The sequence below is a fragment of the Rhipicephalus microplus genome, chromosome 9 (assembly GCF_043290135.1).
Source record: "Rhipicephalus microplus isolate Deutch F79 chromosome 9, USDA_Rmic, whole genome shotgun sequence".
Classification (NCBI taxonomy): domain Eukaryota; kingdom Metazoa; phylum Arthropoda; class Arachnida; order Ixodida; family Ixodidae; genus Rhipicephalus; species Rhipicephalus microplus.
The window spans coordinates 88,513,426-88,585,514 of NC_134708.1; the positions used below are offsets into that span (position 1 = coordinate 88,513,426).

The 72,089-nt window shown below is 44.3% G+C and overlaps 2 protein-coding genes across 3 annotated transcripts; both read left to right on the forward strand.

The window, feature by feature from the left end:
• The first annotated feature begins 23,821 nt into the window (after positions 1 to 23,821).
• Positions 23,822 to 42,486, forward strand: LOC142771988 (uncharacterized). Its single transcript, XM_075874042.1, has 5 exons — positions 23,822 to 24,006; positions 30,906 to 31,041; positions 35,481 to 35,623; positions 36,600 to 36,702; positions 42,101 to 42,486. Exons 1-5 carry the CDS (start codon positions 23,937 to 23,939, stop codon positions 42,315 to 42,317), a joined length of 669 nt encoding a protein of 222 aa, XP_075730157.1. The 5' UTR covers positions 23,822 to 23,936; the 3' UTR covers positions 42,318 to 42,486.
• A 10,094-nt stretch (positions 42,487 to 52,580) lies between these two features.
• LOC142761666 (uncharacterized) lies at positions 52,581 to 66,593 on the forward strand. 2 transcript variants are annotated; one of them, XM_075874044.1, is made up of 5 exons: positions 52,581 to 52,852; positions 54,654 to 54,789; positions 61,987 to 62,036; positions 63,462 to 63,570; positions 64,675 to 66,593. In XM_075874044.1, the coding sequence occupies exons 1-5, from the start codon at positions 52,783 to 52,785 to the stop codon at positions 64,889 to 64,891; spliced, it is 582 nt and encodes a 193-aa protein (XP_075730159.1). In that variant the 5' UTR covers positions 52,581 to 52,782; the 3' UTR covers positions 64,892 to 66,593. The 2 variants fall into 2 exon arrangements, with proteins under 2 accessions (XP_075730159.1, XP_075730158.1); XM_075874043.1 differs by having other exon boundaries at positions 52,590 to 52,852; positions 61,987 to 62,132.
• Positions 66,594 to 72,089: the final 5,496 nt, after the last annotated feature.

Sequence of the window (72,089 nt, forward strand, 5' to 3'; positions counted from 1 at the left end):
GCGTTTTCCGCGGGGTTTGCAGAATATGGTCTTTCCATTTCTAATTCAGCATGGTCAGTTAAGTGTGCACCATCGAAGAAACATGCTTCTGGGTCTCTTTCTGTGTGCCATAGCTAAAAAGGGCTCTACATGCGCAAATAGTCGGAGTGCCAGGCGCCAGAAAGATGTTTTTTTTTGCGGCGTATTAACTTGGCCTAACCACACAGGCTCAATTTTTCTTCTGTCTGTGAACACCTTAAGGGTCGTTACAAAAATTTAAGAGTTTTGAGAAGCGAAAAGAAATGAATGCACTGGGCACTCAAGATCTCATTTACCAAGATTTCCAGTACAACGCGTGGCATAAAGAGGTGATAGGCGAAACTGAACATGGCTTGACCTTCATCTCATGGGTGTGCGCGCCAACATGGTGAAGGTGATAGAATGGTCCTGCATATGTCAAAGTAGTACGTGACACTGCGGGAACTGTTTGAGACAACGTGTGTAATTGGTACTAACGGTTGGCTAAATAGAAGCATGAAAGTTGACAAAAATGTTAGAACACACAGGCGAAATCTATTCGCCTTATTTATTTAATTTCATATCGAGAGAGATGCGAGACTAAGGTGCCTCCATTTTGTTTGCGTTGGTGTTCTCGCAGATGGCGCATTGTGTCGGGGCCAGAATTCACAACGCTGGGCGTGGTTTTGGTGTATCATCCCTAACAGAAGTTGCAGCGGTGTGACGCTGTGTATAGGGGTAAGGATACGTTAGCCAAGCCAGCCTCTCTAAACGTGCGCGCAGATAGGAATCCATCCCACAAAAACTCGCAGTATAATACAAAAGAACATTGAGACGGCAGAACACCGCTTGCACGCACGGGCTGATATGGGTATCTCATGCGAGTGTAGTTTACGCGCGCATGACGTGCTCATGCACGTCGTGTGATGCTCCAGCCCCGAGTGGATTTGATACGAATAGCGGGGAAGGAATCGGACCTACGAAGTCTACTTAGAGTTAGTGGAGAAGGTTTCAAGCTCACCTCCTGGGATTATGCTTTCGCAGCTTCTAATGATCAAATTAAAATTTCTAGTGATACAAACATTTTCATTGGGCAGGCAACATTTTCCACTGCCTAAATAAATATTTTCAGGTGACCCAGCTAAGCACCACATGTAAATGACGAACATAACACAAAAACTACATAGATATTCCTTTTTTTATCTGCACTTTACTTCCTTACTTCCCCTGATGACTCTCCACAGTTTCGCATTCATTCTTCATGTTCCTGCCCCTGCACAGAGGCACCTCCTGCTCCCTACGCATCTTAGCGAACACTGGAAAGAGGCTGAGCAGACGACGCGACATGGATGGTATACATGTGTAGAGGCTAATCTACCTTCCTCTTGGCTAAAATTCCTTCTGGGTTTTACAGTTCTAAACGTAACTCGTGAAATAAAGAGTAGTTTGCACCTCACAGTGTCCCGAAATCTATATTTTGCCGGGTAACATGAATAACGGGCTCCAGTGGTACTTGAAAGCAAAATTTCAGGTTAAATAGCGCTTATATCGGCATCGATTTTGAAAACAGACATTCACAGGAACCTATAGGAATTGAGGCTACAACGTCCGAAATAGGCATATATAGGCACTCTAAAAGCACTATAAAAGCTCTCCTTGCCCTCTAATTTGTGCTCATGTGTCAAAATGACACGATAGGAGCACAAGAAAGGAAACAGGCATTTGCATATAATCCAGCTATAGTCATAACACTGTATATCCTTAATCAAGCATAAGACGCACGGTCTGCCTGCTCCAAAGCTTGCTACAAAAAGATTTGTCTAGCACTCTTTCGGCTCAACTACTATTTCATCTGGTTAGCCTGTGAAACAAATCCGTTGTAATAGAGGGCAGTCCCCATACTCTAAATACATACTATTGCTATTTGCAAATGGCCATTTGCTGATGCGCCATTCAATGCTGTGCCTGACTCGTGCCTTCCTTTCTACATTTTACGCCACACCGTTTCTTATAGGTTAGTGTGCTTGGAATAAGCGTACCTGTTTAGTGTAGAACGCCTGTCCGTTCACAGTATTGCGGCCTGGCTGCCCGCATTTTCAAGGCATTCTACGAAACACGAGAAGCAACAAAAAAGACGCCTACATATACCCACACGACGAGCTGGAGTAAATGCGTCGCAGAGAGGTCAGGGTATCGGTTGAATGTTGCGTAATTGAGTGTGGTTTAGAAAATGCTTAATTGTCATTTTGCCTTCATTATTCCTATTTATTGAATGAAGGAGAAGCGTTGTCCTCAACGAGTGATGGGACGCTGTTGTTGGGTTGTACCACACTGCTGCTTGAAGGTACTGCTGCTTCCATCGCATCTACTCGAGTAAAAAAAAGCGTCAAGTCAAACAAAAGCCATGTAAAGACGCCTTTGACTGATTTCGAAACGCGCGATCTGGTGCCTACGTATACCGGTTAGCTGGTGAACGGCTGTGCAGCGTGAGCAGTCAGTTTTTTACTAGCAGACGCTGCCTGAAACGGCCTTCAAGTTAATGTTCTCTCAATGACGTTTCGTTTGATATTCATGAAAGCGCGTTAGAGAGTGCTTGCATGACTGTTAGTCGTGATGACGTCACGTAAGTCACTAGTGATCAAGTTGGTTGGCCGAGTCATAAGTATAACATTATTGCTCTCTCACAGACGTTTCGTTCGATATGCATGAAGACAGGTTAGGACAGCGCGTGCGTGTGTGATAGACGTGATGACGTCACATGAGTCACTAGTTTTCACGTTTCTAGGCCTAGTGAGAGCATTCATGTTATTAATCTCTCAAAGACGTTTCGTTTGATATACATGAAGGCAGGTTACAGAGAGCTTGCCTGGGTCCCAGGCGTGATGGCGTCACGCGGGTCACTAGTGATCACGTCACTAGGCCAAGTGACAGCGTTCGAGTTATTGCACTCTCAAAGACGTTTCGTTTGATATTCATGAAGACAGTTAGGACACCGCTTGCGTGTGTGATAGGCATAATGACGTCACTTGAGTCACTAGTGATGACGTCACTAGGCCAAGTGACAGCGTTCGAGTTCTTACACTCTCACAGACGTTTCGTTTGATATTTATGAAGACAGGTTAGGACACTGCGTGCGTGTGTGATAGGCATGATGACCTCACTTGAGTCACTAGTGATGATGTCACCAGGCCTAGTGACAGCGTTCAAGTTATTACTCTCTCAAAGACGTTTCGTTTGATATGCATGACGGCACATTAAAGAGTGCTTGCATGATTTTTAGGTGAAATGACGCCACGCCAGTCACTAGTGATGACGTCACTGGGCCTAGTGACAGCGTTCAAGTTATTACCCTCTCAAAGACGTTTTGTTTGACATGCACGAAGGCACATTAAGAGTGTTGCGTGAGTCTTAGGTGAAATGACGTCACGCTAGTCACTAGTGATGACGTCACTGGACCTTGTGACAACGTTCAAGTTATTACCCTCTCAAAGACGTTTCCTTTGATATGCATGAAGACAAGTTAGGACACCACGTGCGTGTGTGATAGGCGTGACTACGTCACTTGTCAGTAGTGATGATGTCACTAGGCCTAGTGACAGCGTTGAAGTTATTACTCTCTCAAAGACATTTCGTTTGATATGCATGAAGGCACATTAGAGAGTGCTTGCGTGAGTCTTAGGGGAGATGACGTCACGCCAGTCACTAGTGATGACGTCACTGGGCCTAGTGACAGCGTTCAAGTTATTACTCTCTCAAAGACGTTTCGTTTGATACATATGAACTCAGGTTAGACACTGCGTGCGTGGGTGTCAGACGCGATGACGTCACACGAGTCACTAGTGATCACGTCACTAGGCCGATTGACAGCGTTCAATTTATTAGCCTCTCGAAGACGTTTCGTTTGGTATACATGAGGGCAGGTTAGACATTGCACGCGTGGCCGATAGGCGTGATGACATCACCTAAATCACAAGTGATCAAGTCAGTTGGCCGAAACATAGGTACCACGTTATTGCTCTCTCAAAGACGTTTCTTTTGGCATGCACGTCAGCAGGCGAGTAAATTACGTGCGCGGGTGATATTTGTGGTGACGTCCCCTGAGTCACTGGTGATCCGGTGGCTTGGCCGAGTTTTAGGCATCAAGCTCCTCCCCTTTCAAAGACGTTTCATTTGATATGCATGACGGAAGGGTAAGACAGTGCGTGCGTGGGTGATATGCGTGAGGTCGTCACCTAAGTCACTCGTGATGAGATCATTGGCCTGGTTAATAAGTTTCAAGTTATTACTGTGTGGGCGGCGTGTCCTTTGATATGCATGTCGAAGGTGTGAATGGTGCTTACGCGGGTGATAGGCGTGGTAAAGTCGCGCAAGTCACATTGTGTCACTAGTGACTCATTCATGGTTTTTCCCTGTTAAATTCACTCCAAAGCTATTCACTCCAGGCATTCCCTAAAATTCTGGGTCGTTTTGAAGTCACAATGTTATCAGGATTAAATTCGCTGGTGTCCGGATTAATCAGCTGGCGGTTGGATTAATTTCAGTGGCACTTGGATTAAAATGAATGTCACCTGAATTAATTTGAGTGGCGGCTGGATTAAATTGACTGGCGTCTAGATTAATTTGGCTGGCGCTTGGATTAAATTGAGCAGGAAAACCTGTAGTTTTGCGATATGTCATGTGAACGAAACCTTCACAACAGCAGCGAGACCATGACATGTAGAATCATAACATTCATGACATACATATCAGGATTTTTGTGTTATGACTAGTCACTATGCTTGTAATACAGTCGTGGTGTACCATACCAACTTTTTTTACATCTCATTATCGAAACCGTCAGGAAACAAATAGTGGCAGGCGGCTAGATAGACAAATGGATAGACAGATACGAACAAAGTCGCCGAAGTTTGAAGAAATGCGTCGCATTGAAAAGTCTGTTTTGGAGCAGATTCCAAGATGAAGGAACTGCATTCTCGAACAGGTTTGGGTCTGAGAAAATTGAGTTTATTGCCACTTTGAGCGAAACACGTCAAACATTTTCCAATGTGATATTCACACTGTGACTTTTAGAGTGTTCAGCTCTACGTTGGGCAATGTAAAAACGAACATTGAAACTTGCGCTTGCCGAAAAAGAATGCAGCTCAGCGTTAAGAGTTTGGTGTATTGGGTAGGAAACACTGCGCATTACAAAGCAATGATAAATTACATTTTTTTCTTCAGTAGTTTTACTTAAGGCAGACTGTTGTCTTCGGAAATACACCCGGTTGTGCTGCATGTGTGACCCTTTGGTTTGGATGCAGTATAGTATCTTTATTGGGTACACTAAATGAACACTATACTTATGTTACCATGTGCTACCAAAACATAATCAAAATACAGATGACCAAAAGAAGACGATAACAACTCAGGCCCTTCCATTGTTAAAGATGTGAGGATATAGGTTGGCTGATTTAAGCCTTCTGCAATAATATGACAAAGTTACTTCTCACACTTTTTCAGTGATATGACCGGGCCACTTGATTTTCTAAAGTGTAGATGTGCTGCAGTGGACCACCTAAATATCCAGGCGTGATGAAATAGTAAAACTATGGGTCATGATAGGGGTGCAATATAATTCAAGGACAATATTTGGCCAAGTTTTTACTCCCAGAAGTCACCAGAAAGATTGAAAGTCAGAATATTTTATAGTTCTGAAATCGAGCTACTTAGCGTCGACAAAAGCCTAACTGCAACGAAAAAAATGTTATACTGCTACAAACAAATTGATACTATTTTAAATGATATTTATCAGAAAAACTCAGCAGTTGCCACGCTTTTCTTGGTAAATTTTACCAAAACGAAACAGTAACAACAAATACTTGCCTTGAGAGCAGCTAGAAGATTATGCGAATAATTTTCAGTCGTACGCAAAAAAAAAAAGGAATAAAAGAACAGGCGCTCTGCTGTTTTTCGTGGTCTCTGGCGCTGCCGTGTGGATGAATGGATGATTTTATCCGGCTGTGCTATTCAAATCGGGTGGTCTGGTGCCCTTAGTCTTTACGTATTTTTCGTGCTCCTTTAGATACTTAGCCCCGTTCTTTATCCATACGCCCAGGTGTTTGTATTTATCCACTATTTTTAGCGCGACTTGCTGTATCTTAAACTCACTGCCTTTGTTATCTTTAAAAATCATGATAGCCGATTTTCACTGCTTAACTTTAAATTTCACCTATCTCCCTCATTACAACAGATGTCTATCAATCCCTGCAGATCTTCCTTGTTGTCGGCTAATATTATTATATCATCTGCATACATCAATGCTGGTAATGGCTGTTCAATGTGTTTTCCTTGCTTGGCAAAAGAAAGGCTGAATCTGAGTCGACTCCCCTATAATTTGGCTTCTAGTCCCTGGAGATACAACATAAATAACAAAAGTGACAAGAGACATCCCTGTCGAATGCCGCGTTGTATCTCTATGGGTTCAGATACCTGTTCTTCCCATTTGATAACTACCTTGTTACTTACATAGATATCCTTCTGAAGATTAGTTGTTCCATCTTCCACCTCTGGTGTGGGCAGTATTCCCCACAAGCCTTCTTGAATCACACTATCGTAAGCTCCCTTGATATCTAGAAACGCCAGCCACCGGGGCCAGTGTTCTTTTTCCGCTTCAAAATGCACTGCATCATTGAAAACAGATTGTCCTCCAAACTCCTTTGTTTGCGGAACCCATTTAGTAGTTCTCCCAGCAACCTCTCGTTCTCCACCCATGTCTGTAGTCTTTCTTTACTATCTGCATCACCAGCCTGTAAACTACTGATGTCACTGATATTGGATGGTAGTTGTTTATATCGGCTTTCTCCCCATTTCATTTATAGATCTTGCTCATCCTGCTTAGTTTCCACCCAAGCTTAGCTTCAACATTCATTATTGCTTTATTCGGAATCTACAGTGAGTGCGCCCTCTGGCGGTTGCCGGGTGCGCGAGGCTATGTACGTTGGTTTCGCTGGGGTGCGCGGCGATCAGGATTGCCGGAGAAGTACGCCGCGTGCTCGTCATCTCTTAGTTCAAAATGTACCCAATTGAAGGTGTCACAGAACGAGCGCTAAAAAGAGAGCGCGCCGCCAAATCCTTGCGACAACGGGCGGTAGAAACGCCGCGAGGTAAAAAGAAAAAAAAAAAGAAAGCAAACATCCAAGGCTCCCGGGCGCGCGCTCTCCCCGCAGAAGCACGGCTTCGCAGACGAACCTCCTCACCCCACAGCGGCGGCCGGGCAAGCGCTAGAAATTTCCAGAACGAAGGAGGCGTGGCTACGCCGAGCTGAGTCACCCGACGCGGAGGACTGACAAACCGTCTCGCCTCTCTCCAGCCTTCGCCGCGTATCGCGCCGACGAAATGACCAGAAATTTCTGGAAGGTGGCGCGGAAGGTATTTAATCGAGCGGCCGAGACGACAGAATAGGAGGTGACGGAAGTTAACGCCAGAGCGCGTAGGAATTCCGCCGTGGAGTCGGCGAAGGTTCTGCTCGTAGTGACAGAACAGGAGGAGACGGAAGTGAGCGCCAGAGTGCGTAGAGAGTCCGCCGTGTAGTCGGCGAAGTTTTGGTCCGTAGGGACGGCTCGAGCTACAGGCAAGAGCGTGAGTTTACCGCTATCGAGCGAAGACGCGGGCAACAGCTGCGTGTGTGAAGCCGACGGATTTCCGGCGAAGAAGTTGAAGTTTGAAGAGTGGCCAATTGAAGACGGGAGGTTTCCTGGAAGAGAAACTTCAGGGCTGCGGAACGACAACAACGCTGGACTTTGAGTGAGTGATTCTCGGAAGAGTATCATTCAGACTTTTGTTCCAAGGACTTTGGACTGAATAGGTTTTCTATCTCTTTAGTCCTTAAGTGTCTTGGTTGTTCAATGCATGTGACTGCATTGTAGTGCGTATTGTTGTCTGTGTCCGTTGTTTCAAGTGTGGTTGATTGTACTGTGTAGTACATTGTCTGTTTGATGACGTATTGTATGTAACTATTGTGGAGTGTGCATACGTGTGTATTGTTTTTGATCTGCCGTTAATGAGAATATAATTTTGTTTGTTTATCAACTCTCGGCTCTGTCTTGCTCTTTGGGCCACAGCCGGCGTCCGCTGGCGCACCAATAAGGACCACTTCTAAATTGTCCACGCTTTCGTGGTGCGGTTCGGGGGGCCGATACTTCGGCTCTTGGAATTAGCCCGGCGATCGCCTCCCTAATTAACGGGACAGGTGTGACAGAAGGTCACCAAGAAAAAAATCAAAAGACAGAAACTGCGGGTACCACCTATAAGCAAACACTTTGCCACTGTGGCACCACAAGACGGGTCGTAACAAAGATTTAAAAGCTGCCAGGCAGGCAGATAATGCACTGCACAGTCGCAACAAAAGCCAGAAGAGCGGCGTTACTAACGCAGTTTAAATCACTCTTTGCGTAAGTGATACAAGTACACTTGTAGAATAACAACTATGCCAAAAATCCTGCATAATTTTTGTGTGTAAGCGCACTTGCTGGGTTACCACTATGCCATATATCACCCTAATATTTGCAAACTATAGGTATGCATTCGATCTGCTATTGTTCAGCATTGCTCCGAGAGTCATGGTGCCCTTGGAAAGAATTTTGTGTGATTTTTTGATGCAGTGGCTTACGGCGATCAAGAGTTATGCCTGAGTTGGTGCATTTGACGACCTTCGATGATTACAGAATTCGCATTGTTGGATGCATGGTTGTTCCTTGACTGTTCTAAAACACTTTTTTACTCGTAATAACGAAATTCATTCCTTGACATTAAGCCTACCAATGACCAGTTTGCCAAGGGCTTTCAAGCAGCGGCATTTTTAGTGGTGGAACAATAAACTACCCTGCCGGGGATCTAGAGTACCATTGTATCCGTGGTGTTTTTTATTTTTTTTAGGAGCTCGCTCGGCAAGCTTTTTATGGTCACTCTCTGTTCGGTGGGGGTGAAGTCCAGCGCTTACTCCCGTGTTGCCAGTGTACACATCTCCCATTGGTGCTCAAGGCCTCATCTCCGGTAATTCTAACAATGCTCACTAGATGGCGTGGCAGCTCCAAGGGTGTTGTACGGCTTTTCGGGGGTCAGTCACCAGGTAATTATTAGTTTGTGCGTGTGTGCGTGATTGTTTGTTTTTTTGTTGTGTTTTCTTTTGCCACTCCAGTGGGGCAGGTGCACGTACATTGAACACGCAAAGTTTTTTGCAGTAATGTTTAGACTATCTCTTTTTCGTAGCGCAGGACTCGAGTTTTGTAATTATCGAGTGAGACAAGTCATAGGAACAATTAGTGTCAGAGAGACATGGTTAAAAAGACCGTAAAGTGTTCAGGATGCGGGGTGGGTTTGAAAGTGGACACAAGTGTAGAAGCGGATGGAGAAGATGCTGACACGAAGTGTAGGCAATGTGAGGTAGAGGAAAAAAATGGAGAAAATGATGGTTGCCCAGAGTGATCTGCTGATGAAAATCACCAAGCTGGAGACTGCGTTGGCAACAGAGCTAGAGAAAACGAGGGCAATGGGAGAAAGGCTGAAGTCTGCCGAGGAAGCACTAGCCAAGGTGAACAGAGGAGTGGCCTACAGAGAGAACAGTAGGGGACCGGCAACCAGAACGGTGGAGAAGAAAGAGCAAGCAAGTTTAAAAAAAAAAGGGTTCAGCTGGTTAAATTGCCGCAAGGCGCAGCTCCAGAGAAGAAGTGGTGGGGCTGGGAGGGGAAAAAGAAGCCAACGTCACGAGTGCAAGTAACTCCCCGGTGCAGAACACTCCAGCTGAAAACTCACAGCATGTGATAATTGCCGGGGACTTGAATTTAAATCCATGCACAGAAGCAATCAAAGAGAGGGTAAGAGGTGACAAGAGGGTTGCAGTAGGGGCGTTCCCAGGACGCAAGCTTGAAGCAGTCATGAAGACCAGGCAATGGTAGAGGACGCAAGTTTGAAGCAGTCAGGAAAACCATGCAATGGTAGAGTGTATATCAAAGGACATTCAGGAGTTAGGAAGAGAGTGCGAGATAATTATACTAGGAGATATCAATGGGCACATAGAAGATATAGATGGGTATACCGAACCGACAGGCAAAATGATCATGGATATGTGTGAAAGACATGATTTGATCATTTGCAACAGTACCGAGAAGTGTGAAGGGCAAATAACATGGAAGGTAGGAAGGCTGCAGTCGACGATAGATTACGCACTGATGTCACAAAGGATGTGATAAGCTCAGGGCAATGCACATAGATGAATGTGGCTCCAGAAGCCTGGCTAGTGATCACAAACGTATCAAGCTAAGTTTTGGAAGAGCAGTGAAAGTGGGAAGGAGAAAAGATGAGCAACTACAGGAAAATTTCTATTCAGAAAGGCAAATTGAAATAGCCACTAAACAAATTGAGAAAGTAATCACTGAGGATAATAAAACAGTGTGGACATACACGAATCTAGTTAGACTGTTTGAGCTAGAACTTGCTAAGGCACGTGACAAGTCACCTCCCAAAAGAAGACACAAACCCAAAAGTTGGTGGGATGAGGAAGTTAAGAGAGCAATAGCAAAACGTCAGGAAGCATCTAGAGAACACAGACATGCTAAGAAGCGGGGTGAACCGACAGATGATGTTGAAAGAAAATGACAAATCTTTCTAAGCTGTAGAAGGGATGCATTTCTTCTGATCAATGACAAGATATAAAAAAAGGGAGCTCAGTGACTGGCATAAGTACATAAAAAAGATAGAAAGGCAGCTGCGAAATTTTGGAACCATCTAAGCTCCCTAAGAAATGAAACGAGCCTAGAGCAGAGGTTTATAACTACAGCTCAAGGTGCTAGGCAAGAAGGGGACAAAGCTATTAAATATATAAGAACAAGGGTGACAGAAAAATTTCAACAAAGAAGAAGTGTTTTATGCACCACAATAGACAAGAATGAATCAAGTGGCGCAATGGCTCCATTTTCACAACGAGAGGGGGAAAGGGCTGAGAAGAGGGTTTCCGGTAGTACATCAACAGGCCCAGATCGCATTTCATTTATGCTGATAAACACATTAGGTCCGAAGTCTGAGAAGGCTTTGAGAGATGCAGTGGGCAAAATAATAATCGATGGTGAAGTCCCCGATGGATGAAAACTTAGCAGGATGAGCATTATCTATAAAGAAAAGGGGGCGAAGCTGACAGAAACAACTACCGTCCTATAACAGTGACATCAGTGGTCTACAGGCTGGCGATGCAGATTACAAAGAAAAGACTGCAGGCATGGATAGAGGATGAGGGGGTGCTGGGCGAACTGCAGAATGGGTTTCGGAAATACAGGAGGTTGGAAGACAATCTGTTCTCACTGACGCAGTGTATTGGAATAGCAGAAAAAGAACACAAGCCCCTGTAGCTAGCATTTTGGGATATCAAGGAAGCGTATGATAGCGTGCTTCAAGAGGAATTAGGGGGAATACTGGACACACTAGGCGTGGAAGATGGAGTCACTAATCTTTTCAAGGATATCTATAAAGGTAACAAGGTAGTTATAAAGTGGGAAAAACAGGTATCAAGGAAAAATCAGCAGTGATGATTTTTAGTGATAACGAAGGTAGTGAGCTTAGAATACAGGAGGTCACGCTAGAGATAACGGATAAATACAAATATCTGGGTGTATGGATAAGCAACGGGACCGAGTACCTAAGGGAACACGAAATATACGTGACGACTAAAGGTAACAGGAATGCAGCAGTCATGAAAAATAGGGCACTGTGGAATTACAATAGGTATGATGTTGTGAGAGGAATATGGAAAGGCGTCATAGTTCCTGGGCTGATGTTCGGCAATGGCATCTTGTGCATGAGATCAGAAGTTCAAGCAAGATTAGAAATTAAGCAACGTGGAATAGGTAGGCTTGCCTCGGAGCTCACGGGAATACACCAAATCAGGGAGTACAAGGTGATATGGGATGGACATCATTTGAGGGCAGGGAAGCTAGCAGCAAGATAAAATTTGAGAAGCGATTGAGAGAAATGAAGGAGGAGCGTTGGGCTAGGAAGGTTTTCAGCTACTTGTACATGAAGAATTTCGATAAAATATGGAGCAAGTGAACCAGGAAATTAACTGGTAAATACTTAGAAAACAGCAGGGGGCCAAACCAAAAAGATTTATCTGTTAAGAAGAAGGTGAAGGAAGCTGAGACCAAAATGTAGAGAATAGGCATGGTTAAGAAGTCCGCACTAGAGATATATCGAACTTTTAAGCAGGAAATTGCAAAGGGAAGGATCTATGATAATACTCGGGGTAATTCTCTACTGTTTGAGACCAGGACGGGAGTATCGCGAACCAAGACATATCGGGCCAAATTTGAAGGGGTAGACACGGTATGCAGTGCGTGTGGAGATGAAGCGGAAAGTGCCGAACACTTGTTGATGTTCTGTAAAGGGCTTCCCTATAGTTCAGGATGATGGCGCAGAGTTATAAAGTGTGAATACACTTTATAAGCGACCCCATACCATCCACTGCCGTCGGCGGCGTCCGCAGTCTTCTCTCTATCTTTAAAAGAAAGAGGACTTGGCGGGCCGCAGCGCGACGCTCTACCGAATAAGCCACGGACGCGACGCTGATATCGGTGTCAGTAACGCGCCTTATATCTTTAACACCGCTGCGCGCGTCCCCCTCCACCTTCGCTCGCTCCTCCGCTCTCCTCGCTCGCTGCAGCTGCGCGCGCACCCCTCTCTCTCGCGCGCCCGCCTTCTCTCTCAGTCTCCCGTCGAGAGCGGGTCGTGCGATGGATGTCCCGGAGGCAACGCTACCATCAACAACGAATGCAGTACAACCGAATGCCAGCACTGCACTCGTCGTTGGAGGTGACCACCCCGTGCATTCGCACTTAACCATGTTCACCCTCGTGGAAATGCTTGGGAGTTTTTTCAAAGCACTGGTGTTTAGGGACAGGAATGGCAATATAGACTTTAAGCGGGTAGAATTGACTAGAAGGAGGTTATCTGATTGGTGGCTAAAGTGAAGGCACGAGTAAAAATTAAACCCTTCACTGCAAAGTACGAATCCTCAACTTCACTATTTAAAGGAAAAAATGAATCTAGTTTTTTGCTCCCTAAATATTACGGCTTGGTGGCGCTAGCCACCGCCCGATCTAAAGGGTACAGGCATATCCATCCATCCATCCATCCATCCATCCATCCATCCATCCACCCACCCATCCATCCATCCATCCATCCATCCATCCATCCATCCATCCATCCATCCATCCATCCATCCATCCATCCATCCATCCATCCATCCATCCATCCATCCATCCATCCATCCATCCATGCTGTGAGCGACAGCTTGATCTAAAGGGCACAGCCGGATTCATTCATCCATGCTTCCATCCGCCCTTCCATGTTGGTTTTCTATGGCTCGCGCGCTCGCCTCCTCACGACTACGCCCGTTTCGTTCTCGTTGCTTCGTAGACCGGGCAGCACATGACAAGCTCCTAGAATTAGTGTTACGCACGGGTACCCATATCCTCCCAAACCCCTCACTCGCCTGCTCTCAACCCCGTTAAAAACGCCTGATAGACCCAACTGCCATTTCTGAGCGATAGGCATTTTTATTTGACTCAGGGCAGTGGTTAGTATAAAATGAAGAGGCACGTGGTTAACCGGCCGATCGACGGGGCCAACAGTGGGCAGTGCCGGCTGCGGAACGTGCCCAACAACGCTGCCTTCGACGGATACATCTTGCGCCTGCTTGTTAGTTAGCCTTCCAGCAGAGATAGTCTCGCTAAGAAACCCCGTGTACCTGCGAGCAAGTTCCTCTAGCATGATTCACTTTGTGGATACGGTGGTAATTTTTGTATTATTTCGCACGATAGTGGCTAAAGCCATGGGTTATGGCGGCCACTGCAACGGCAGCGGCGAACAACTACGGCACCAAAAGCGATCCTAGTGATCTCACAACGCATTTCACTGTAAAAGTGTCTTTATTTAGCAAATTTTTTTGTAGAGCTTCTAATTTTTGGGAAGTAATTTTTGGTATCCTTTTATAAATACTCCTATGGATACACTGTTTCAAACGCCATTTGGTTACGCGAGGGAAATCATGATACCTAATTTCTACATCGAGGATTGGCGTTGAAATGCATCATGATGGCAGCAGCTCTTGTCCATGCCCCTATATGACGACGTAACACGCCTAGTGCACGCCACATTTCTGATTTTTAGCGAGCTGTTCTTGGGACTCCCGTGCATCAATTTAGCTGCCTCACCATACGCTGCGAAAGATGTTGCAATTTACACCAGGTGCCAGTGTCATAAAAAACAAATGCAAGAAAATGATAGCGAGAAAAAGAAAGACATAGAAAATAGGAAGAAAGAGAGACAGTGAAAAAAGCAATAAAAGACAGAAGAGAAAAATAAGACGAAATAACGAAGTAGAGAAAGAAGGGGAAAAAAGTAGAGAGAAATGAGAGATATATGTTACATGCTACAACTATGGAAAGCCAGAACTTCAAACACAGCTGGCGTTGCCCTAACACTAATCTAGGCTTAGAATTCGCATTGCAAGTATAATAACCATCAGTCAAGTTTTTCCGGTTTCTTTTTAGGGATGAAGAGTTTTAACTACGGATTGTGCGTACTCGATGAATGTAGTTGTAAATAGCCACCTCTGGTTTAGTTTGCGGAATGTTCATTAAATGGCGGTACTTGCAAATGATTATAGGATGAACAGATGCGAGATGGCGGTACTTCGAGTGTTCATTAGATGGGTGGATGGACGGACGGACGGACGGACGGACGGACAGACAGACAGACAGACAGACAGACAGACAGACAGACAGACAGACAGACAGACAGACAGACAGACAGACAGACAGACAGACAGACAGACAGACAGACGAAAGCACCAACGCGGCCAGGGGACGGATGAGGCCCGACGATAGACGGTTTACCGATAAAACACTCCGACGCTTCACCCAACTACTCATCATTCTCTCTGTAGATGTGCTGTGCTTTTTTGTTTGAAATGCGCATAGCCGTGCGTCTCTGGCGCCAACGTGGACGGAACTGTTGGCACACAACATCCACTGGTGCCCATGTGCTGGTTCCACGGATGTCGCGCTATAGTCACATCACGTTCTTGAGGTTTCTGTGTGGTTAATGGATGTAGAAACGCACGGAAGTGATCACTTTCCGATTCTTGTAGAGCATAGACCTGTGTGCGGAGTACATGGACTCAAAGCTACCCAATGTATACTAACTGGCAGAATTTTCGTCATCGTATAACGGGTGAAAAAACAAACCTAGGAAATTTCACAACTACACTGGGCGAATAATATAACATTAGCACCAAGCAGCTCATAGTGAAAAATGAGAAAGCTGAAGCTGACGGGAATTAGGAATGCTTAGGAGCAATCAGAAGACGAGCAAAATGGGCTTCCCGTCGCAGCGGGAAACTCGAGGACTTCAAGATGGCATGCAAAACCCACGCAACATCACACCATCGCTTGTAGAATTTAGGTAGCATACGATGGCGACAATACAGTTCATCAATAAATCTGTTCGCTGCTGTTCCTAGAATATGGGCCATCGTACGATCCTTCAGCGGTCCTATTACCTAGAGCCACCCTTTCCGACCACTTGCCTTAGCCCTGAACGCTGCGCTAGCAGATGTTGCTGACGAATACTGTCGGCTAATAATCAGACCGGAAATCACAATTACATGTCCACAATTTGCAAGTTCCGAGCACTTCCCACTCAAAAGGAGCGAATGTCCGAACACCCTCCACGTGATTGCAAGTTGAGCTCGCAATCAGCTTGGACGAACGTAAGTACAAAAATAGCTGCGAGACCAGACGAAGTTACGTATATTTGACGCTGAAGAATCATGAACCAGCAGGTAGAATGACACTGCTAGATCTATTTAACGATATCTTGATAGAAGAGACTCTTCGTCATTTTTGGAAATTAGGTCGAGTAATTCCAGTCCTAAAACCATGAAAGACTCCTTTATGTCTCGAATCATTCCGCCCAGCGTGCCTCACAAGCTGTTTTTGTGCGTTGATGAAAAGAATGGTATGCAGTAAATTTCATTGATGGGGCGTACAAAGAAAAGTGTTGTCAGATTTAAGACAGGTTTTCTTCAAAGGCGTTGCCCATTGAATGGTACACTAGAAATTGCTACAAGTGTGGAGCACAAACTCATGTGTGGGAATATCACAATAGTGGTATTTCTCGACATTCAGAGAACATTCGACTCAGTCACATCAACGTGCTGGCGGAGATGTTAGAGCTTGGACTATGTGGTCGATCACTGCCATGTATTTCAAATTTTTTAAGTGACAGGAAAATATACATGAAAACAACCGAAGGACAATGTGATTATCATTCCGTCACAGAGGGCGTTTCAGAAGCGAGGTTTCTAAGCCCACTCCTCTTTAACTTGTTATGGTGGAGTTACCGAAAAAATTACGAACTGGATTGAGGTATTCGCTCTACACAAATGAAATCTGCATACGCGCCTCAGAACCAGAGATATGCGAAATTCAAGCAGTGCAGCAACGTGGTCTTGAGATTGTCAACAATTTTTTTGAAGGACAGAGGTATGAGTCTCTCGTATGCAAAAACAGCGGTATCACCTTTCACTAGACAACAGATGAACAAACTTGCACTGAATAAACAGATGTTGACGTTGGTGAAAGAATACAAACATCTTGGGGTTTTTCTTCATAGAGACCTGTCGTGGGCGTCATGGATTCATGCACTAGAAAAACAGATCAACATAATTTTAAACGTACTTCGTCGAACCGCTGGCACAACATGCGAATGAGAGAGTCAGTCTCTTCACAACTGGAGATGCATAACGCATTAATAAAGCAGAAGACAGCAAACTACAGAGGAGCGTTTTCAGTGGTTACTGGCAAGGGGGTGGAGGGTGTGCACGGGTGTTCCTCAGGGAAGATCGAGTTCTCTCGTAATCGTCCAAGTTCGTCATCTGCCATTCTTACTAATACCATGGTCCTCTAATACTTTTTCTGGTCATGAAACTTCCGCGTCACTCAATGGGAGAGCTTCCCATGTCGCCCTCCCTTATCACGCCGCGGCGCTGGAATAGATAGAGGAGCGAGGAAGCCGGCTCGGCCGGCTCCTTCACTGGTCGCCATTATCGGAGTTCTGGCGTGAAGTAGTGGTGGTGATATGGATCCCCCTGATGTTAACGCGATACCGTTAAAGAGCTCGTGTCGCAGAAAATCCGCCGCCGGCGTCGGCCCCATTGGTTGTGAGCGAAAAATAGTCTGTGCTTCTGTGACGAAAAAATAAAGTTACCGAGATAGCCGTAGGAGGCCGCTACCTGTCCACGCGTGCACGCACGATCACACTGAGAAAGCCGCGCATTCAAAAAATAAATGTGTTCAAGGTCACTAGGCGCGGTAGTTTCTGTGCCCTACCACCCATCCCTGCTTAGCTTCCAGCGCTTTCGTCGGGACGATAGAAGAAATATTGCAATCGCAGCATGCGAAAAAAAACCTTTGTAACTCCTCTCGCACTAAACGAATTCATTAAATTTTTTCGGCGTTGAATTCGTGAGGCAATAAGCTCTCCTAGAGAATTCATTTCTTCGTTACTTGAAGAAGTGTTTCAGGGCCCCTTTAACGCATTTTGTTTGACAGGTGTCAGAACGAAAACGAGCCCATTCGGCGATGATAGCGCACGCTTGTCCAATGTACTGTGTGCATGTTTTTGTGCGTGCGTTTGTATGTAACAAAACATATGAATAAGTATGCACTTAGCGGTTGAAGGATGCACTAGGGGCCGGATTTCGCTATCGCATTCAACTCTTAAAGGCGAAGCTGAAGGGTCCCCAATTTTTTTAGCTTTTTGGGGTCACATCGTGTTGAACGTGATGCCCGACACCTGCTGCGTGCCGGGCTGTTGCTGTGGGTACAAGTGCACCGTTGAAAAAGTTTCCCTGTTCAGCTACCACCCAATGCAGAACAGCGCGACAGACAAGAAAAATGATCGTGACGCCCACATCTAAAAAGGCGGACGTCGTAAATGTGGGAAAAAACCAGTGGCATAAATTTTGTCAGTGAGTTTTGTTGTGTTGTTCACTCCATCTTCCAACTTTCAAGCAGAGTTTATGAAATGCAGATTTGAATAATTTATGTGCCTCTGCTCAATTCAGTTTGGAATTCTCGACGAGTGCCAGTAATTTCAGCAAAAAATATGCCGACATGTTCGCTTACATTTGCTTGCAAGTCGTAGCGTAGTTTCCAAATTCAAAATGTTACCCACTGCTAGGTAAGTGGTGCACTGATTTGTTTCCGTTAGGCAGACATGTCTCGCACATAAAAACAGAAGTTTGATCGAAACAGATATTTAGGTGCATAAAGAAAATCTCTAGAAATTGGCTGCTTCGTGATGCCCGATAGAATAAAGAGACAATTATTATGAAAATGAACGTTACGTGTAGCCAGAACAAGGCTGCTCCGCAATCTCTAGCGCAAACTATGTTAACCAATCAGTCATCTAGAACCAGTCACAGTGCTCTGTTTAAGGTCGAAAGTGGCTATGCAGGAATTGAGAAATTTAGAAACGCTACGAATGCGCGTCACTTGACAGACGGGCTCAGTTAAAACATTGTCAGCAATGAAGGAGTTGGCCAATTTGACATCATCAAATTGGCGCATCATGGGCCACTTTGACAATACTAATAGCTGCTATGATTTGTTAGCGAGAGCAAGCAGAACAAAAATATCTGAAGAAGTGTATTTGGTGGTAAACACTTCCGTGAATGCGCTACAGACTTGCCAAGCGCGGCCGATCGGTGCCCTCCTGCTTACGGTGGCACCTCTGGTGTCCACTTTGGTCGCCATATGGAACTTTTGAGGGAGTTTCATGACCAGAAAAAAAAGTATCAAAGGACCATAATAATAGGAATAGTGGAACCTTGTCGCCATGTTTTTCGTATTTCAACTCAGCACAAGACGCATTCATTGAACCTCGTTCATACAGAAAGAAGGTTGTGTAAGCTACACAATATTCCTCAGTAACATAACGCATCATTACCGAGATATGAGATAAACAGAATAGATAATAATTGTCCTTTCTAGACGCTACAGAGACCGAAAATACAGTTGTCGGTCGAGAAATAGTATCTAAAAGGGACATGTTCGTCACAGTCGCGCTGCAGATGGTACTCTTTCATATTTATTCCCCATATTCGCTGTGTATTCACGTACGCACAGACGGTTTTTGTCATGCAAATTCCTCCTCTGCAGCTTCTGTCGTTATACAAATTATGTCAAGTGACGTCTTCTGCTGTTGCGGAACTGTCTGCAATGCTGTCTGCGCTAGGCTTTATAGAATCTGGAAAAGAGGCACGAAAATGAGTCAGATTTAGCGATTCGCAGGCCACTCTAACGTCCTGCAAAGATATAGAAAACTCTGTCTAAATGCTTCTCTGTTACATGAGACCTTAAAAGAACACACAAAAGGAAGAGAAATTAATCGTGAAATTGCATTTAAACTGATACCAGGCCACTCAGCATTTCAGACACACTGCAAGGTATGCCGTGGCATATAGAGCCCATAATGACAAAGGGAGATTTATTGTGCCAACTTCACGCACTTAAATCCGTCTACTCTTCAGAGAAATAACCTTTAGCGTCACCAACTACGAATGGTTCGATAAGCAGTATAAAAGTTCAGACTTTTATTTATTAGACCATTTCATGAAACTAAGCATCTCATGAGAGTTTAGTGAAAAGAGGAGGTTTGAAGCATTGGTTTCCCGCCTACGGTTTGGTACAGAATTTACGTGACACTTCCTACACAGGACAAAACTTGCATCTAATAAAGAGGCCACCATGGCGAAGATGTACATCACCTGCTTCTCGAGTCACCCAAATGTGACACAAGTTTGCAGCTCTTAGGAGGATTTTCGATTAGCGAAAATACTAGGTGCATGTCCGATAGCAATTTTTCAGAAAAGAGCTTTTGTCGCCTTCAAGAAGTATCTTGAAGAATCAAATATTTGCAGGAAATATTTACCTACAGTATGCGATTTTGCCTTCATGCTGAAGGAATTATGTAATATTGACATAGCGTGTTTCATATGTGTAATCATTTGTCTCAGTGTGAACTGACCTTACGTGTAGAACGTGTGTACTTAGGAAAATATGAGGCGTATCTGAACTGTCATGAGATGCAAACTGACCTTGTGTGTGGAACTTGTGCACATAAAAACCTATTAGGCGTATCATAACTGTCATGTGATGTGAACTGGCTTTGTGTGTACAATTTGTGCACATATAAACCTACTAGGCATATCTGAAGTACCATGTGATATGAACTGACTTTGTGTGTGGGACTTGTGCACGTATGAACTCATTAAGAAGGAAGGAAGGAAACAGGGGGAAATGAACGGCAGGGAGGTTAACCAGCCTATAGGCAGCCTGTTTGCTACCCTGCACATGGGAGGGAGATGGGGTAGATGAGATTTTGAGAAGAGAGGGAAGAGAAATAAACACAGCACATTCGGCAGCACGCGCGTGCACACTCATAGTTCAGTCTTGTCTTTCGTGGTGTGTGGCATTGCTGTGTCAAGTCCGTGTCGCGTAGGAATTTCAACTGAGCTTTTGTCGCCTTTTGTTGCAATGTCTCCTCTCGGGCACTTGAAACAATAGTGTCCACAGACAATCGGCGGCTGTCAATGCGCGCCAGAACAGACGCCAGTGACTGTCTCTGGATGTCATACAACACATAGTCGCAGAGGATGTGGTGTAGCGTCTCTTCGCAACGACAGGCATCGCAGAGAGCGTTGTCGGCCATTCATCTGATTAATAAATAAGACTTTGTAAATGCCCCTCCTAGCCATAAGCGATGAAGAAGAGGGGCTTCTCTTCGGTCGAGCCCAGTGGGCATGCGGAAAGCCATCGAAGAGGAGAGGTGGTGTTTACGATTTGTCTCGTTGTTTTTGGGGGGCACTATAGTGAAAACGTGATTTCGCGCGCAAGTCGTCGAAGATTACTGGCAGCATCGGTCCGCGAAAGTGATATGGCTTCTTTTCGTGTTCCTTCAAGAGCTGCCCGCGCGGTAGTTTCGGAATTTTCGTTCCCTATGACGCCGCACTGACTTAAAAGCCACTGAAACGTCACATGATGCCATTTCTCGTGTGGTGTGTAGAGAAGGCATCGAATTTCGAAAAGAAGCTCTTCGTATGGCCTGCGACAGAGTGCTGAGAGCACAGATTCTAGGGCAGCCCTTGAGTCACTGAAAATTGATCTTTGTTGCGGTGATTCCCGACTGACCGCACAACGTGCAGCGCGCGAAGCAGCTAGTTCCGCTGCTGTAGATGCCGTGGAGTGGTCAGTCCTAAAGCTCATGACAACACCTCTTGCTGGGACAACTACTGCACCTGACGAACACTGGCAGTTCGTATAGCAATCAGTATATATATGTACACGTATCTGAACTGCCAAGGGATGTGAACTGACGTTGTGTGCACAACTTGTGTACATATGAACCTATTAGACATGTCTGAAGTATCATGTGATATGAACTTACTTCGTGTGTGGAACTTGTGCACGTATTCACTTATTAGGCGTATCTGAACCGTCATGTGATGTTAACTGACCCTGTGTGTACAACTTGTGTACATATGAACCTACTAGGCTTGTCTGAAGTATCATGTGATACGAACTGACTTTGTGTGTGAAACTTGTGTCCTTATGAACCTACTAGGCGTATCTGAACTGCCAAGTAGTGTGAACTGAGCTTGTGTGTTGAACTTGTGTACATATTAACATATTAGCCATATGTGAACTGACCTGTGACGTTCTTCTATTGTGTACGTTCGGATCGTATGTGGTACTTGCTAGAATTTTGTGCCCTAATATTTTATCTTACGCAATATCTTCTCTACTAGAAGAAAATGAGTCGCCATTGCCACTCTAATGACACAAACCTCTCCTATTTTACAATAATAATAAACAAACGCCCTTACCGCCATAATAAAGAGGTATGCTGTTGAAAATGCTTGTTAGACAGTTTTGAAAAATTTCATCATAGCACCATTTAGGTATAAATGATTAGCAAACATGGAAATTATTTAGGATTGAAGCAAACATGTATGCAAATACATCGTGGTAGGCGCAACATAACAGATGGGAAGCTGGTATACACATGAACTCGAATAGTGCCCACATCATCATGCGCTGTTCCAAAAAGGAGTGGCCCGGAGAACGGGATACAATCTTTCACAGATGACTGCAGAACGATGACTCGACTTGGCTTCCATATCTCTGCTGAAAAAAAAAATGGGGGAAGCCTTAAGCTTCAGCTTTCAGTCAAATGCAATAGCGAAATCCTATTCCTAGTGCTTACTTCGAACACTTGAGTCTAAGTGCATAATATATTTCCAAACTTGCCATCCACCCACTACGTTAAGTTAGGGGAATAGGCGCAGTAACGTGTGTGCCTCTTGTAGTGTTGGACTGGATTCAAACCATGAAGTCACTATGATAACCGCGTGTTCTGACGGCTGATAGGAACGTATGCTTGTACAGCGGGTCATCATTGCAATCTTTTATGCTCGATTGCGAAGCATGTATGACATATGCATGTGTTTGTAAAAGATGACCGTTACTTTCACTTTATTTCTAACCAGAGGAAGTTTTCAATGAGTTCACAAGCAAACAATTGGCTGTGCGCTAGAACAACCTCTTGCCACGCAAACCACCCGGTTTTCATCTCTACTCAAACTCAGAATGTTTTACAGTTATTTTATTTGCATCTATATCGACTTTTCGCTCACAACCAATGACACCGACGCCGACGCGTGAACTCATGTGAAACGAGCTCTTTAACACCATCGAGGTAAAAAGTAGGAAGTACCTTCAATGAACTTTCTGTGCTTAAATTTTTGTTGAGGTCGTTTTAGAAGAGTTCCAGCAAAGGGAACACTAAAATTCTCATCTATATTTGTATTACTTAAGAAAACTTCTTTCACTATATTGAAATGATAAACTAAGACGGAGACCCAAACGCGTCATCGTACGCCATTTGAGACTATTTATGAACTTACCGGTAAAACGTCACGGTATTGAATCCTGGGCTCGAGGTTCAGTATTTTACGAAGGCAACATGAATGAAGCCACATGTGCTTATATTAGGTGAAATGTAAAGATTTGCCATTGGAACTCCTGCAAGCCAACTTTCCATTGCCATGATATTTTCTTTCTTGGTTTTAGTGTGCTGCATGTTTCTTACTGGCATGCCGCAGCCGGAAGGATATAAACTTCAAGCTCTCCGCAGAAAGCTCGTCAAAAAAAAAGAAGGTATCCAGGTGGTTGAAATTTCCGGAGGCCTCAACAGCGGTGTCTTTAGAAATTATAACGTGGAATTGGGACCAACAAACCACGACAGTTATAACAATGAGCTATCTGATTGGATAAATAAAGGTGGGTCTCGTCGAAAATGTACAGTTCCGCATTTCATTGGGCACTGTCATAAGGGGTGACGACAGCTGCGCTCCGGTGATGCACGGCATTGTAGGTTGCCCTATCAGGAATTGGGTGGCCTAGATAACGTGAAGAGGGGCTACAGAACGTGAGTAAAACGGTACGCTCGCGAAAAATCTTGTGTACGTAAGATTGTAGGACCGATAAGCAGGCGTTTCTACGCAGCGGTGACATGCGTTGGGATGGATGCTGTGCCCTATCTTTTTATTCGGTCACTAGGCCACATCCGCCGATAGGGCGAGGGTTCACCGGTGGCAAAGGGTGGTTTCTGGAAAGGTCATCGAATGAACGTGCTGATAACGGCAGGCGTGCACCGTGGAATATTTGCGCCGCCTACACAGAGTCGGCAGTTTTTGTCGGGCACTCGTTTCGGCCGCAGCATTTGCAATCGCACCGGGTGATCACACTTTTTGGCAGAAATCAGACGCTACAAGAGTGCTTCAAAAGATGACAACGCTACTTCTGACCAGGCTAGCGGGGGCCACTCTGTTTTTGGCAACGCTTGTTCTGGGACAAGGTAAGAGTGCCGGTTCAGTGAGTGTCAAAGCTGCAACAATGTTTTTTCTGAGCATACGTGCGTAGCGTCAAGTAGAAGCTATTTTAATGCGCAGTATGGCTATTCTCGATGCGGTACTTTCAAATTGAGGAAACCAAGGACACTTTCTATTCAAGGAACACACCGTTAAGGCAAAAAAAAGGTATTGAGAAATAATTCGTTCCATCAGCATGCGTTGACGAAACTATCTTTTATCTTTTCAAATTCTTTGGTTCAGTCGGCAAGCTCTTGGTAGCCTGCGCAGCTAATATACTGTAAACATGGGAGAAGGTTTCTTTGTCATTGTTGCTTAAATATTGCAATTTATTGAACATAATAATAAACATTTGGAGAGACCTACCATGACTTTGTAACGACACGAGGACGTTCTACTATACCTATTTTTAAATAAATCCTTATAAAATATTTATGTCATTTTTCAAAGTGTGGTATTTACCGGGAAACATTCGCACCACACAAGAGGCGTTGGGGCTGTTAACACACTAGTTGGATGAATAAGTAGTAGCAGTAGAAAACAACTTTATTAACAAGTAGTTAGCAGAGAACTTTTAATACCGGATGATTCGACTTGTTCACCGCACCTGTTCTAAGGCGTAACCAGCACCGCGTAGCACTAACAACAAGAACCATAAAAGAGCGGTACGGTAACATCTACGCGCCTTATTGTGGCAGAGGGCGTACGTAGTCATTTGACTTTCCATCCTGGCGGTCGCACGACTCTCAAAAGAAAGTGCAGTGAGGCCTTCAAAGAGAGTTACGTGCCTCTTTAGAAAGAGTTTTATATGAGGCAAGCCAAGAGTAAAGAAACTGCGGTGCTGCAGAACTTTCGTTGTTTCTCTTCGGATTTCTCTTTTACAGCGAAAGCTGTTATGGACCCCAATAAAAGGTTTGACCCCATAGTTAGTCGCCACAGCTGCTGGTGTCCATTACTACTTCCGCACGAAATAAGAAAAAAAAAACACTAAGGACACAATGGGAATAGAAACTGAGTCTCCTGCAAGTTGGCTCAGTATTCTACCACTGAGCGACACCAGTGCTTGAGACTCCTTTGCAAACAGGCCTTAGGCCACTTATATGTCGTGAAAGGAATTGTGTTACTATGAGTAATGAAGTGTTTTAAAACAGCAAAGAAACAACCAGGCGTCAGACAATGCGAATTGCGTAAGGCGTGGGCTCTTCAATGCTCCGACTCATTATGGCAGTCTGATCTTTTCGCCTAATAATTGTGGTGCACACCCACTGTGGGCGATTGTGCCCCAAATCACAAAATCTTCTAGTTTAATTCTGCGTCCTAGTCAGCTGCAGCATAAAAAATTATCGAAATTCCTTGCAAGTGTGCAGCAGGTACCACGCTTCTCCCAAAAATGATGAAGGATGTCATAGTGAATGCCCGCCGACTACACAATGATTGATAGCGTAGTGGGCACCCTGCAAATGTGCTTGCGCCAGGTACCTAACGAGTGTTAAGACTCTGAAAGGCCTCTCTTCCAGCTTTCGCTGTGACAGTGCTGAGCGTTTCGCGCAGGCCGGGCGGTAATAAATGCGAAGCATTTCTTAGCGAACTTCGTCGACTTTGAGCCTATCTATCTATCTATCTATCTATCTATCTATCTATCTATCTATCTATCTATCTATCTATCTATCTATCTATCTATCTATCTATCTATCTATCTATCTATCTATCTATCTATCTATCTATCTATCTATCTATCTATCTATCTATCTATCTATCTATCTATCTATCTATCTATCTATCTATCTATCTATCTATCTATCTATCTATCTATCTATCTATCTATCTATCTATCTATCTATCTATCTATCTATCTATCTATCTATCTATCTATCTATCTATCTATCTATCTATCTATCTATCTATCTATCTATCTATCTATCTATCTATCTATCTATCTATTTGCGTTTGGGTGCTCTCGTGGTAACCCCCTTAACTTGGCGTGAACAAAAATTAGCATGGCAGAGTAAGATGATTTGATGAATATGACGCGCTAGTCAAGACATGAATATTGTCACAATCCCGTCGCGTACGTCGTCAAACACTTCTCGCCAGACAGTAGACATAGCCATGAGTGGGCATGTGCCACTGGTGTGCGGATATGTGCCACAGGTGATTTACACTTAGTGAATGACGAGAACACAGATGGGCAATCTTAACTCGCGAGTGTTAAGAAATACCCGACATCGGTAGCGTCGACCCGACAAATGCAAAGAATAAATTGGAGGGTCCCAGATGAAATCGAACCCAAGTATTCTGCGTGGAAATGAAGTATTTTACCACGGAGCTTCGCCAGGCCTTCGAACTACATTTGAAATAGACGCTAATTTTCGCAAAACATCAATAGTGCTTGCAGTGCTGCCTACCCAATTTTATAAACACCACTATTTACTCCTTTAATACAGCCGTCTTGTTGGGGTAACGTGAATTTTGATTAGTTGCTACGCGCTGCAGTTTATTTATGTAGCAGAGTCCAGGGCGAACATCCTCCCGAGCATCAACTCTACATACCAGCATCTGATGTGGCTAATACGCATGTTCCAGTTGGCGTAGTTGCTCAGGTTCTGAGAAATGGTTATATAAACATCTGCAACTCTTCAACATATGTCTGTGTGTGCAGCATTTGTACATATATTTAGCGTCCATGACCTGTCGCTCATTAAAAAAATGGCAGCATATCCACGGAGTGAATGATGGATAGTGGGGCGAAGCATGCGTCCGCCCCTGCTTTCGTCCACGCATCCGCTCCTGCGTCCGTTCATGCGTCCATCTGTCCGTGCAGCCATTCGTGCGTCCGTCCATTCATCTGTCTGTGTGTCCGTTCGCCCACCTATTCAACACTCCAAGTACCACCATCTCGCATCTTTTCATCATATATTCCTCATATAGAAGCACCGCCATCCAGCGGGCATTCGAAGGAGTGAACGAGAAAAGGCACACGCACACTTACGGCTTGTGCTTTGTGTCTACTCCCCACCTTAACCTCCTCCAGTTCATAGTATATACTAGTTCACTGTATTGATGGCACGGCGGTCCAATGCTCGCTCAACCTTTATCAAACCTAGGAGGTTACGCCCAGCGAGTATAACGTAGCAACCCTTTCTCGTCTTCTGTGCGTTGTTGAACAATAAAAAATTCGCAGCGTGCGCGTTAACTAAAAGTCAAATTCACCTGCCTCTCATTCCCCCTCAGCAGCCATTGGCATGTACATTGAGCACTATCTTTTATTTTTCAACAACGCACAGAAGAAATCTCTCACCGGCACCACCTTGGTGGTCAAAATGTTATACTTGTTACACACTACTATAACGGCTACAAATGACGAACAAGTGCAGCTATAAGGAGCTTCGCCCCTAAAAACCTTCTCTTCGTATGCTTCGCATAACGTCGATTCCCTGGTATGTGGGATCTGCCAAATTTTTTCTTGCTTCCTCATTGTTTTTATACTCTCGCTTTTCAACTCTTTTCTGTATTTTGTCTCTATAGTTCCACTATGTTTTTCCATGTTTATTTTTATTTTTTCCCCTTTTTCTGTATTTCTAATTTTCACTTGCTTTCTCTTTAGATTTTTATATGGGATTCACGTTGTCGTGTCTCCCTAGCCTTAGTATAGTAATGTTTGAAATTAGTATATTCATCAAGAAGCCTAAAAGAACAGGAGGAGGTAGAGTTGTATTTGGTGCGTTCACAAGCTCATCATGCTACAGTTGTCTATGGTACACGTGGTTTTGTCTGCGTCAATATTGTCACCCGTGCATTAAACAAAGCTCTGAGAAAAGAAAACGTGGGCAAAGAAGTGAACGAGGACGTTCCTTATCCGTGTTTACTTCGCGCGGGACTTTGCTTATTTTTGTAAGACACATTGGCTCAACAACATGCAGCATCACTGCCCTTGAAATACAAGAGGAAAAAGACTTGCGTTAATATCGTCATCAAGGCGCCCGAAGAGTATTGTGAAGAATTCTTCTTTTTAGCATGAGTATCTACCCAATTTATGTAGCGCGAGGCGAAAAAACAAACACAGGAAAGAATAGACTGTGAGGACAGAGCGCTCAGTCTATTCTTTCCTGTGTTCGTTTTTTCGCCTCGCGCTACATAAATTTCTTTCAAATGTTTCATTGATTGACTTGTGGGGTTTAACGTCCCAAAACCACTGTATGATTATGAGAGACGCCGTAGTGGAGGGCTCCGGAAGTTTCGACCACCTGGGGTTCTTTAACGTGCACTCAAATCTGAGTACACGGGCCTACAACATTTCCGCCTCCATCGGAAATTCAGCCGCCGCCGCACTTTCAAATGTTTCACCAACAAGCCCACATCGCCACTCTTGTCGTCTACCTAATATGCTCGAGCTGGCTATACTATAGGTAGGCAGTTCCTGCTTTGCGCCAAGCGACTACGGCAACAAACGGTCACAGCATACGACAGCACATGGTAGCCCACACCTCTCAAGTTCTCCACATTCGAAAGAGTCAAGTGAATAGTTTTCCTTTTTTTTTAAGTGCATGAAAACTCTGAGCACAATATGCATGTTCTTTCCTTGGTCCCATATTGCTTTGGAGGCGCAAGCATTATTTGCTGAGCACATGAACAGCCACGTTTAAGGGAGTGGTATCCAACAGTTCTGCATTTCAAGCTGATTGGCGTGGCTACGCGTGAAATGAATCATTGGTAGAATATATGCTTTGAAGTTCTAGACTCACTGAAGGCGGACATTTCAGAAGTCTGGGGAAGATTAATACATAGTTAAGTGGAATCCTGCTGCATTTATGCAAAACAAGTCAAGCTTATGGCCCAAGGCGCCTTTCTGCTAACAGCGACGAATAAAGTTGTTTATTCAGTCATTCATTCAAGCCAATATTTGAGGACGGAGAGGGCCTTATTCTTCCGCCAAGTGGACTCGTAGTCACAAGAAGGCAGTACAGGCAACCTTTCTATTAGTGGGAATATTTTCAATATTCATTTATCAGCCTATCATGTTCTCAAACACATTGTCCATGCTCTGCCGGTTTGCACAGATGCATAGTATACACCTGATGTCAAGACAAATGCACACAGTGGCGGCTACTGTAGATTTGGATGCATTGCAAGCACTCGATTGAGTCTGTTACCAGCCGTGGTGATCTAATGGTCACAGTGCGTGACTGCCGACTCGAATGTCGTGGTGTCGAAACCCAGGCGTTGCGGCCGCCTTTGGACCCAGGCAAAGTGCTGCAAACCTGTGTGTTTTAATTAAGTTGCTTCTATATGGTCGAAATTTCCGAATCCCTCCCCCATGGTGTCTCTCATAGCCATATCGTAGTTTCGGGTCTTCAAGCCGCACATCGTAACATTTTTTTATGTATACTCGAACTAAATATAAGTCTTGGACTCGTAATTAATGCGTATTTTCGGCGGTGGTTCGCGGTGATGGACACAATGAGCTCGTGTCTCTTAGGGTTACGAGTCATAGGCCACCATGGAACTATGAAACGTTCGATGAGAAAAATTTTCATTAAAATATAATCGTCATTTCTTCGCTGATAACAAACAACCACTTCTTGGCACCAAAACTACTTGAAGGGTCCCTCTGAAAGTGTAGGTACCTCGTTGCAGTAAGCGGTGGCTGGCAATGGCTGTAACAGTAACCCTTGCGTATTTTAAATTAATTTAGAACCGACTTCAGCAAATGAGACCAAGGAAGTGAGGGTTCACAATAAAAACTAACGCGGAAATGCAGGTTAGCTAGGTGGTACTCGTAAATTCGAACACAGCTATATTCGAACAATTGTTGACGTATTTCAAATATTGGGCTTATATATGAACGCTCGAGGCTCACAGTGGAAACCAAATGTAGCCAGGCATTTCATAATGAATAATAATAATGATATGTTGGGTTTTAAGAACCAAAACCACAATATGATGGAAGGCTGTGGAAATGTTGACCATATGTTGTTCGTTACCGTTCACTAACATCGCACAGTACACGGGACTTAACCATTTCGCCTCTATAGGAATTCAACCACCAAGGTACCAGGGTCACCAAGCTATCTTTGGGTCCCCAGCCGAGTACCCTAGTCACTGTACCAGCGAGAGCAACCAATCCACAGCCAGAAAAAAATATGAAACTACACATGAAAAGACACACTCGGATGCATGCTGGAAAAAGACCGCACTGTTCAATATGTTTTTCATCGATAGGTGCAGAGCAGTGGAGTTTTATATAAAATTCATGTCTCATTCATATTGTTTTGTATTGCCACTTGCTTGGGCATTCCAGAAAAAAGTGAATTCAGGCTCGCTGGCACCTTTTTGCGATAACTGCTGCCGAAATTATGGCGATAGTGGCAAGTGGCCACTTTGTCAACTTTGCAATTTCTACAAGCTAAGGGTCATTTCCAGAATAGTTGAGAGTTGGGCATGTTGGTTCGCGATTCTAAGTGTTGATCCGCAGAAAGAAGGCAGGCACTAAGAGAAGAGGCAACGACAAATACAGCGCCAACTATCAACAAAAATCGTATGCTCGAGGAAATAAACTTTCGTTGGTAGTTCGTGCTCAGTGCGTCGTCTGTTCTTTAATCTCCATCTTGTTCGGGCAATTCAACACATAGGGACGTTTTCAATATCCCTCGTGAATGACTAGATAGATCACAATGTTAAATGTTATGTACTTATCTCTTACAGATTTGGTATACTTTGAATTTAGCTGTGCTGCAGGGGTGCCATATTGAGGAATGCAACGAATTTGTGGTAGTTTCGTTCAGGAAGAAAAATGTATCAAAACGACAATGTAAAACATGTGCTTTTTGCAGCTGAAAAACATTTACGGCTTCCTACATCTTACATATTTTACCTTCTGCATATCAAGGTGCAGGTGGCAAAGCTATCTGCGACAAGCAGGCTATCGCGGGGTGCTACTGGGGCCTCGCAGATCAGTATGGAAAGATGGCGCTCACTGACAGTGCTGAAAACAAAGACTCCTACATGGGCAGTTTGTGCCACAGGTAAGAAGTACGCAGTTTTTTTGCATTGTGCATTACGAAAGGAATGTTTTGGTATGGCTCAGACAATTTCGTTCATTCTTGGCGCACAGAATGCTAATGAAGCAACGTTGTTCACCCCCCTCCCCCCACAAAGCTTTCGTAATATTCACGAAGACTACATTTCGCTTTGCTAGAGAACATCTTTTCAAATAAATGTTCCAGCCCATAGTGTACTTTTTGTGACCTAGCTGCCAGATAGACTTGAAGCACCATGCACAGTAGCAGCAGGAATTTCCATTTGCAGCGGAGCTTGCGTTCTCCAAGCTTTCGCGGGCTGGTGTACATAGCAACATAGCTGAAATTATGCGTGAAATTATTACTTAGTGATTCAGCCACTTTCTTAGTTACGCAGACTGTAAAAGAGTATTGAATGTATGAGATAGCATGTAAAATACAAAATATGCAAAGGCATATTTTTGTAAGGTTTGTAACATTTCAGACCATGATGTGGGAGTACGAACAAAAGCTAGGATGAGACCACATCACCTATTTTGGCGCGGTAGTTGTCCAGCGCCTCTGAAGCTGGTGTCTGCAACCACAATAGCGTGAAAAAACAAAACAGAAGTTAGAACAGAAGTGGATTCGAACCCCGGCATCCTGTGTGGTAGCCTTCGTGGTGAATGCAGAGTTGATGGATTGCTTGATTGATTTGTGGGGTTTAACGCTCTAAAACCACCACAAGGTTATGAGAGAAGCCGTAGTGGAGGGTTCCGGCCATTTAGATCAGGTGGTGTTCTTTAACGTACACCCTAATCTGAACGTATACACTGGCCTACAGTATTTTCGCCTTCATGGAAAATGAAGCCACTGCAGCCTAGAATTCGGAGCTAAAGCCACGCGATCCCGGAAGGTGTCACAGAGCTATTTGGTATGAATTCATGCGATGAGCGACGACGACACTTGGGATGACGTCATCGCTTGGGGTGTGTTAGTCATGTGAAAATATCGCACTACTGCCCTGGAAACGCACCGAATGGGAGGGTCACTGAGAAACTGCTCATTGAAGGAACTAATCGTGGTGCCACGGTCATGATGCATTACTGCACTTTGCCAAGAATGCTGTAAGAACACAGTGGTAGATATAAAAGGCGTTTTTTCAAAGCATACAACTAATGTGGCCGTAGCACAGTGGATAGCATGCATGGTATCGTTTGCAGAAGATCCAGGAATCCGGGGTTCGAATCTCATTGATAAAACTCTTCTTTGTCTTCTGATCATGCGAATTTTTTTCGACGTCATTTCTGTGACAGGAATACGTCACTGAAGTCTTGATGGACACCGGAATGTAATACTTTTGTGTTAAAAGGCCTTGAACAGGCGTAATATTGGATAAGAAATAACTAACACGCAAGATGTAGCTGAAAGGAAGGGTGCAATGACAACCAGGCATCCCGAAATGCGAATGAAGTAATGAGTAGGTCACTATGCGTCCGACTTATTACACATCACTCGGCAATAATTATTCATCATCAGCATGCACAGCGCAAACTGCCCATAATGCCTTACCTATGTGTAGCGGGAAGCAGTGCTTATGTGATGAGACATGGTAGAGAAGTATGAACAACAAACAAGCGTCACACAACGCGAATAGCGAAAAGGCTGCGTCATTGAATGCTCGCAACTTATTTTAAAAGGCTCTGCCACAATTTTTGGTCATCCATCAAAATACAAAAGAAGTACATATAATGCCTTACAGATGTGTTGCTAGTACACAGAATGACGAATAATGCAAAGTTAGTTCTTTCTTACAAAAAATTATAATTGTTTATAGAATAGCGGGTATCGCTCATGAACGCTTGTTTTGCCAAAGCAATCCTTGAAGCTGTTTAGAAAACAACTCTGTAGATGCATGTGAGGGGTCACGATAACATGTAATAATGCTTGCGCAAGTCTAGAATCGCACCCAGTGCATGGCGCAGATCGTGGATCGGGTATAGTTTAAAGACGTACCCATCATCATCAAAGTATCTAGATGAGTAAATATACCCACAAGAACAGGTCGACTAAAAAGAGGAGCTCACTCAGGCTTATTTAGGAAAATTATATCGCGCTTTGGGCTAGCTCCAATTCAGGCTCACCAAACTTTTCCGGAGCTTGTCTCACTCGAACAGACAGACAGACCGACAGACAGACAGACAGACAGACAGACAGACAGACAGACAGACAGACAGACAGACAGACAGACAGACAGACAGACAGACAGACGGACGGACGGACGGACGGACAGACAGACAGACAGACATTATTGGTGTCCTGTGAAGGAGGTTCATTCACAAAAATTTTCCTCAATGAGACTCACCTAGACTTAGGCTTAACGCTCGTAGTGATTCTGAGGCAGCCCTAGTGGGTCGACTCATAAACCTGTAGGGCGAAAATGTTCGTTTTCGATGATATTTTCAATGTCCTTGAAGTCCGTTATATCACGTGCTAAACGTTCCACTTCGTTCGTTTCAATATATTACCTTAGAATACGCGTTCTCAATGGTTGAAAGCGAGTGAGGACATAATTCTTGAGAGATATGGCAATGAAAGGTATGTTTATCAATAAATTTTTTGAAAGAACAGGCAGGGAAGATGCCAAGTCACTCCCCCTTCATTACAAAATTTATGCCTCTGATAAACATTTATTGAAAGGTGTATGAACGATACTGCTTTGAAATACGTGGGAGTAAACATGAGTGTAAACGCAAATCGTGTTAAGGGTGGTAGAAATGCTGAAAATAGGTAGATATGACCACAGGTCGGAAAAAGAGTCGAACTCACGAAATATATCTTGGCCTTTAGGCTCTCTCAGACTCAGACTCAACAAAGCTTTCCTGAGCGGGACACACTGGACTCACTCTCAAGCAAATTTTCTTTAACCGGATTAACTCGGACTCACACTCACCAAATCATTACTCACTTGAACTCAACCAGACTCATGACTCCATTTGAGTGTGAGTGAGTTCGAGTCGGTCGACTCATGGGTGAGTTCGCCGACCTATAGCGATAAAGAATGGTAACACGAACGCTCCAACACACGATCTTGATAACTTTGGCTGAAACCAGCGTTAGAGCGCTAGGCGCTGTTACCTAAATGATTCCTAACTACGTATTGGTTAGCACGTCAGTGTGCACGGGTAACGCCTCGGCAACAGAACCCAAGGCTACGCGGTGCTAGCTTCAAACAAAACTGTTTCAGGACATGCCGCTGAACGTTCATGGTAAGCTTGCTGACGGCTGTACATGATGCGTATTAGGCCTTTCACTTAACCAATACTATGATGCGTTGAGCCCTGCGTGAATATATTTACAGTAACGCCTAAGGGGGAGCCAAAAACGACTTATTGTACGCGCACATTCGTTCTTTTCCTCGCGAAATTTGTTCGGAAATATCTCCTGCTCGCGAGTAAGTCCACGCTTGTCATCTAACAGAGATGCTGGTGTAGCTTATAACAGCGTTAGTTTACTGTAACATTTGAATTTAACGCAAACAAAATGCATAGGTGTTCTGCATACAACGCAGCCCACATGCCAGACGTACTTGGGAAATGTAATGGAGCTGGACAATCAACTGCAAGCGCTTCTCCTTGATGTCCACATTGCCGGTAATCAGGGAGAGCCGATTCACACCCCCTGGTTTGGATTTGCTTAATTTTGAGAAGTGGCTTTGAAACTGATGTCGGGTACTACATTAGCATGATGTACATGTGACTGACTGTTTTTGCTGTAATATGTGCTATATACTTTTGTTTCTTCACTCTTTCCTCTGCCTCTTTCAATGTCCCCCTTATCCTTCCCCTGTATAGGCTAGAAAACCGTCTTTCCTGGAGGACTTGAGCTCTTTGTCTACCTTTCTCTACTATTTCTTTTATCTTCTTCTCACGAGGGAGAGCCATACAGAAAGAAAAAAAAAAGAGAAAGAAAAAACTTGTTATTTTCTCTATAGGAGAACACACATGTAACACCTGCCACACAATGACATAAGAAGCTTACGCATTGTGTTAACATGAAATCATAAAGCGAAGAAATCATTTGGCACCGACGCTAGTATAAGTGGCCTGTGTGGAGGGGTGTAGAAGTCGACCATATTACGAGAAAGTGACTATATTTAACCAGTACTGAAAACAAATTAACATGTTTGGTTATTATGCTGAAGCTGTAAACCCAATAGTCCTTTCCCCACCCATTCCCAAACAGTGGCCGAGAGCCACTTCTTCTAAGGAATAAAGGTTCAATGCATTAATTACTCGCAAAAACTGTCAAGTTTTCCACCAAGAATAAAGAGTGGCTTGAAGGCAAAGCTCTAGCATTTTCTGTATTTTCGTGTCTTTCGTTAGTTTGCCCTAAATGCTAGTGTGCGCGGTGCTTATTGGTTTTATTTAAACTACGGTGCATATTCTTTATACCTTTACTCACAGTGATCCACATGGCTTCCCCGAAGAGATTGAGTGCAAGAAAGATCGTTACGCCAGCTGCACAGACGCCGAGAAAAAGGAGTTTGCTAGTATGGAACGAGGCTACGCTACACTTCGTGCAGAAATAACCTCAAGAGACTGCGATGGTAAGAACTTATCACGTATATGCATTTTTCTGTGAGTATACATCTCTAGAGACAGGACGAGAGCAGAGCAAAGCCAGCGAACTATCTGGAGTTGAGGATGTAGTTGTTGAAATATGCAAGGGTTGAACATGGGCCGGTATTGTCGCGCGTAGGCAGGATAACCGCAGGTCATTGAAGGTAACTGACTGTATTCCCAGAGAAACCAAACACGCGTGGGGCATATGGAAAGTCAGGTGTGTAGATACTATAAGAAAGTTTGCAGCTATAACGCGGCACCAATAAACAAAGGACCTAGTTGGCTGGCGGAACGTGAGATAGACGTTTGGCATGAAGTAGTCTTAAAACAGGTGATGATAAAATGATGATGATAATGACGATGATGTATTTGAAATAATGAATGTAATTCTGTAGTCTCCTCGTATTTGACTTAGATATAGATAAAATCTACACATTCTAGGGTACGTTTGTCTATCCCTAAGACTCGCTCTTCTTATCGATCACTCAAAACCATTTTGCTCTCTTGCATGAATCATTTTGCTCTCCTGCATGAACAGTCATCACGTGCCCGGGGCGTTTTCACCACTCTTGACGCGCAATAATGGTCGGCGTGCCTTGTAAGAAATTGACGCATTGTAGAGAAATTGTTGAGGATACGTGATTGAAACAAAGGAAGTGTTTAATGCAATGCCAGGCCTCGTTCATGGTGACATTAGATTTCGTTGCCAGCCCATATTCATTGGAAGATGTGACCAACAGAAAGGACATCAATTGGTGTATTTAGGCACCCAAAGAAACTTGCAGACAGTAACTCAATTGCGAAATTTGTCTGGCGATTCCAAGACGTGCGTCCGTAATGAAATCGTGTACTTAAAAGCCCCAGTATCAGTTTTTTATTTCTGGAACTAAAGTTACCTTGCTGCTTTAACAATAAAAGCGGGAATGCAAAGTTTATATTTTGGTGCATTTTAATCTGCAGCCGTGATACAACTTTCCCAATGCATGAACCTCGAGGCGATTCACACCTGTGACACCATGATGAATGCCGATAGCTTCGAGAAGCAGATTGATGAACAGAACAGGTGAGTGTAGCCAATGAAATGTGTTCAAGGGGTCAACATTACATTGCTGTAAAGTTCTGAATGCAACGGAGTTTGAAGTCAAGGAAGCGTCACACACAGTACATGTGGGAAACAGAGGTTACCTATAAATTTCAAGGTATTGAGACGAAGCGTTTTTATGGTGGGTGCACCGTGAGCGAGATACGGGCTAATCGCGGCTGGCTATTTGTAACGAACAGAAAAATTCCGATGCAACCGTCGCTGTATAAACAATTCGATGAGGGCTGATGTTAATTTCTTCGAGGCAGAATGCAGACCGGTAAAGCTATCTGGCTTGTAGCCGATCCCCGAGTCTACGTATCGTTCAACAATTTCGCAACTATTGGCCAATAGTATCCAGGGCTAATACTGAACCCAAAATCATACACAGTGTAGGGAAAAATGCGAGATGAGGACGAAGCAGCAAGCAAGGCAAGTCAAAGCGTTGGTGATATACACGCGTGACTCAAGCTTGCACTTGCTTGTATTTCGAACTTCTGACGTTCCTTAGCCTTCCAGTTCGTCTGTGCATGAATAAATCATGTGAAATCTGGTAGAGGTGTGTGAGCTCGCGCACGAGCTTGCAACTTCACTCCAGTAAGCTTCCCCATCTTTGTGACCCCAACATGGCCACCAAGACGCCTCTCCAGGTAGAACCTTCATCCATGTCACTTGCAGCACAGTGTATCCTCAACGAGATCCCCATATCTTCACCGGCTCCGCAGAATCAGACGTCGAAGATTGTTGGCAAGGTACGTCAAAGTCGACGCAAGTAACAAAGGGGACAACCCAAGTAAGCTGGGCTACGTCACGTTCTACCTCGTGGACATCACGGAACTGTGGTTTAATAACCACACAGCTGACATTACTACGTGGTCTACATTCAAGACTGCTATTACGGACGTCTTTGGACGACCTGCAGCACGCAAGCTTCAAGCCGAGCAGCGTTTACGTTAACAGGCGCAGCAACCAGACGAGAACAACATGGGCTCCATAGAAGATGTGTTGCATCTATGCAACCGCGTCAACTCTGCCATGCCTGAAGAAGAAAAGATTAGGCGAATTTTGAAAGGTATTGAAGACAGCGTTTTTCAGATGTAGCTTGCGAGAACCCCCCCCCCCCCCCCTCCAATCACTTTGCTCGTCTCCCCCAGTCAGAGCTTCGACGAGCTGCATGGTCAGCGCGCGATTGCTCGTAAAGCCCTCACAACGCCAGACCCATTCGCGAGCTTGCACCTACTTGCCCGTCCTGTCGATCAGCAGCCGCTGCTTTCGACAATCAAGGAATTCGTCCGCGAAGAGGTCGCGCGCCAGCTGTCACTGCTGCCACTGACACATGAACCTTCGCCTGCTTTGGCTGCGGACCCCCAACACGTCATTCGGACCCAAGTCGCATGACGATAGCTTATCACCCATAAAAGAATGGCCTCACAGAACAATTTAATCGCATTCTCGGTGGTATGTTGACAATGTACACAGCTTCAGACTAGACCAATTGGGACACTGTCCTTCCATTCATCCCGTATGCGTATAATGCCACTGCGCACGCGACCACAGGGTTTTCGTCTTTCTTTCTGTTGAAGAGACGTGATCCATCGTGCACGCTGGACACTATCCTCCACACGCCTGACTCATCTAAGTACACCACAATTTCTGATGTTACCAGGTACGCCGAAGATTGCAAACAATTGGCCCGTTCACTGACAACCAAGGACCAAGGCCACTAGAAGCCACGGCATGACCCCGACCAACCTCTCCCTACTTTCACGACTGCAGCTATCGTTTGGCTCTGGATTCCACCGAGTACTCCTGGCCTTCCGTCGGGATCACTGGCCTCATACTTAGGGCCCTACCACATTCTAGCCCGTGCGTCACCAGTCATGAGATTGAGCCTTTGACACCATCTGATGACTTACGCGGTCGTGGTAGAGAAATTGGGAATGTTAGTCGCCAGAAGCCGTATTATGACTCCACTACAGTGACTACGCCTTAAGTCGCCAGGATGGCTACGCTCTTCACCTGGGGCCAATGCAGGAAACAATACTAGACGACGACGAAGCAGCAAGCAAGACAAGCTACAGCGTTGATGATAAACACACGCCACCCGAGCTTGCACTTGTTTGGATTTCGGACTGCTGACGTTCCTCAGTCTGCTGACGTTCTTTGGCTTTCCAGTTCGTCTGTACGTCCACAATTAACGTGCCAACGGCATCATCATCATCATGGCAACACCATCGTGGAGTGTAACTATGGGTGCAACCGCCACGCCTTTTGCGCCAATTTGATTCTGTTCTCCATTTTTGCGCCGAGCTGAGCTAAAGCCATGACATTTGCTGGAATTGCGCTGCGCTGCTCCAAAATGTTCGACTGCAGCCTCAAAATTTTTTCAATTGCACTGATTTCAAAAACAAGATGAATGAAGGTCATGTTGCCACCCTGCAGTTTGCGTCATTAACAAATCCAAGCGCGCAGACCCAAACCTTAAAGCATGGTGTAAGGTATATCCCCACGCGGTCAGGGCACCCACCGAGAAGCGATCGACCAGATAATGTAGCGGAGCCATGCTCCCATCGGTCCGTTTACGGCAGTGGGTATCAATCGACGAGACGACGCAACTTCAAGACAAAAATCCATGACCATAACCAAAAATGCTTCGCAGGTAATACCTAATTCATAGTCAGAAAATACGTCATTTTGTCATTTAGCAACTTCATTTGTCATTTTGCAACTTCATTTAGCAACTGTCATTTTGCCATTTAGCGTAAAATGTCATTTAGCAACTAGAAGTGGATGCACGTGGCTCATTTTGCTCGAGCAAAAAGAGTCAATGCTGAACAGACGCTCGTTGCCATAGCAACTGCCGATATAACATTTTTACGTCATGAACTTGCGTTAGTGTCCCGCCGAGGTAGTATAGTAGCTCAGGCACTCAGCTGCTGACCCGGAGGTCGTGAAACAGAATCCCGGGCACAGCAGCTGCATTTTCGATAGAGGTTGAAATGCTTGAGGTCCGCGTGTTTAGATTAAACTTAAGTGCATGGTAAAGAAAGCCAAGAAGTTCAAATTTCTGGAGCTGTCACCTACGGCGTCCCACAAAATCATATGGTGATTTTGGGACTTCAAACGTCAATAATTATCAGAAGTTGCGTTAGTCACGTCGTTCTGAAGATAATTATCAGTTGTGGTTTCCGGACCAACAGGCGCGCGTCGTTGTTACTTTGCCTGGTAAAACGCACCTTGATAATAAGCTGAAAAGTCGTGCGCTGAACCTAACCACATCGAGAAAAAAAGTGCAAGGTGGGGGGTATCTTCGTGGTGTTCGAACATTTTTTGGTCTTGTTCAAACCCACGCAGAACACCGCTTAAACTACTTTAGCCGCGCTACACTGTTGACCTTAAAAAACGTAATAATAATTGAAAAGGGCTTCTTGCACTACTCAAAGACACATCCTCTTTTATTCAATGACTCATGCGTCTATAGGCGGCCTTTTTTTGAGCACTAGTATGATTTCCAACGTCTGAAAAAGTTACAGAAAATTCTTTGGAGCAGTGGGTGACAATAAGAAAGCTTAAAAAACTGTGAGGCAGTTTTATTCGCCACCCCTACCACTCAATTTCACGAATCGCCTAGACTTCAAAATCGTCATAGCTAGGTATATCAATATTTGATATCACAAAGTCTGTACGCGGCTAATAATAATGGGAACCTGATGATTGTTTGCTCAGTGGGGTGGTTCAGGATACTGCTTACATTGTTAACTATTGTTAACTACTTTTATCTTATGTTAGCTCTGCGCGATTTAGACGATGTTAAATGGTTTGAACAAAAATTTTCTCCAAATATAAGCCTTGTTTTCTATAGTGCCTAATACTTGGTTTTTCGAGATAAAAATAAAAGTTTTTTTCATAAACTGCCCTGAATTTGTATTTTATTTCTCCAAGAGTAAGATTTTGCTGCTTCAAAGATCTGTCCGAATTCTATTTCGCCTGTTGCACCCTTGCATAACTCACTTTTATACGGGATATCGGGGTGGGAGTCGCGCCTTTGAGGAGTTGCCTACAATGGCCGTCATTATTTTAAGCTATCCAACCTTCACTCCTTATGCCTTAACAATATGTGGCTGCAATTACGATAAGCCTTACGAACGTATTTTTTAAGAAAGGCATTTAGAGAAGCATGTGATGGTTATATCAAGCTTACTGAGCATTCTATTTGACTGGGCTCATACCTAGGTTCCCATCAATTTGCAGCAGGCATTCTTGACAACCAGTTATTGTCTTTTCACCTGCGCGAAAGATGCAGGGAAAGCGAAGTTCTATATCTGTAGCATTTTCGCATTACAGGTTAGTATAAAATAGTTTTTTCTTATGAGGAATCTAGGTTACAATCACTCCCTAAAGGCCTACGTGGAAGTGGTGCTTTGAGCGAGCTTACATAATTCCGTGCGTTGCACGTTTATGGTAAAAACAGCGAGGAAAAAGTGCGGGTACTTTGCGCAAGTAGAACAATGTTAGACTACTAGCAAAACATGGTCTTAATCAGCGTAATGTTAATAAGCACAATCCTAATAATGAAGAGCCTCATTACACGGTCCTAATCGCCAAGGTATTTCCTCTTTCACTATCTATTCATCTTACCTTTCGATGTCCCTATATTTACTTATCTATTTTGTGTTCCGTTTATTTGTTGTAAGCTCCTCTTTTCTTTTAAGCAGAACAGACACACGTAAACGAGACACCTTCCTTGCACGTCTATCGGCTCTAGCCCAACGGGTGCAGTGCCTATGAGTCTTATTATCCACCAAATACTAAGCGATACAGACAAATTTACTATATAGCCATTCTCTTTCATTGAGTACAACATATCGAGAAAAAAAGAACATCCTATGTGTATGGTCAATGCACAAATCAAGAAGAGAGAACAAAAAGTGCACGCGCCAGCAGAGTTATTGCGCTGCATGTGCTAGGCGGAGCTTAGTTGTCTGGGTTACGTGAAACAACTAAAAGCTTGAACAACTACGCTTTGAGGAAAAAGGACCGGGAGGTTAGCAAATTCTCAGACCGGCTGGGACGACGCTTTGAAATGACGGCCACACGAGTAGGAATAATATGTGGATTGAGGGACACAGTTTTTTAATAGACATAAAATATTGGTATATAGCAAGCACTGGTTGTCTGTTTTGCACAACGCGAGAAGGACATATGACAGGTGCAGAATTAGCAAATAATGTGTGAAATTTTACTTGCGTTACTTTCTTGTCGCACTGCATTCACCAGGAAGATGAATCAATTATTTTACTTTCACGCGCTACAACGTTACCTGTTAGTTTCGCCCATCACTCTTGTGCTAACCTTTTTTTTTGCACGTGTTTACCAACAGGGTGGCACAGAACTTGAAAATCTGCGTCGAGAAGGCAGTCAAAACATGCGATGCCAAGAAGAACGCTGCCGCCATCTCACATCTTCAGAAGATAACCGAAGCCATCATTGACCTCTACAGGCTGTCTGACAAGCCAAACGGTGCTCCCACCACGCAGGCTGCTACGACAGTCATAGTGGCATCTCTGCTAAGCTTGGTAGCTCGTAACTTTTTTTAGATCACATGTATAGCCACACATTTGGACAATCACCAACCATATTCAGAGGAAGAAGCATAACCTTCAAACTGCCATTAAATTTTTTAACAATTTGTGGGTGCCCTCGCGTTATAGTGATTATTCAGGGACTCGGCTCGGATATACAAATAAAGATACTCCGTTCTATGAAGAGGTGCTGTGCAGGCTTGCTTTGCAAGGTATGGCTGCCATAGGCCTTGCATTCATTCTGCATTGGGAAGAGTGTGAGACTGCTCAAAACAATAGAGCTTATCCGGCACATCTGCTCTTGGTACGCTGTGGAAAGGCAATCGTTAAGGCAACTGCTGTGAAAGACTGTCCGACAGCTGTTGTGTAGAAATGTTGTAGTTGAACTTCAAGCATATCAGCATTATATGCATGTTTGAAAGAAGCTCAACGTTAGAACCTATAGGTACTTGAGCATATTGTCAGGGAGCGAGAACTCCCTATACCTCTCATGTATTGTCTCTTGGCTGCGCCAGCACCGATTTTACTCTGACGGTTGCCGGGCATACTACTGAAAATAAATCAGGAACAAAATATGTCTTCATGACGTCACTGGTGACGTCCAGAAATAGAGGGGAAAGACGAAAAATTGAGAACAGGAGGGTTGCCGCGGAAGCCCTCCTTCCCCACTTCGCATCTAAGCGGAAGGTCCGTTGGCCACTTGGGCGATGCGTTCATTCATACAATTTTGTTAATCTTTTATTTTCAATTTTGTTCGTGTCTTCTGAAGAGGCCAAAGTTAAGCTGACTGATTGATCAGTAGGATGAAACTCGATCAGCACAAATAAAATGAACTTTTGTATTGCACGTTCTGTATAAAAAACGGACATACACCAAGCGTGAAGGTTTCCGTCTGTAAGAACAGCCTCAACTTACAACTGACATATCAACATAATGAGCAGACGTTGAACCCAGAATATCCAAACCAATGCAAATATAATCAACAATCACTAGTAGGACACGTTGCATTTGGCTCAATCACGTTTGTTATGATGACGGGCATAGTTTTCTTACAGAACTTGAGTACCAAACAAAACTGAAGTTCAGAGGCTCAGATAGGCTTGAAGCAATCATAAGTTTTTCCAGAAAAAATGTCACTGGAAACAGTGTTTCGGCAAGAGGACAGTTCCTCGTCCGTGCAACAGCGTTGCCTTGACGAAGAAAAGCTTGCTTGTGAAAATGTTCGCTCTACGACATTCTTTGCAATAAATTTTAGAAGCATTTAATCCATCATGTGTGCTTGAGTGACACTATTAAAAGCCAATAGTCACTAAGACGTTCCTGAGCAGGAAGCAACCTATAATTACTTGACATCATTTGAACTACACGCCGAAAGTAAAAAGACGTGGAGGCATGGTGTAAAAATAATGACATGGTATTAAACACGAATAAATGTGTTCACGTCAGTTTCACCAAAAAGGTTAATAGATTTACAAATCAGTACATCTTAAACAATGAAGTTATTAGGTATGAACACAAATATAAGTATTTGGGTGTCACGCTTTCTGAGGATGGGGGATGGTCTGAGCACATTGGCAGTGTTGTAAGTAGAGCGGGAAAAGCCCTAGGCTTTTTACAAAGAAATCTTAAACATGTAACCAAGGAAGTTAAACAGGCCGCATATTATGCCTATGTGAGACCAATACTAGAATACGCCTGTCCTGTGTGGGATCCGTTTAACAAAATACATATTCATGAATTAGAGCGCATTCAGTCGATGGCAGCAAGATTTGTTCTGGGAAAATATGGCCGAACTGAAAGCTCCCGTTGTATGAAAAGAGAACTTAATTGGCAATACTTACAAGATCGAAGACGTAATCTAAGATTAAAACTATTTTATTCGATATATAACAATAAAACGGGCATTAATGCTTCAGATTATTTAAAAAAAGCGTATTATCAATCCTCCCGTCATGATCACAAATTTAAAGTACGGCCATACAACCCCAGAACGGATCTTTTTAAGCATTCTTTTTTTCCGCAATCCATTGTTGAATGGAACACGTTACCAGCCGATGTAGTTGGCCGCAAGACTGCGGATTCATTTTATGAGGCTCTGTGCCCCCCGCAATAATGCCTAAGTGGCGCTGCGGGATTTGTTTCAAATAAAAAAAAAAAAAAGACCTAAAGTTATGTAGCCGAGCCAACTCGACTTCAAGCATTTCAATAATGCATTTTCCCGACAGGAGCTTGACTGCCATCTTCACCAATTTTTCAACCGACACTGCACTTCTGTCAGTCCAGTCAGGCTTGCAGAGAGCTGGGTTAATCATATGTACTGATGCAAAAGAATTATCTGCTCAAATGATGGTTCCAATTCCTTGTGCTCATCCGTTGCCTTTAGGAGGCACTGAAAAACCTTCGCTGAATTAGAAACGCCTAGGTTGGCACACCACATAGCCGCCCAAAATATGTGCTGCCCGATTGAGCCATCTACAACGAATGCATGGTTGACTTGTCCGACGTAGTTCACTGCGGCTTTCGCTCTCTGCCTGCCCCAATTTGCTGTTTTTATCTTTCACGTAGTTGACACACAACTGAGCGAGATGGCTGAGTGTGATCAATGTTCTAATATCGCTGAGCGAGGGGCGAGAAAGAGCGGAGGCAAACGCTACGAACGCAAGCTAATCACTTACCGCGCTTCTCCTGGCTTGAGGGGGGAGGAAGATTAACAACCAGACAGAAGGCAGGGAGGTTAACCAGGCACATGCCCGGATCACTACCCTACGCTGGGAAAATGGGAAGGGGCGCATAAAGATGAGAGAGAGAGGAAAGAGAAGAGAAAGAAAAAAAAAGAATTGTCAGTCAATGGGCTGACGCGTATGCAGCGGTGGCACTACAAAAAAGTTAAAGTTGGTCACGTATGTATGTAGTCCTCAAAAAGCACAAGACAGCTTTAACTGCTTTTTGAGCCGACGAAAGGCGAGGGTGGTATTCCAGTAGCATCTGCATAGAGAGTGGCCGATCGTCCAACTATCCCAATGTGTCCCTGAAATCTTCTGTGTTTCAGAGGCAAATCGACGGCAATGACATATAAAATGGTCGGTGTCTTCTTTGGTGCAGCAGACGTCGCATTTCGCATTGTCGGTCAATCCGATGAGGGTTGTATACGCTTTTGTGAATGCAACCCCCAACCAAAGGAGCGAAACTTCACGTCGACGGACTTAGTCGACGTGAAGCTTCGGTTCTGACTTGAAATTCCCAAAATAAGGAATAAGAAGAGGCATATAAATAAAAGAGAATTGAATTACAGGGGTATCAGTTCTTGACTTGTAAAAACTTGTGAAAGTCCATAAATAGTAGCATTCCCATCAATCTGACTCCGTTCAATCGGATTATTGGATGCCCTGCAATTGATACGAGTGTGCATGTTCTTTGAAACCTAAGCTAGCACTGAGTTTCCGGGGCCTGATCTTGTCACGGGAATTGTGACGTGTACGAAGAAAGCAGACTGTAATTACAAGGGCAATCTTTGCAAGGGTAATTTTCACGGGTAATCCGTGAACTTAAGGTCAGATTACTGCTCTGCCCACAGGCACAGGTACTGGTGAAAAGAGTCTCGACCGTCGATGAGCTGATAAGTGATGATGCGCGTCGGCATTTATACGCATGCCATCGAATATTCTAGCATTATTGTTAGCGGCGACGTAGGTTCTAGGATATTCTGCAATGTTCACGAAATGAGCGTAATCCTAACAAAGTGATCTATCGATGTCTTGAAGCTTCTTGAACACTTCAGGGGCGGTTTGCGCCGAGAATCACTGACAGTGAAACGGGCGATAACAAAACTTGAGGATAGAATGTGGCAATATCAACGCATTAGTATCAGTGCACCTTGATATCCTCGAATGTCTCGACAACGCTTTTTTTTCGGGGGGGGGGAGACTAGGCAAAAAAAATCTACTGGTGGTTTAGTTGGTACATGCTTCGATATACAGCAAATCTGAGCAGCGCAAGTAAATGAAAAGCATGACAATATATACTAAGAAGATGCAGGACCAGTATATCTCGCTTAAGTATTTTTCTGTTTTAATTTAGAATATATCTAAGTAAAAAACATTGCCTCGGTTCGGTGATTTAGTGGCAAAGGTACTCGGCTGTCGAACCATAGGTCACGGCAGCGAATCCATGGTGCGGCGGTGGCATTTTCAATGGAGGCGAAAATGCTGTAGGCCCGTGTGCTAAGCTTTGGGTGCACGTTAAAAAAACCCAGGTGATCGGAATTTTTGGAGCCCTCCACAAAGGCGTCTATCATAATCCTGTGGTGGTTTTGGGACGTTAAATCCCGCATAATAATCATAGGTAGGAAACATTCAGGAGCGTCGAGCATCCGTATGTTCAAAATTTTACCAAATGCGTTCATACCTAGAACTTGTGCGTTCTACCTTATCTCTATTTAACTTCTACGCATGTTTTCCACAGTTTTGAATAGGAATTAAAAACTTTGATTTAGGCCTGTTTGTCAAGATTTATCGCAGTGAACTTACATTTCCCACTCCAAGTGACATGCAATAGAAGAATAAATAAAGATAAAAGATAAAAAAAGCGTGAAACAAAACTTCTGTTGCTATTCAAGGAATTGCTTGGTGTCGCGGATCACAACACTAGTTGATAGGTGAATGTGCAAATCTATGGCTGTATATTCACCTCTAATGTTACTGGACGTGAAGAGACTTGAGCAACCTTGTAGAGCTACACGAGAGACCCTAGTACACACATGCTGGTCAGTTGAGTCATTGTTTTCGAAGAAAACGTGGTGGATCCCAGGTGCCTTGGGAATCAATGTTAAACGAAGTAAGCGAAGGGAAGGTGATTGAGTTGTGATGTTTTTCGACTTACCAAAACGTTACGAAATGACTGCAAAGACACGTGCAGATGTTATAAGCACGGACTAATGTTAAACAGTCGCATGTTTACTGTTGCGTAACGATGCGAAACGCAGCGTGGGGATTAGCAACACCAGAAGCGGTAACCTTTTGTGTAGCGCATGCGCTACCTAGGATGGCGGTCGTGGACAGTGCTACATAAGATAGCTGCAGTCAATGGCACTTCACTGCCATTTTCGTTAACCTGACGTGAAGGCTATATAGTAGGAGTACGCCTGTACTGTTTATAATAAGATTGGATAGCTAGCACTGCTACCACAATTGACGTTTCACGAGCAATACAGTACTTGAAAGCAATTCCGTGACCTGGTGTGGATCTATGGTACAATATTTGCTTGCCACGCAAATTGCTGGAGATTAATTTTCGCTGGGACCTACACATTTATTCCATTAGTTCATTCAAGCAACGCTGCGGATGCCAGCTTTTAGGGGCGAAGCTCCTTAGGGCCGGCCTTGTTGGCATTCACCACACCCCACGAAACCAAAACGGAAACTGAACACCTGTCCAACCGAAAATGAAAACATAATATGTAAACAACCCGATTTATGGGCGATCAACTATATGACAGCACAATACATGATCTCCTGCGCCCATCGCCTGCCCTTTCGACCATGCATCTGTCCATCCGTCCACGCATCCATCCGTGCAGCCATCCGTCCATCTTTCCATCCATCTGTCCATCCATCTGTCCGTTCTTCATAGTAGTCAGCGACTTCAACGAGAACATTATGCACCTTATCACATATAATTTTGCTCACTCGTGATCACTCATCTCGTGGTGATGCACTTATTTTTCTTCACACTCTCGAATCGAAAATAGCAATCATTGTTCGCGTCATTCCTTCGTTAATGAAAACTGTCAATCACTTTCGGTGCAGTGCGCTTAGCTACAGAAGATCTTAACGCGACGTGACGGCTGTATTGTAGGGGCACATGCAATGTTTACAAATTGCATAGCCGTCACTGCAACCACGCTTTGACACTTCACGAACATTACGGCCTGTTTGTAAAGCAGTTGCGAGGCCCGGTGTTCTCTCAGGTAGAATGCTTGGTTGCCACTCGGAATGCAGGCGTCGGATCCATGCTCGGACCCTGACGTATTTTTCGACATTCGTCGGGGCAGCATAGCCGATGTCAGCTTTTAGGGGCGAAGCTTCTTAAGCTGTGGGCAATGCGTCATCGATGTACGTAGTAGGTAGTCACCTCTCGATTAGTTTTGGTATGTCCGCTGTATGGCGGTGCTTGCTTATGATAAATGCGATTCGATATGAGTTGAAGCTTGCTAAGTTACGAGTCAAATCATACGGGAAAAGCAGACATAAGCCCAAGAGCTGGTGAAATGAGGAAGTTAGGAGAGCCATAGTAAGACGCCAGTAAGCCTACAGGGAACACAGGTATGCTAAACAGACGGGTGAACCGGAAGACGGTGTCACTATAAATTGGGATAACTTTTTAAGTTGCAAAAGGAAGCGTCCGAATTAATCAGTGAAAAGATAACAAGAAAGGGGGCCCAATAGATGGCGGAAGTAAAGAAAAGTATGGAAAGGCAGCTGCAGAGTTTTCGAACCATCTCAATGCACTGAGTAATAAGACAAACATGAAACAAGAGTTTCTAACTACAGTTCAAGGGCTCAGAGTAGAAGAAGATAAGGCAATGGAATGTATAAAAACCATGATCAAAGACAAAATAAAGCCATAAGAAAGTGCTGCGTGCACCGTACCAGATGAGGATGGACCAATTAGCTCGGTGGCTACAATGGGACAACGAGAGAGGAAAAAAAACAGAGAAAAGGGTTCCTAATAGAACACCAACAGGCCCTGACGACATCCCAATGATGCTAAAGAAACTAGCAGCAAACTCTAAGCAAATATTAGGAGAGGAAGCGAGCAAAGCAATTATGGATGGTTAAGACCCCAATTGGTGAAAACTAAGCAGGATGAGCATGCTCTATAAAGGAAAAGGGGACAAAGCCGATATGAACAACTACCGTTCTATAACACTGACATGAATCGTTTATAGGGTGGTGATGCATATAGTTAAGAAAAGACTACAGACATGGGCGGAGAATGAGGTGGTGCGGGGAGAACTGCAAAATGGGTTCCGTTAACGAAGGAGGTTGGAGGACACTCTGTTTTCATTGATGCAGTATATTTGATAAGCGGAAAAAGAGCCCAGGCCCCTGTGGCTGGCATTTCCAGGTATGAAGGCAGCTTACGCTAGCGTGATTCAAGAAAGCTTGTGGGAAATACTGGACACACTAGATGTGGAAAATGGAATAACCAATCTTCTGAAGAATATCCATAAAATCAACAAGGTAGTTATCAAATGGGAAGAACATGTATCTGAACCTATAGAGATACAACGTAGGCTTCGACAGGGTTGTCACGTTTGTTATTTATGGTGTATATACCAGGACTAAAAGCCAAATTAGAGAGGAGCCGACTCAACTTTGGCCTCTATTTTGCCAAGAGGAAAACATATGGAACAGTCATTACATGCATTGATGTATGAAGATGATAAAGTATTAATAGCCGACAACAAGGAAGAGCTGCATGGATTGATAGACATCTGTGGTAATGAGGTAGACATGTTAAATTTGAAGTTGAGCAGGCAAAAATAGGCAATCATGATTTTCAATGATAACAAAAGCAGTGAGCATAAGATACAGGAAGTCACGCTAGAAATAGTGAATAAACACAAATGTTTCGGCGTATGGATAAATAACGGTGCTGAGTATCTAAAGGAGCACGAAAGATACGTAATGACTAAGGGCACTGAGAATGCAGCTGTAATGAAAAATAGGCCACTGTGGAACTACAATAGGTTTGACGTTGTAAAAGGGTGTCATGGTTCCGGGTCGGAAGTTCGGCAATGCGGTCTTGCGCATGAAATCAACAGTTCAAGCAAGATTGGAAATTAAATAACGGGGACTAGGTAGACTTTCTTTGGCAGCACACATGAATACCTCAAATTAGGGGGTACTGGGTGACATGGGATGGACATTGTTTGAGTGCAGGGAAGCTATCAGTGAGATAGAATTTGAGAAGCGATTGAGAACAGTTGGAGAGTAGTGTTGAGCTAGGAACGTTTTCAGCTACTTGTACATAAAGAATGTTGACACTAAATGAAGAAATCGAGCTCAAAAATTCTCAAGCAAGTATTTATACAAGTATTTAGCAGAATACCAAACCAAAAGGAAACATCGGTTAAGAAGAAGGTGAAGGAAACCGAAAGGGACATGTGGAACATGAGACTGCTTACGAAATCATCACTGGAGACCTACCAAACTATTAAGCAGGAAATTGCAAGGGAAACGTTCTACGATAGTTCTCGGGGTAGTTGTCTGCTCTTCGAGGCTAAAAAGGGAGTATTGCGGACCAACACGTACCGAGCCAAATGCGAAGGCACAGACATGGTAGGTAGTGCGTGTGAAGAGGAGGAAGAAACGGCTGAGCATTTGATGATGTTCTTTAAAGGGCTCCGCCCTATAGTCGAAGATAATGGCGCCGACTTTTTTCAAAGCATTGCGGTTAAAGGCAAAATACACTTTTATAAGCATATAAGGAAATAGATTTTAATGGGTAGAAATAACCAAGAGGAGGCTAACTCATTGGTGGCTACAATCGAGGCGCGAGTGAAATTCAATCCTTAAACACACAGTAATAGTGCTTAACTTTATGGCTAGGTGGTGTGAGCCACCACCTGATCTAAAGGGCACAGACGGATACATTCACCAATATGTGGTGAAAAGATGCGAGACGGCGGTACATGGAGTGTTCACTAGATGGACGGACGGACGGACGGACGGACGGACGGACGGACGGACGGACGGACGGACAGACAGACAGACAGACAGACAGACAGACAGACAGGTACACAATTGGGCGGACAGATGGACTATTTATAAATTACCGATAAAACCCTCCCAAGCTTCACCCCACTCATCTTCATTCACTCTATGGTTATGCTGTGATTTTCTGTGATAGAAGATAGAAATTACTACTGGCTGAGTCGTTACAAGTGTGCCCAAAGAAGTCTCATTAGTGCTACTTATGACATAGTGACAAAGATGAATTAAATTATGTGTGAGAGAGCAAACTCCACACAAGATGCTCGAGTTTCAAGTGACGCAATTAGGCTACTTATGCTTAAATGAGCTCAACGAACCAATTTAAGCATAGACAAATCTAACTAATCATACTTGAGCATGACATATCCTGATTAAGAATAGCTTAGTTGAAATTTACGTGTGAAACCAGAGTGGAAATTCTAAAATGGCAAGTGAAGCCCAGCTAAATGAACCATAATTTCTAGTGACAGAGGTGATCATAAATAGGCGCAACTGTGTATAACTAGTGCTAATTAGGACAGTGTAACTAACAAGTATAATATAAAGGTTCTCTGATGGAGCCAAGCGCACCCCATATGTCAGAGTTGTAAAGGTGTTTAATTATGCCTAATAACCAAAATATTATGATCATCTCTGGATACGCGTAACTGAGATTGAGCCAAACCACCACTAGCTAAGCGACCACCTCTTTCATTGCGGTTGAGGCTTGACGCTGTAGTGCAAGCTGACCAGATTTCTTCTTTACTTTCGGGTAAGCCTATAAAAGACCACAAATCAGCTCTTCTGCTACTGAATGACTTTTCCGCTACTAAACAGTCCACCACCGTAGAGCAATGGTTAAAGTGCTCGGCCGCTGACTCGGACATTTGGGTTTGATCCCGGCCGTGACAATCGCATTTTGATAGCCACTACACTTTCGCACGATGTGCTGTGTGATGTCAGCACACGTTAGAGAACATCAGCTAGTCAAAATTTCCAGAGGCCTCCAGTATGGCGTCTGTTAACCATATCGTTGTTTGGGAACGTAAAACGACAGGGGTTGTTCTTACAAATTCTTTATCTCGCGAGCACAAAGGTGGAGTGCTTACACAATCGGTGCCCGACCCATTCATCCTGCTACACATTAAAACACATTACCGTGGCTTTGACACAAAAAAAGCCTAAGAAATGTAAGTACAGATTAGATGGTGCTATAATCGATGAATGAGCTATACAAAAACGATGTCGTCATTTTTTATGGCCATTGAGTTGAGAAAACTGCACAGTCAAATGGAAACCACAGTCAATGAAAGGCACTCCTATCAGCGACATTGAAACTGCATGGGCATTGCTTGAACATCTTGCCCACGGAGGGAGATAAGAAAACGTGAGGGTAACACGCACGCCAAGCACTTGAGCTTATGAAATCCACGCCGGAGAAACTGCGTTTCAGAGAAGCCGTGTCTCACAACCGAATGCCACTCCCCCTCTCCGCCATATGAGCTGATAGAGTGAGTGTCGCCCTGGACGAGGGGTGATATCTGTTGAACGATTAGGCTACACAGATTCTGATAACAACAGGTATGTCTCATGCCATGCGCGCTGCTATATACGCAGAAGTTTGGGCATTGCGACTTGCACGAGGAACTACTTCCAGGAGTATTTGATACCACACGAGCTGACCACACCTCCCTAGTGACAAACGCCGTGGTTGGCTTCGGAGAATGGGAACAGTGTCGATCGCGAGGCATTCAAGTGTCCTTCTGCTTTTCGCTGCGCTAGTTTCTGGAAAAGGTGAGGCCCATAGGTTCTGGTTATTGAGAACTCTCGCTTCAATGAAGTACACTTCATTGGAGAGAGATTTACTGAAAATATTTATTGAAAAACTCTATTTACTTCGTAAATAGAGCTTTTCAGATACCTTATTGTTGCAGAGTACGGCTCCGGGGGCCGAATTCTGCACTATGGATATACGCAATGTTGGAAAGTTGATGAACTTTACTAACGATCAGTCCAGCCAAGTGGTGAAATAGCCCGATTGGTCAGACGATCATTATTTGTCAGACGACGGTATTTGTGCATAAGTGACAAGAAACTGAAAGTTGCTCCTATTTTTGTGACGTTTGCTTAGTGCAAAAGCCTGTCACTCTCGTAGATTATATGTGGGAAGGATGGGCCGGTAACCAACATTGTATTATTTCAAGGGTTTAGGTCTTCGTCATTGATGAAGAAATATTTCAAATGATTTGCATCAAGAATCTTTTTTGCAGATTCCGTAGTTTCACCGCATGTTTTCTAAAAAAAACTAAATAGGAGAAAAACATTCTTGGGGGGTGGGGTGGCTAGAAGGAAATGGGATAGATTAACAGGAGACTAAATTAAAGTTGAAGACTATACGCCACATAGAGCTTTTGGTATCTAGTGCCAGTTAATGGCACGGCACTTGATACCACTTCTTAACATTTCATCCAGAGTAGTCCTCCTATTATTGAAAGCATGTTTGCGAGCGCATAATTAACGTTTCTTGCAATATCCGTCAACGTATGCTCGACTGCATAAATAGTTGAATTTTATTCAAGGCGCGCTTACTTTTATTCCCACCTTATTTCATGCCAAGAGGGCCAAGGGTCGCCATGCCCACATCCTTTAGGTGACTAATGGCGCTTGGCCAGTCCTTTTAACCTAAAAGAGGGGGGGGGGGGCGCAAACACTTCCCCTGTACAATGACTTAGTAGGACAAAGGAGGGAGCAGCGATAAGCCTTCACCATTCTATTCCACCCACCTGATGGGGAGCTCAGCGCACGCCTACGCACCCATTTACTCGGTCGTCGACAAACATGCTATTAGTAAACGACATTGATGAACTTGCCTTGGTTAACGTGATGATAACTGAAATAGTAATATTTGACGAGGAAATGCAGTAAGCCCAAGAGAGCACGACAAGTGACTGCGAAATTCCACTAGCCACAAGGCGAAACAATAAGCTCATATATAATCTTTTGTAGGTGAAACGGCAACTCTGCTGTAAATAGATGCGAGAGCTAATGTGTATGAAAAGCACGATCAACAATACCGGATATTACTATATACATATACTGAAAGGGAGCTTGAAAATGGAAGAATCAAGAGCGTTTGAGTTTTTGGGATTGGCGATAAGCATTTATTGTCGTAGTTGTAGAACCAATGCTTAAAAAGCATTCGAAAATAATTACTGCATTATTACGACATAAGAGAAGTCTGGGCTCACACTGAATAATAAACGTCCCTGTCTGTTTGGCTGTGGGCTCATACTGAAGGAAAAATTCTTCAAAGTTGTAGAATGGTGAAGGTAGGACCAACAAACAGTCTGCTAGCTAAAAAAATAATACCAGACAGTGGTCTTGATGATTGAGCTATGCAAGCAACAACCTGTGGTGTTTATGTGCTTGTGAGGGTCACTTTACGCTACCTTAAAGTTAGCATTGGGGAGCGCGCTTCTCTAATGCGTTACTTAGAAATGCAAAAATGAAGCCGTAACTACGCTGGCCGTTCTGATCCCTGTTCTGAGGTCTTGTGGCGTCTACATGATACACTTTTCCTGTGTGTGCTTTTAAGGTGGTGGAAACGAAACGTATTGCGACAAGCAGGACGTCGCTGTGTGCTACTGGGGCTTTGCTGACAGGTTTGGGAAAATTCCTCTTTTAGGACGTAAGGACAACAAAACGTCCTATTTGACAAACCTGTGCTTGAGGTAAGATGTGCGAAGTCAATTGTCAGTATAGTTTTTGCCGTAAATGTTGATTTGGTGATCAATTTTTTATGCCTCAAACCTTCGAACGATGTGTGTGCTTATGGAATACGTAGGTTGGCTAGAACCTTCTCGCGGAACGCTGTATCCTTGTTGCGAGGGCGTTCTAGCCAACTCTTCTGACGGAGACAGAATGTCGAGGACAGAATTCTGCTACGACTAGACCTTCGCGACGAAGGAGCCTGCCAAGGATGATTTTAGAGTTCAATATCTTAGTTAGACACAGCGCTAATGTTTACCGACAGAGAATCAATTCAAGGATTATATTCGGAGCAGAAGTGGGAAGAAATAAGAAAAAAAAACGCCCACATCTCCCCACAGAGGGAATTCGAATAAATGCGTCGCTGAGCGGTGGGGGTATCCCAAGCATGTTCTGTAATCGTATATGATATGACAATGACTAATTGGTAATTCGTCATTATTGTTATCTATTGAATGGAGGTGAAGTGTTGCCTTCAACGAGGGGTGCGAAGCTGATGTTTGGCTGTGTGCCACTACTGGTTTAAGATGCTGTTGCTTCCATTATATCTACTCGAGTCGGCAAAAGCTTCAAGCGAAAGTTTAATCCGAACTCGCGACCCAGTTACAAATACGAAGGGGCGAGTGAATAGTTGTGCAACGCATGCAGCCAGTTTCTTTGAATGCGAAGAAAGTCTTACTTCGGCGACTTGAAGCGTATCTATCTATCTATCTATCTATCTATCTATCTATCTATCTATCTATCTATCTATCTATCTATCTATCTATCTATCTATCTATCTATCTATCTATCTATCTATCTATCTATCTATCTATCTATCTATCTATCTATCTATCTATCTATCTATCTATCTATCTATCTATCTATCTATCTATCTATCTATCTATCTATCTATCTATCTATCTATCTATCTATCTATCTATCTATCTATCTATCTATCTATCTATCTATCTATCTATCTATCTATCTATCTATCTATCTATCTATCTATCTATCTATCTATCTATCTATCTAGAATCTCGTCAAGTACGTAATCAAACCCTTTCTTTCGGACTCATGTTGTACATACAGGTCGTAATTAAAACATGTAGGAGGAGGAGGAGGAGGATGAAGGGAAGAAATGAAAGGCAGGGAGGTCAACCAGAAGCACGTCCGGTTTGCTACCCTGCACTGAGAGAAGGGGTGAGGGAATTAAAGGAGAAGGGGGAGAGAAGTTGAGGGCAACGTGTGTGTAGATGTGACCTTGTCCATTGCACGCTTATAAGCAGTCGCGTAGTCCGGTCGTCTTTAGAAAACTTAGCAATACCCGCGTCGCTTTGCTGGCCTGCGACGCGCAGAGCCATGAACCAAGGATTTTCTCTTCGAAAAAAAGTCTACTGTCTAGTCTCTCTAACGTTTCGCGTAGCAAGTTGCGTTCGCTCGCAAAACGTTTGCATGAATACAGTAGATGTTCTATTGTCTCGTCAGTGTCGCACGATTCACATTGGGAGCTATCCACCATTCCTATGCGAAAGGAGTACGCCTTTCTAAAAGCTACACCTAACCACAAGCGGCACAGTAAAGTTGCATCCTGGCGGGAGAGGTCCGATAGAACTTGAAGCTGTCTCGATGGGTCCAATTTGTATAGGCAGTGGTTCCTGACACTGGGGTCACTCAGCCAGGTTTCCGACACGGTGTTAGCGAACGAGTGAAGGCCCCTTGCAGCGTCGGTGCTCGACAATGGAATTGTGGTTGTCTGGGCGTCCTCGTGGGTGGATCGAGCAGCAATATCAGCAAGGTCGTCACGGACAATACCACAATTTCCGGTAACCACTGGAACACCACGTCATTTACTTTCAACAAAACATCGTGAATCACTTCTCTTATTTCATTCACTAGTTGTTGATGCTCCCTTTGCCGTAAAGCTGATTGCAAGCTCTGAAGGGATGCCTTGAAAGAACACAGCCCATTTTCGAGGTCGGGCTTCCGCGATATAAAGTATAGCAGCACGTAAGGCGGCAAGCTCCGCTGCTGTGGATGTTGTCGTATGCGACAGTTTGAACTTTATAGTGACCTGGAACGTCGGGATGACAACAGCACCGATGGAGCTGTCAGCCGAGACCGATCCATCGGTGTAAATGTGGGTCCTCTGGCCATATTTTTCGTTGAGTAGCGACAATGTCACGTGTCGTAGGACGACTGTTGAATGACGGCTCTTGTTCGTTATTCCCAGAATAGTGAGGTACACTGTAGTTGTTGTAGGCACCACAGAGGTGACGCTGGTCTTGTTGCTGGAGTGAAGCCTAAAGGAAGGCATTCTCTATGGGCACAAATAGTCTTTGAAAACATCGCTTGTGGTCTTTGAAGTGGCAACACTGCAACATGGTGACCAGGAATTCGGCAGAGGTGTCTTATGGGGGCTCTCAAATTGTCAGTGGTGATGCATGTTTGACTTGGATGCTCTCTTGCGATCATAATTGCCCCGTAGGTTGAGGTGCATCGCGGCGATCCTAAGCACACACGTAGTGCTTATCCTTGCAGACTTTCGAGGGTGCGGATGTTCGTCTTGCACGTACTTGTCAGTAACGGCAAGCTGTGGCGCAAAAATCCCAGAAACAGTGCCCTGTATAGCTGCATCATTGACCTTGTCAATGTGCCCCAAGATTTTCCGCAGAGGAACCACCTTATATGAACCATGGAAGTTAGCCTTCTCTTCAGGTAATCGCAGTGGGCACTCCACGAAAGGCAGAAATGTTTCGGCAGAGGTGTCTTATGGGGGCTCTCAAATTGTCAGTGGTGATGTATGTTTGAGTTAGATGCTCTCTTGCGATCATAATTGCCCCGTAGGTTGAGGTGCATCGCGGCGATCCTAAGCACACACGTAGTGCTTGTCCTCGCAGACTTTCGAGGGTGCGGATGTTCGTCTTGCACGTACTTGTCAGTAACGGCAAGCTGTAGCGCAAAAATCCCAGAAACAGTGCCCTGTATAGCTGCATCATTGACCTTGTCAATGTGCCCCAAGATTTTTCGCAGAGGAACCACCTTATATGAACCATGGAAGTTAGCCTTCTCTTCAGGTAATCGCAGTGGGCACTCCACGAAAGGTCCCTGTCAATAATCACACCCAGGAAGTGATGGTTCTTCCGTTATGGAATATTTTGTCCATTGATGGTAACGGGGTATTGTGCCATGGCTCTAAGAGTAAACGCAACCAATGCACATTTCTTTGTTGAGACGGAAAGACCTTGCTTGCGGAGATATGAGCATGTCAGGGTAACAGCCTGCTGGACTCTTGCACGTACTTGTATGTGAGTTACAGCCGAAGTCCATAGACAAATATCGTCAGCATATATGGATATGAGGATAGTACTTGGCAAAACTTCACGAAGTCTCACCATCACGATGTTAAATGAAGTGGAACTTAATACGGCGCCCTGAGGGACGCCACGGGAGGTATAGTAATTGGTGGCAGTTCCATCTAAGGTTTGTACCAAAAAAGACCTCCTGGTCAAACAATCCTGGATTCATTTGAACATCCGACCACCGATTCCGACAGCTTCCAACGAGTCTAGGATGGCTCTATGTGTTACGTTGTCATAAGCCCCTTGGACGTCGAGGAAGAGTGCCAGTGGTATGTGCTCGAGGCTCTTCTGATACTGGATAAATGTCGTGAGATCAATCACGTCGTCAAGAGATGACCTACCTCGCCGAAAACCCGTCATGCAGTTTGGGTATACGTTGTAGCGCTCGAGGTACCATTCTAGGCATGTAAGTATCATCCTTTCCATGACTTTTCCTACGCAACTTGCGAGGGCGATAGGGCAAAATGATGTCAAATCAAATGATGACTTTCCTGCTTTGAGTAGTGGCACTCGTCGACTTATCTTCCAATCCTGGGGAACAATGCCCGCCTACAACGAGTGGTTGTAATAGCATAACAACTGTCCCCTTGCGTACTCTTGAAAGTTGGCTAGAGGGGCGTAGGTAATGCCACCGGGTCCTGGTGAAGATGATCGTCGGGAAGCCGCCAAAGATGCGTCAAGTTCTATAGTGAAAAGATTGTCCATTTCAGAGATGCCGGGTTCAGGGATAACACTCCTAATGGTGCCAGCGGACAAGGCGGACACACCAGCGATTCGCGCACGGAACTCATTTGCCACTTCAAGTTGGGTGTGGCCTAAATGTAGGGCTAAAGCCATGAAATGATGTCTTTGTTGGGGAGTCAAGCGCAGGCCACGAATAGTGCTACATATGCGTGACAACGACTTTCGGGGATCCAATGATTCGCAGAATTATTTCCAGGGTTCCTGTTCAAGTTTGTCTAAACGTCATTGGACTTTTTTCTGTATGCGTCGTGCCAGCTTCAAGTCGCATATTGCTTTCTTCCGCCTGTATCTCCTTTCCGCCCTTCGGCGAAGCGCACACAGTTTTCCAGTTCAACATCGAAATCTGAACGCTTGCCGGTGAACGGGAGGAGACAAGAAGCTTCCCTCATTGCCTCTTTGATGACATCCTCCAAGTTCTGGTCAGGGTCTTCATCGCATGTATTTTACATGAGTCACTGAAATTCGGACCAATCAATTCTTCGTGTTGTGGTCTTAGGAGAGGAGTTAGTAAGACCCCTTATTCGCATATAGGTTGGAATGTGGTCACTCCCATGCGTTTCGATGTCTGAAAACCAGTGCAGTTGTGACCGGAAGTTTCTGGATATCAGAGTCAAATCGAGGCAACTGCAGTACGTAAGGCTCCGCAGATGTGTAGGACTGCCATCATTTAAGAAACATAGGTCGGGCTTGAAGGGGAATGACACGAGGTTTCTTCCTTTAGCGTTGATCGTCGAACTACCCCAGATTAAGTGATATGCGTTGAAGTCTCCAGTTATAACCCATGGGCCCGTAGTTGTCAGTATGTCTCGTCATCGGTCTTGTTCAAATCGTCTGGATGGTGATATGTAGACACCAATAAGTGTGAATGACACTTTTTCCTTTTTAACACGTAAGCAGACATACTGATTGTCATTATGCGGTTGAACTGCGTGATGCGCATATGTGAAATATGTGCGACTGTAAACAACCACCTCGCTGCATTCCTCGCACGTTGAAGAAACAAAACCTTCATACCCTGATAGTTTAGGAGGTTGTTGCACGTTTGGTTCACATATAACCATTATAGGAATACGATTCATGAATATATACTGACGGAATGGAGAGATGCGAGATCTCAGGCCTTTCGCGTTCCCCTGCATTATCGACGCTTGTTGGACCTCGTTGCGGAAGGAGAAAATTGGTCGAGCCATGGTTGCTACTGGAGACTTGCAAATACGGGACATAGAGCATCCAGTACTTGTAATGCACTTTGAGCGAGTGGAGACTTCAGGCTGCTGCACAGCTTTCGCATGGCATTCAGGAGTGTTCGGAACATTCTGATGACTTCTGTGTCCTCCTCAGGCAGCTTGTCAGTGGCTGGCTGGAGGGATGTGATTATCGATGTGCGCTTGGAATTCGCAGGTGGCTGTGATTTCGGCAATGAAGGCCAAACTGATTCATCTGCAACATTGCTGTTCGTTGGTTTGTTGACTGTGTTGGCCGCCTTCGGTCTGGGAGGCAAGGGCGGTGGAAGAGAGGGTTGGTAGAGTGGCGCTTTCGATGCAGCGTCTGCGGCATTCTTTGATGAACTGCGGCGATGATGACGCCTCTTTCGGACGGTCCTGGCAGCCTCTCGATGCGACGAATTGTCTCTGACCATTTGTTTCAATACGGCTATTTCTCTTTGCATTTGGGGCATTCTTTTGAAGAAGCTGCATGTGACCCATGACAATTCGAGCATTTGAGGGTAGTTGCTTCGCAGTCATCCGCAGAATGGGCTTCCGCGCAACAAGGACACACCGTCCTATTTTCGCATACGCTTCTCACGTGACCCATCTTCATAGACTTATGACACTGTAAGGGCTTTGGTACGAAAGGTCGCACAGAATGCTAAAAATGGCCCATCTTTGCGTTTGAAGGAAGAGAGTCACCCTTGAACATGATCTTCAAGCAGCGTGAGTTTCCCAAACAGACAACTTTTGCGATGACGCTGGCTTTATTTGCCGGTTTGACCAGAACATCGAAAACGAAGCTGGAAATGGCAGTATCCACATCGTAGATGACTCAGTGACGACGTTAGAGCTCACAGGAATGTAGGAGCGAGCAATCATTCCGCCCTGCTCGTTGACGTTGCGCAGTATATTAAGTGCCGCAGCATGTAAAACGTCGATAGCCAATACGTTCTTACGCGTGTTCACTCTGATGTCTGTGATCTCGTTTGGCACGAGTCCTTACAGCATCATCCAAACAGATTGCCTGTTGAGGCTCTTCATGTTACCATCCGGCACCTCAGGGACAAAAGTGATAGTGTTTGTCACGGGTCTCCTTGGCACTCTGTCATTCAACGTACTCGATGACGAAGACGTTCTGACGTTCCACCTCTTCGCTTTACGGCTCAGCACCAGCTTAAAATCGTCGTCGTCGGAAGGCTCTTCGCTGCTCATTGGGTAAACAAGAGTGCCCTCGCTGTCGTAGTCGCTGTAGATTCCCGAACGCTTCCTGGATGCGGCCACCGCCGACGTCGCCGTATCTGGCGGACGTCCGTGGGGGTCCACGTCTATCACCGACGGACACGGATGTGATATTCGCGAAGTTCACTTATAGTTAGGCGAAAAAAGAGAGCACCTAGTGAAACAGCAATCTGCTAAGCAATCACTTCGTCGTCGTCTTCCCCACAACACGTATGTACAACATGTTCTAATCACAACAAATAATTTATCGTATGCTTTCATTGCTTTGATCGCCTGTTGGCTGTCATTGATGACGTGTATAACGATTAACAAGAGCCATTGAATTTTTCCTCTTTCGTTGTACCTAGTAGTTGAGTGCCATGTTCATTGCTCATTGGCCAATTAAGATGGCCACCTCACTTCGCAATCACGTTGCCTAAGAGCTTCGACACAACAATGCAGGAAATTTTTAGCAATATTTTCGGTTTACGCTTCATTTTTCTGCGTAGCTTTGTGCGGTGGAAGCTATAGGATTGCTCAGTGCAGTTCTAATTCCTTATAGTTGTGCTTCCGAAAACAGCTCAAAAAACATGCAAGAATTCTTAAAAAATGTTTTTGTAAGTACTCTTTCTCGTTGTACTTACAGTGAGTCATCGAAGTTTCCCGAATACAACTTTTGCAAGCAACATCGCTACGGTAGGTGCACGGAAAGCGAGAGAAAGGAGTTCTCTAGGATGGAAAGAGGCTACGTGGCGCTTCGTGAAGAATTAACTTCAGCACAAAACTGCGAGTGTAGGTACCCACCTGCGTTCCAACTTGCCAGTGCGCTTAACTTTGTGATCAAGAAACGGAAATTAAAACAGGTGCACACCAACGAAGATAAACTGGCGATGCAGTAGGCTTAGTGCACTGCGTGGGTGAGCGTGAGAGATTTCTTGTGATTAAAGTTAGAAACAAGTAAATATATGCAGGCTTTGACGAGAAGGACCGATTAATATAGGTCATTATGAGGGACAAAAATATACACGAAGAGTCGAAAAGCGAGGATGCGGATACGTGGAACGAATATTAATTGAGTATGTGGGAGAGTGAAGCGATGAAATATGCAAAAACCGTATACCTAGCGTGCGTTGCTACGTTGCTTTTGTACTATGTGTAAGCTCACTTGGTTGCTACGCAACCAAATGAGCTTACGCATGGCAGGTTGCGTTGGTGAGCTTTGGTGACTACCTTCGTCCCCTGTAGACACAAGATATTGGTTGATTTATATGCGGGGTTTAACGTCACAAAACCAGCATATGTCTGTGAGAGACGCCGTAGTGGAGGGCTCCTGAAATTTCGACCACCTGGGGTTCTTTAACGTGCACCAAAATCTGAGCACACGGGCCTACAACATTTCCGCCTCCATCGAAAATGCAGCCACTGCTGCCGGGATTTGATCCCACCTGCGCGTCAGCAGCCGAGTACCTTAGCCACTAGACCACTGCGGTGGGGCCAGGCACAAGATAGGCTGATGATTTCTTGCGTATGATGACAAGAACATGCACTATTACAATGATTCGGATTATTTTTTTCTTTGTATTTTTCTCTATATATTTATAGTTTGTGTCCTTCCTGTAATAACCCCTAAAGGGATTGGCAGTATGTACTAAATAAATAAATTAATAAATAGTGCATCAAGGTACCCACATAGCGAATCGTTTCAGAATTTGAAAGAACAATATCGTGACAATTAAAACTATGCTCTACTATTTTGAAGGTGGCCCTATTTGATGCAGTAGAGTCAGTAGAGACCGAAGACAGGAGTTGGAATGGCGGTTGTGATGGCTATGTTTCAAGAAGACGAAGCTTTGCAGCAGCGATAACTTGTCGCACATTTCACGAGGCAAAATTCTTCATTTCACAAAAGCGTTATATGAGTTCTCCACGAAGAAGTCATTGTGAAAGCCATTATTCTGGCACTTTAGAATATATGGGGTGAACAAAACTAAATCTTCATCAAGTGCACTTCTAAAGAGTTCTCCGCATGCACTCCACTGGGTCCCAGTGGCTGGAGAGTTTTTTCTATTCGCATGTATATTTACTTCATGTTTTTTTTACTTTCGTTTTTTTACTATGCAGCTGTGGCACAGCTTCGCGAATGCATCGATCTCAACGTGATGCGCACTTGCAGTGTCAGCCTTGATATAAAAAGTGGCACTTTGGAAGATCAGGTGCCTGAACAGAACAGGTGAGCTTGACCTGTGTGGCATGTGCTATAACCGAATGACATTTCAATTCAGAATAGTGTCAGCCACCAAACTGGTCGGTATTGCTAGCGCACCACAATTATTCCTAGCATGCGAGGAGTGCTTGCTGATTACATCGCGGTGTAGTATGCGAATAACTAGTGAAAATTCTTTTGACTAGTAAGTAATCCCTTTGAATGCCTGACTTCTCTTACTCAATCATTGATGATTGATATGTGGGGTTTAACGTCCCAAGACCATTCTCTTACTCAATCACATATCACCTCCGCAGCACAGGTTTGTGGTAGGTGGCACGCCGTATTCTTCATTTGTTAACCAATTTTAGACGCCATGATTTCGCTTATGCTGAAGGTTCAGGTTTAGTCTTGTTTGGCTCACTTTTAGCGACACTGACGGATATTTCCCACGCTCAATTTGAACATAATTACATATATATGTTTTAGTAAAACTTGTTGTTGGGTTAGTGGCTGCGTGTTACAAGAAAAGTACTCAACACAAACCTCCGGGAAAGAATAAGAGTAAGAAAACAGCGTCAAAAAGATGATTTCTTTTCACCTATTCCTCCCCGGTAGTTACCTTGGCATGTGCTAATTATTTGGTTCTAACGTTGGTGCGTACGCACTTCACATATTTAGCCTGTAGTATTTTAGTATAACCAGATAATGGAATGAATTCCACTTTTTTTCTGGCACAGGTGAGAGCTGTCTCTGAAAGTCTTTGCAGCTAGAGTTGAATAACGCGCACTGGGACCATAGGGTGTTCCGATCACAGTTGAGTCACAGCTGAAGCAATATTTTAGCCCGTTCAGCAATCAGGAATAATTAAGTGATTCCTACATAAAAAGAGTGCAGAGGTGATATTTCACCATGAATCGTGGAAGTCAAACACATCGATTCTCAGAATAATTATTTGTTGTGTTGAAAGGCGTCAGAAGTGTATAGTTGTGCAGGTGATTCGAAGATATATAACACCTATTCACAGTTCTTTGTATCAATCATTAGCAACACTTGCTGTATCCAGAAGCGTTATTCTGACCCACAATAAAAGGTCTTGTTACGACCTTCTTTCCACGTCGTTTCCTGCAGGGGAGCACAAAACTTGAAGGGATGCGTCGAGGCAGCGGTTAAAACGTGTGGCGTGAAGAAACACCATGCCGCGATCTCCCACCTGCTGAAGATTGTTGACGCCATTGTCGAGCTGTCCTGGTTACCTCTGATGCAAAACGCTGCTTACCCAACGAAAAGTGCAACAGCGGCGATTGCAGCATGCCTCCTGGGATTGGCAGTACGGAGCTATGTGTAGATGAGCACGCATGTATTCAAGCCTCCCCGCCCCCCCCCCCCCCGCAGTCACGGATCATGGTCAATGACACATTCGGTTCTTCATACCAGACAATTAAAGACCCCATGAGAAACGCGCCCGTGAATGGGATTATACGAATCATCTGAAGACTGCTCTTAGCATGCAGTTGCGTTCAGAGTGAAAAATATATGGAAGAAAATAACTACGTTAAGACTACATGCACATATTCTAAGAAATGGCCAGTGTGGTATGACTCAGGCTTTGATACAGCAACAGCACAGTTGCACTCTTCTTTTCTAGCTCAGTTATTGCGATGACAATTACATGTACACTCTGAGCTGTTTTTCGTCGTCGCCGTCATGTCGTATGTATGCATACGTATCAGTACATATACAAGGCCCCAAAGAAAAGGAATAAAAATTGGCCCTGTATCTGCATGTTATACTGCAATTGTCGTCAAAAGACGATAGTCTTTCTTGCGTCTCGAAAGAGTGCACAAAGCATTTATTTATTGTCGGTGCAAGAAAATTGGTAAATGGTATTCTGTAGGCGCTGCGTTAGAGTGCCTTGAGCGTGCAGCGGAGGTGAACGAGCGCATCAAGTCAAGCCACACGTAAGACATGAGCGCTAAGTGGCAGTTATCTTGGAAAACAAAGCGGGTGGCATGCGCGCTCATCTCTGAGGTGATAACTTGTAGAACGCAAGGCGACGGGTAGGTGCCACCACCGTGTCGTCTTAGCAAAACGTTGGAAACACTCGCCTGCTCGTGCAAGTGTTGCATGGTCGGCGCAGCGTGATAAACGCTACGGTCCTAAGAATTTCTTATGTATGCCTTTTCTAGTAAAAATACACGTACATAATATTGACGTGTTGTTATGAGGCCTAAGATATGCATAATAATTGCTTTTTAATTGACAATCGCATAAGTATGAGCGCTGAACATTCAGCAATATTGGTGGGCACTGCGGATGGGGTCAGCCGTTTGGAGTATCGTTTGGTCAATATGATGCCTTTTAAGCTACTGTTAAAGGCGAACAAACGAACAGTTGTACAGACATACAGACAGACCAGAATGTTTGCGCCGAAGGTCTCCAAGAAAAACTATCGTCTTTAAAACAAATTGATGCGCGCCACCAGGATTAGAAGCTGTGAACCCTCGCTGCACCCGGTACAGCATTAGACCACTTTGCCACGTCCATTTTTTTGCTTTATTATCTGTTCTTAGACGTATATAGTGTATAAATCAGACGACAAACTTGTGCAAGTAACAACAAAGAGCTGGGTCCTTCTTACTAAATGAATCCCCACCGCCGCTCCCACAAAAGAAAAAGAAAGAAAACGCCGGGCACGTCATACGCTACAGCGCTGCAGAGGCCCAGCGGTTTAAAATTCTCGCAGAGATGCAAAGGGTTTCACCCTCGGCAATCATTCAGATACAAACTATTGAGCTTTCTGCAGTTCGACAAACTTTACCATACACTCGAAAATGCAATCATGCGCAATAAAATTTCGCCTTACGAGCCCATCATAAACCATGAAGACTATTTAGCTTGATGTAGTCGAAAGCCTATCGCACTTAGTCATCTGTTGTAAGAAATCTTATACTATTTGTATTTCACGGTAAATTGTTTTTTGTCATGCTTTGAGGTTTGGCGCCAAAAATATGCCTTCTTACAAGTAAAAAAAAACGTTTTATGTTGTAGACACCTTTTTTTTCCAGATGAGGCAATCTCATTCTATTCCTCAAGGGAACAAAAAGCCACTTGTCATCCGTTGTCACACTAAAGAGAAGTAGTTGCGAGTGGGGGTGGTGAAGTGATTATAATATAAAAAAAATACAACAAAGTGAGACCCGTAACTGCCGGCACCAGAGTACGAGGCCTCAGCAGTAGCTCACAAAAGAAGGACTAAGGAGAAATTAAAGGAGAGAGGAGTAAAGTTTGAGAGAAAAGAAAAAGTTTGCGATATGGATAGACAAGTCCGTGAATGGAGCCCTGATCGGCGAACCGTCGCCGATTAGATGACATTGCGGACGAGACAGACATCACGGAGAAAATCCATCGAGCGTCTCCGGTGAGCTGTTGATATACACCATTTACCCTTTGTAGTGTCTACATCTTGAAGAAACTTCAGCGTATTCACCAGAGATGTGCTGCATTCTTTCAGACTCACACGAAAAAAAGGACCCATTTTCGTACGCACCCATGATGCAAAATGAATAAAAGACATGACTGATGCTTCTTTCATAGGAATCAGTGTAGCACAATAGTGAAGACTGTTTTCACAGAAGTAGTGCAAATAGTGTAGTGATTATGAGAATTTTCACTGCGTCTACTGAAGTTTTGCAGTCATGTCATTGTGCTATGTCACCACGCCCACAACGACGCCAGTGGCACTTCTCCATCGCGACGGCTAAGACCCTTTATCATGGTTTAACCATCGTGGTCGCTGAAGTTGTTAAGCTGTAGCTGAACACAGCTTATCGTGAATTCGATGCATGAATGTCCTCAACAAGTACATAATAAACACCGGTACTTGATATTCTTCTCAAAGCGTCGTTAGTTAGGGAGAAAAATGGCACGATGTGCGCTCCCAAGTACTGTATGGTAACCAGATCCTGTGGTCTTCCATGCACTACCATACTGAGCTTCGACATAATGGGAGGCAGAGGTTCGTCGCATGAGCTGCGAACGCGCGCAAGGTTCCACGCCCTGCTGGCCTTTGTCTCGCTACAAAGCACAAATTCATGGGCCGGAACTGGTGTAGGCATGTAGTGATCACTACAGAGGTCAACCATGAAGTTGGACCGCTTGACCCAGCTGACGTTTTTTTGCAAAAGTGAGGTCTTGTACAGTTTCAGGCGGTAGATGCACCCTTTATGATCGCCAATGCCATCTTTGGCCCTTAAGAGAAGCTGAAACTATTCGTTTCTTGGCAAAGACGTTTTCTTTCAGGTCGTGTCGATCGTGTACGTAGTTTCATGCATGAAAAGGGGCGTTAAGTCCCTAGGCACTATGAAAGATGAGTAGCCCGCCAGCTTGACCACATTGGCAATTGGTGATTACACGGTTTTGAACCACTGCCTGTGTTTTTTCGGGCTGCTGTATACGCTGAGAACGTCAAAAATATGCTTTTTGCTTCATTTAGGATGATTATATTAACTGGCAGCACTATATTTCTGGGCGGAATTCTTAAATTGCGGACAATGAACGTGTGCTTGTTCCTAACCAGTGGGCAGATGCCCTTGCCTTCTCCGTACCTCGGAAGAATGGTGTAGCTTGCTCACGTTTCTTGCTGTAATATGCGGATTTTCTTGGTGAGTGCGAACAAACTGTTGTAGAATAAGCTACTTCAGCTTTTCTGTTGAAAACTCTGTGCAGTTCCACCGCCAGATTTTGTATTCCCGTATTTTTGTAACTCTGGGAGATCGCCGAAGGTGAAAGAACCAGGAAATGACGGGTGTGCCAAAGTTTCAGGGAATGTCTGTAACAGCAAAACTATCAATTACTCATACAACATGTAGTGGTATTGTCTTAGAACATTTATCCCGTTATTCTAACCACCAAGCGTGAGAAATGTCGGAAGCGCCGCTGGTGTTCACGTCAGTTGTCAGTGAATCGGCAGAGGATGGCAGGGTACTGAACACAGGCACGTTTGGATGCTGCAGAAGTTCGGACGGTACCACGATGTACGTGTTGATGATGTAGACTTTGACTCACTGATAGTCTCTCTCGGTAAAGGGCTTCATGATATCCCACCAGCAAATGTAGACATCTACTGGAGGTCTGAGACGACAATATAATCAGGTGAAAATCGTGCGAATTTCGGAATAACTATTATTATTTGTTAATGCTGTGATGTTCACCACAATCGCCACAATGCTACAGACAGAATTCTTCCTTGTTATGAAGGAGGCACAATACATAGAGCGAGCGCATGGCTCGTCAATAGCGTTTTGCTGACTTCGTGCTCTCTGTACTTGCGCAACTTCCATGGTTTCTTTGTTTTTGTCTTGTTTCTCAGGTTGCTGCAGGATTCGCACTTGTAATTACTTATGTTTACGTTTGCTTTGTATACCATTAGTTTGCTTTAGTGTTACGACTGCACTGCCACCACTGTATGCCCTTCTCAGCAACATCTTGTCATGTAATGTTTGAGTACAGTATTTTAAAGGGGTCATGACAAGGTCACCGAACAATTTGCGGTTGTTGACAAAAAAAACTAAGGTAGAGATTCGAATATGCTTGCACACGTGTGAAAACTGGAGAGTGAGAGATTATTTCAGTTCAAAATAAACCGTAAAAGTCTTCGGCTGTAAACTGCGCCTACGGCCGGTGACCGCCATTTTGTATTGGGGTACGTGACTTCACTAACCAATAGAAGCAATGTCATCGTCTGCTACCGAACGGCACCTTCAGCACGTAGTCAGTGTGTTTACTGAGTTGCGAGTGTTGCTTGCCGCTTGGTCTGCAACTGTTGGGGAATTAGTACCGGTACCATCGCCGTGTCGTCGGCACCGTCATCAGCTCACTATTCGGGCGAAGATTCATCCAGCAGCAGAAGCGGTGAAGACATCTTGCACTCTGTGCATTTTGATTTCGTCCTCATCACCACCACCTCAAGTGATGAAGAAAGCGTCGAAGATGGGGCGAACCAACGCTACTGCTATCGACAAATCCACTTACCTCTTTCCCTTGACGCTATTCAAAAGCACTCCGGTACTTAGCTTGGTGGACGGGATGGTGCGAAAACACGGTCGGCACAGCGTTCGGCCGCAGCCTTGGCTTTTTCCCTGGTATACCAAACCCGTCGATAAGACACTGGTCGTCATTGTAGCTGTCTGCCGTGAAGTGCGCTGAGCGCAAAACGGACGTGTCACTTGTGCACGTCTATCTCACAAGCCTTGCGTTTGGCGAGCACTTTAGAGAACTTAAAGAATGACGCAGTACTCTCGCTGTTCTGCATGCTCTGGCACCCCACAGCGCAGCGTGGGCGACGTGGTGGCATTGCTTCAACCGCTGCAAGTCATTCAGTTCCAGTGGCATGTTGAATAACTCTGAAACAACTCGAATGCAAGCGCAGCTGACCATGAAACGCGATCGGTGGTAGTGGTTAGAATGAAGAGGAAAAATGCACCTAATTTCTGTCTGCCTTCAGGCGACACGGCGCAGTGCTTTATAGGGGTGGGGGGAAGGAGGGATAAAAAGAATAGAAGGAAAATAGACGGAGAAGAAGACAGCCAAGCGAGAGAAAAAAGAAGGAGATAGGAAAGTGGGGATCCGGTCGAAGCAGTCCAAGGGCGGGGCGCCACAATGCGAGAGCTGCACGGCGTCGGGAGACCGCGGAGGGCGAACCAGTCGGAGGGAGCTACGCTGATGTCGGAGATCGCGAGGGCACAACCATCCAGCTTGAAATCCTGCGAGCGAATCCGCGATCGCCCTCCAGACTGCACACCATGCAGAAGCTCGCGGAGCAAACGATTCGTTACGTCACGGCTAGTGAGCGTGCCAGTGTTGCCCGACCACTAGGCCGCTCGCTCGTTTATAAAAAAATATTCGATTATAAATTAACAACACGACTAAGTGTGCTGAATTTTCGCCAGCTTGTTTGGGAACGCACAAGAACTAGCCCACAGAACACATATTATGGTGTAAAATGGGGTGTCATGACCCCTTCACTATAATTTATTTTTGTTGCTCTGATGCGTGCCGTAAAAGGCTATGCGGAACACGCAGTAAAACAGTTGTGAGTTGAGCTCTGTGTCTCTTTGTCCTTCTGGGTGTTTAATCTTTCTTGCACTGTTTAACTTTTTCTTAACGTCAATTTTGCCAGCGAAAATACGCGCAGTTTTATGCACATTAAATTTTTATTTAAAAATTTAAATGTATATACAACGAGCTCACTGCAGTTACAATGGAAGCTCGCCTGGCCTGATTTCGCGCTTGTACTACACAATATAGATGAATTAAAAAGACGTCTTCAACTGCATAACATTCGTGTAATATATTTTTTGCATAGCAATTTCAACGAATCTCGTGGCTCTGAGCTAGAACACCTGCTTCACACACAGACAGTCCGGGTTTCAACCGCAGTCAGGCCCAAGATGTATTACTTATTTTTATTAGCAATTTTCTGGATTTGTTGTTTTAGACAAGGTGACAATTTTTCGCTTGCAATCGATGACGCCCACGCCGACACCAAACTTTTTGCGAAATGACCTGTTTAACGCTGTCGCGTTATCAAAAATTTAAAAAAATTTACAGAGAACGCTTGAAATAAACGAATAATATGTCTAAAAACAGGGATATATATATGAGGTATTGCTATATTTACGAATGTATCAATAAAAAAAAGTAAGCGAGAAGCGTTCCTAGTACAGATTCATAGAATTGATATATAAACATTCTTTACACGCAGTGGGGGGGGGGGGGGTGCTGTCATTTGACTCGTAGTGGGAAGCAAACTACTATTGAAACAATAGGTATAAGGTATATTCAGGACAGTTCAGAGTGTTGCCGAAAATAAATGACTGGTAAAGCTTGAAAATCGGGAATTTTCACATTGTGCGACGCCTTAGAGCTGCTTGCTTTCAAACTATAAATAGATGTGTCATGATTACGCTTCTTTGTGAAATATGGAATGAATGAAGACTGCAAATCATTCAAAATGCGCCAGGTCTACGCAGAAGGCACAGCACAGTCACAGCGAAAGCTAGATGATCGGCCTTTCAGAGCTTTTTCTAAACACTCATTGGGTAACTGCTGCAAGCACACTTGCTTGATGCCAATTATGGCATTAATATTAAAAGTTTTTGGGTAGTAGGCTGATATTAATTATGATATTTTTTGTCATTTTTCTGAAAATCGTGGTTTCCGCTAAACTATACGAGAAACTTCGTGCCAATTGTTCATGCAGTGGCTGACGACAAGTAAATATGCACCCTTTTGTGGGTGTGCACCAGAATTACGAGGATCATCATCATCAATATTATGAGGTGAACGTGAACTAGCTTTTGTGACGGGATGGAGCATTGGATGACCCACTCGTTACGCTATTCGCATTGTGCGACGACTGCTCGTTTTTTCACTGTTTTAAAACGCTTTATAAGTCGTAGTAACGCGATAGGTTTTCCGACATCAATCCTGCCTAAGTCAAGTGCGCCAACAAGTCCCAAGCACCGGCGTGGCTCAGTGGTAGA

Bases quoted from the DNA above. Each gene is read 5' to 3' on its own strand.
- LOC142771988 (XM_075874042.1), top strand. From the start codon at position 23,937: ATGACAACGCTACTTCTGACCAGGCTAGCGGGGGCCACTCTGTTTTTG. The intron at 24,007-30,905 runs GTAAGAGTGCCG...CTGCATATCAAG, and splicing joins AACGCTTGTTCTGGGACAAG to GTGCAGGTGGCAAAGCTATC. The intron at 35,624-36,599 runs GTAAGAACTTAT...TTTAATCTGCAG, and splicing joins AACCTCAAGAGACTGCGATG to CCGTGATACAACTTTCCCAA.
- LOC142761666 (XM_075874043.1), top strand. From the start codon at position 52,783: ATGGGAACAGTGTCGATCGCGAGGCATTCAAGTGTCCTTCTGCTTTTC. The intron at 52,853-54,653 runs GTGAGGCCCATA...TGTGCTTTTAAG, and splicing joins TGCGCTAGTTTCTGGAAAAG to GTGGTGGAAACGAAACGTAT. The intron at 63,571-64,674 runs GTGAGCTTGACC...CGTTTCCTGCAG, and splicing joins CAGGTGCCTGAACAGAACAG to GGGAGCACAAAACTTGAAGG.